Source organism: Nicotiana tomentosiformis, chromosome 5 (genome assembly GCF_000390325.3).
Source record: "Nicotiana tomentosiformis chromosome 5, ASM39032v3, whole genome shotgun sequence".
Lineage (NCBI taxonomy): Eukaryota > Viridiplantae > Streptophyta > Magnoliopsida > Solanales > Solanaceae > Nicotiana > Nicotiana tomentosiformis.
The window spans coordinates 95,190,768-95,262,856 of NC_090816.1; the positions used below are offsets into that span (position 1 = coordinate 95,190,768).

The following is a 72,089-nucleotide window of genomic DNA, read 5'->3' on the forward strand; positions in this document are numbered from 1 at the left end:
AATAAGTCTGCATTCTAGGTTTATCAGCATATCTGCTATCTGCAAACTTACTATTCTTTTTGGGTAACTTCGGAGTTTATTAAACTCTGACAAAACATCCTTTTTATAGTCAAAAGTAGAATCTAATTTATCAGCAAAATTATTTGATAAATCAATGGGTTTGATATTCAAACTGGATAACTTTTTATCAAGAAGTTCTTCTAAGTCACCAAAAGATTTAAATTTAAAATCCTGAATATCAGGGGGTCTTTGAATATGAGTAACAACAATTTGAGGTTCTGATTTGCTTCCTGAAGAAGAGGCAATATCAGTCAAAGTCTTTTTAGTACTCATATCCTTAATCAAGACTGTTAAATCATCAAGTTTTTTATTAAGAAAACTAATGTTTTCACCCAAAACTTTAACATTTAAACTCAAATAATTATTTTGAGAAATTAATTTATTAATTTATGCGATGCTGACTGCAGCAACATCTTCATCAATAAATTTTTGAAATGCAGTAAAAGTAATACCTGTATTATTAGGTAAAACAAAAGGCGCTTGAGGAGGGTAAATGGCTTTAGTAATATTGCCACTCCCGTCTTTATAAGATATTTCTAAAACTTTTATAAAAAGTGGTAAATATGTGGTTATAAACCAAGGAACAAAATACATAATTTGACTATGTAAAGCACAAGTTTCATAAAACTCTTGAGAAATATTGTTTAAATCTTCTTTACTATAAGTATCAAAAAACCAAGTTTTAAACCGGTTCCATTTATCAGTGAAAAATTCTTTTTGAATATAACCTCTAGCTTGTGACCCTGGACTAAAATCAATTTGATGTGGAATCATTAAGAATCATTGGGGTCAAAATCCATTTCGGACGCAGAAGGAATATCCTTATCAGAAATATTATCACTATCCTGAACAATATTTGTTTTGGGGTTAATCTTAACCCTTTTAACAGGTTTATCACCTACTTTAGTAGAAATTGTGTGTAAAGATGCAGCACGATTTCTAGCTGGTCCATAGACTGGTTCAACAGGAGAAATATGTTGAATATCAGGCAACAATCTACGATTGGTAAAGGAATGTCTATTATAATCAGAACTAATAGTAGGTAACAGTCTATTATTTGAAAATGACTGCCTACTATAAGTGAAACTATTATCGTCAAACTGAATGCAAATCCTACCATCCGGATTTTGAGTAATATGAGAATACTCAGTACTACTGACAACATCAGTTATCTGACTGGGGGATATAACCGAATTCAAAGTCCATGTAGTTGGAAAATTAATTTCCTCCTACTTAATAGGTCTCCTCGTGGTGACCTTAGACTTTGCAAAATTTGTTTCCACTAGAATAGTCTAATCAGATGTATCATATAATTTACATCTAGGGTTTAACGTAGAAAGTAATTTAAAATAAATTCTATACGATAAACATATAAGTTCAGAACCAGACGCATAATTATAACCATGTGTTTTCACATTTAATGTTAAAGCATCTAGTATATTAACATCAGACAGAGATAATTGCAGATTGGGTTGGGTATTAAAATATACTGGGCCATAGGCGACAGTAGATTCAATAGAACCCATCAAAGACTGTCTAAAATTTAAATTTCTGGCATCTCTGAGAGCAGCAAAAAATGTCTCTGGTAACCCTTTAAGGGTTAAAGGCTTAAAAGCAATTTGAACCATACCAATATACAAATAATTATACTGGTGTTTATAAACATCTATATCATGCTTGTTTAACAAACGAATAGTCTGTTCAGACGAATTCAAAGCTAAAGATTGCTCGGTTATTTTAACAAGTTGTTTAGAAGAGAGTTTATCAAACCATCCATAATCATAGATTGTTGTAATAGGGACTTTAGGAATAGTTCATTTGTTTAACAAATCAAGGTTTTGAGGTATATCTACCTCTTCCAATCTAGTATTTTTCATACTAATTTCTCCTAAATCCATGTTTCAGAAACATATCTATGTCGAATATTTCATATCTATCTTATATATATCATGAAAGTACCTAGGCTCTTATACCATTTAACAGGATCAAGTGGCGGGCGGTAATCCGCCTCAAAAATGATATTTGCAAGATGGCAGGCTCAATTAGCCCCTTTTGATTTTGAAATACAATATAAAAGGGGAATTAATAATTCTCTGCCAGATTTCTTATCTCGTGAATATTTACAAGATGGAAACCCCCTGGGGGTAGGGGAAGAGGTAGAGGTTGGGGAAGATCATCCCCACAATCCAAAGGAAGGTCATCACCTTCAGGATCGTCATACGGATCCTCATCAAAGTCCCCAGTTATACAAATGGGAAGAAAGAGTTTAGTCAATGAGAGGATATCTCTCAGAGAAGAATCATCAATTGGACCATCCGTCCACCTGGAAGATATTCTAGAAGATAGCCCGTTATACGCACATTTGCAAGCATATTTGACTGCTCAGAAACAGAAAGTTACTTCTGTTAAGCAAAGTGATACTTTTGCTTCCATTACTAAAGATGACAATGATGATATCAAGTCATACGAAAAAGTACCAAAAAGAGAAATGATATTTGTCTTAGAAAATTCTGACATTCAGAGAAAAGAAGAACCATGGAAGATATTCCAAAGGTACTTGATAACTGGGTTATATTATCCGGGTGAGTCATACAAAACCCGTTCCTACTATGAGAAGATACTAACCAATACTGGCAGTGTAGATTTTCAACACTTTTTTGGATATAGCACAGACGAGAACGTTTATAACTTCTCGAAGATTATAATTAAACAGATTATATCTGTTGAAGACTGGGTATATCCACAATGAAAGAAAGGCAGATAAGCCTTAACAAAGTAAAAATAAATTTTATCTATTGGGATTATATCCAAGCTTTTGATAAAGTATTATACTACAATAATGATAGACACAAATATACTTGGTTTATAAAAGTATGTGCAAAGATATTAGCAGCAACTGTTCCTAATTAGTTTCTAAACTGGTGGTCATACCACGGTCCAACAATAAAGATTTTACCAGATCCACTCCTCATGTTATACAAAGAATGGATAAAAATTTCTCCTTTTATAAACGATTTATATCACGCAGATAATATCTACTACCCAGAAAAAATTAACCAAATATATTTCTTTCTGGAATTTTCTATCCCTTGGATACATAAATGGAATCCAGAGGTCGGATTCACTGAAGAACAAGTCCCCTGCTTATACAGGACTTTTTACAACAATTTTTGGGACAAATTAATGAAGAAGGATCCCAAAACAAAAACCTTATACGGTCAAGAGCTCTTGGATTCAATCGAGATGAAGATCCAAGAATATTCCAACAAACCTCAAAAATAGGTAATTGATGACAGTTCGATGAGACATATTGCCAGAAGAATCTCCTTTCAAGAAGAAGATAAAACAGAGATGATTAATAGTTACTTGGAAGAAGTTAAAAGAAATTTACTGTCTTCCATTATTCAATATGAAAAGTCAGATACGTCAATGCAAAGTGAAACAAGCAACGATGATATTGCTGAAGATTCTCAGCCCATTGAAGCAGAAAGAATATTATCTGAAGAAGACTTACATGAAACAGAAGAATTCATCCGCCAAATGAAAAAAGCGGAAAAGAAACCAGCACAGTGAAACAGCTGGACCCCACTCAAACAGTGAAGCCGCCGGACCCACAGCACAGTGAAGCCGCCGGACCCACTCAAACAGTAGATATATTGTTCATCAACAGTAAATACACTGTTTCACCAGTAGAAACATTGTTATAGGGACCCACGGGGACCCACTTTTACTGTTCATATATTCCTTTTCTTTTCTATTTATAGAATTCATTCGTTCATTTTTATTATTATTATTATTATTATTATTGTATTGGTTTTTGATTAGCACTTGGATAGGATCCGCCCTTCCGGAGTCTGACATACCAGTAGTGAGCGCAGACACAGTGATATATACACATGCTTTGTTGAGGGGCACTGATGCCAGGTACCTGTACAATGCTGAGTGATTTTGTATGTGTGTGAGTGATGAGTGCGCATTTGAGAAAAACCAGTTTGAGTATACTGAGATTGATGGTGCTTGAGAATATCATCATGAAATCATTCATTTGACGTGGATACTTGACATGTAGGCATAGAGATACACCATTTATCATGCTAGCTGTAATTGACATTTTCCTATCAATGTTGGGCTTTAATTGTTGAACTTAAAAGCATGTCTAAATTTTCGGAATACGAATGAGCCGATTATAATTATTCCCTTGAGTTGAATGGTAGATTGTGCACAAAATCAACATAAAGGTTAACTTAGTTTAATTATAGAAGCTTAGCAAAATTAATCACAAAATGTCACTTAGTCTAGGGTCTTTTACTAATTGAATCAGGAAAGATAAAGTCCAATTACACATATTCGATTACAGCATCAATATAGCATATTTCAATCAGAAAACCCCCAAGTTAACAATAGAAATATCATGCAAAGGTTGGCCATGACAAATATAGTTTCATTTCATAAATAGCATAGATGACTTGTTGGGGAAGGCATTGAATGCCCCTTTTTATAGTATCTTTCACGCCTTAGGGTTTCGGTCAGTTCGAATTATGAGTGGAAAGTGACGAAGGGTAGATAGCGATAGCAATAGAGGTGAAATCACTGAAGAACATAGGGGAAAAGCAACATAGAAATTACTTGGGCACGAGGGTCGATCGTTGAGCTTTTGGACTGCCGCTCAAGCCCTAATATCTAGATGTCACTATGTTTGACCTTTGGATAAAGAATAACAATGATGAAATCGGAGATAAAAAACCATGCATGCCATGGATTTGAAAGAACAGAGGAAATATTGATGAATTTCATGTTTCATAGTTTGGGTCTAGGGTTTAAATTGGGGCTTTTGAATTTGGGTAGTAATAATGGAAATATACCGGCGGGATTCACGGCGTAAGGGACAAATTGGGTGATTTGAAGTTGTATCGTTTGATCAACGGCCAGGATATTTCATAGTATAAAAATTAATGATAGTTTTATTATGAAATAAAAGACGATCGTTGGATTTTTGTAATACAACGGTGGAGATGAGGTCGGGCAAAGGTTTTAAAATAAAAAAAAAGGGGGATTAATGTGGACCACTGATGATCGGGACCAACAGTCCAGATTCTTTGTGTTTGTTTTGTGAGTGTGGGAGATAGGCGACGTGGCACAATGGCATTGTGTTACGACCCTAATTTCCTTCCAAAACATATTGTGATGGCACCTAATCTCTAAGACTAGGTAAGCCTAACATATACTGAATTAAATGACAAGGTTTAAGAAGAAACAACTATTAAGCATGAAACTTAAGTTTCTATAGTAAACCAATAATCCCGAATGCAATACAATATCTCAAAATCGGTAGTACAATTCATAATCTCTACTGAGTTTACTAGAAAATCTCTAAGTACAATTGTTTTGGAATAGAAGTAAGCAGTCTTAGTATAAAATCAGAAGGTGACTCTAAGGACTGCAAATGCGACGACAGGTATACCTTGAGTCTCCATAACAATGCCCGATCAGCTAGCTAATAATCAATCAATTCTGAGGTACCCGGATCTGCACAAAAAAATGTGTAGAAAGCGTAGCATAAGTACACCACAACGGTACCCAATAAGTATCACAACTAACCTCTGTGGAGTAGTGACGAGGGACAGTCAAAACACCTACTAGACTTAACAACCTGCACAAGTATGAATGTGAAACTAATAGGGAACAATATTAATATAAAGCTACGCATGGTAAAAACAACTACACAATACTGACAACAGAACACTAGAACCAACAATTAGCAATAAGGAACAAACATGTAATAATGTCCTAGAGTAAGTCGAGCACAGTTTAGGTCCGGTGAAACCAAGTAAGGAAGACAAGTAACAACTCAATAAGAACAATCGCTTTCACACAAGATTTGTTCAAAAATTTCCCCGAGGTACTTCACCTCATAGTCAATATTCACGGGTCCCAATTCATGAACCCTAATCACTTGGCATCTTGTGCCCACATGGAAATTCATAATCGCACGGACGACTTATGTGCTGCTGGACAACTCACGTACCAATACCATTAATGCCTCATATCCGCACGGACAACTCACGTTCCAACAACAACAATGACTTAGGACTGCACGGACAACTCACATACCAATAGGACAACTCTCACACGGAAGGAAAGCAAACGAGAGTACATGTAAATGGTCAGTAACATCAAGATTCATCTTCTTAAACCGAGCTGAGTGATTAATTACGTGTATGCTTGTGCAAGTGTTCTATTACAACTCAAGTCAACAAGTAAGAGTAGAGACAACGAATGCCACATAGGAAACAACACAACAAAACGTGAAATGTATAACTCACACACGGTAGGTACACCACTACACAAATATCATCAATAACAATGCCCTCAAGCCATCACAAGTCATCACAAATCATCTCCGACATAGCCTACCTTGTCTTTTCACGTGCCCAATAATAAAGTAAATGCACATCTTGTCTTGCCGTATGCGCATAATAATATTATTCCCTCTTTGTCTCGCCATATGCGCAAACTCACATATATTGCCCGCCTTGTCACGCCGCATATGAAAATATCAGTAATAACAATAGCACGGACAACTCACGTGCGAACACCCCGACAATCCTCTCTCAATTTCACGTGTGCCAAAAACATAAGAACACAATGTAATGACTTTCACCACATGTGCCCATATGCCACAACCTTTCCTCAAAACAAATTCCAATACCACAACCTCGTATAGCCCTCAGCTCAACAACACTGAGTATGACAATAACAGCAACAATAACACGAGAGGATGGCAAGTAAATCAACAGCGGAATTACAGAACACAAAGAAACAGAAGAACGATCTCATAATGAAAGGCACAACAAATAATAATGGTTTCAAACAAGAATAACTCAACAAGGGGAGAGATAATGTGTAACAACGATATCAATAAGAGTAACTCAAAAATTGAAGGGATGACATGTAACAATTTTTCCAAAGAAGCACAGCTCGACAATAAGAGAGATAGAATGTAATAACGATTCCAAATGAGCACGACTTGACGATAAGAGAGATAGCAGGTGACAATGATTCCAAATGAAGATAACTCGACAATGGAAGGGATAACAGAAACTTCAATTAAGGTTAAGCAATTACGGAAGAGATAACAAGAACTTCAATTCAGGTTAAGCAATTATATGAAAAATGACATGGCAATAAAAGAGGCAACAACTTCAATTAAGGCACATAAGAGTTTGTCTAACAACAAGGGTAGAACATCAATCAATCAACTCCAAATAAGACACGTACAGGTGAATTTAGCAAATGGAGGATTTAACATGATAAGACAACTTCATTTTTAATGAACAAAAGAACCTAAGAGCCTAAAACGGTCAAATTCCCACATGTAAGCCTAAGTACGTACTCTTCACCTTGCGTACACGGCCTTCACATGACACAAATAGCATAAACGACTCAAATCCTAAGGGGTAGTTCCCCGACTCAATATTAGGCAAGATACTTACCTCAAAGAATCTAAACTGATACTCTAAAATGACCTTCTCGTGTGAAATAACCTTCGGACGGCTCAAATCTAGCTAAAATAACTTAATATCATAAATAAAACCCATAAGAAATAATTCCGGATAATAAAACTTCTATCTTTAATTAATACTAAAAAGTCAACCCCGGGCTCGCACATTGGAACTCGACAAAATTCAAAAAAGTCAAACACCCATTCCGATACGAGTCCAACCATACCAAAATTATCCAATTCCCACATCAAATCGGCCTTCAAATCCTCATTTTATATTTTTGAAAGATTTTACAAAAACTCCCATTTTCTCTCATTCAATTCACTTAATGATAAACATAATTATGGAATCATAAAATATAATCAATTCCGGATACAGAAAACTTACTCCAATCCAAATCATGAAGAAGCCCTCCAAAATCGCCCAAAATCGAGGTCTACAACTCAAGATATGATAAAAATGGCCAACCCTCAAAATATAATCTTCTCCCCCAGCACTTCCGCTTTTGCGGACAAATATTGCGCATCTGCGCTCTCACATTTGCGAGCCAAATCCCGCATTTGCGGCTTTCACTAGCCAGACCAAAACGTGCACCTGCGCAAAAGAGAGTCGCACCTGCGACATCGCAAAAGCGCCAAAACAACCGCAGAAGCGGCCTTCCTCGCACCTGCGATACATAACACGTAGATGCGATGATCGCCATGTGATCCTTTCCTCGCATAAGCGAGGCTCCCACCCAGGACCCAACATTGAAGAAGCGACGCAAAACATGCAGAAGCAGATCCGCACCTGCGCTCCCAAGCGCCCAGGTCCGAAGCACCAAAACTAGACTTGCCAAAACACCTGAAAATGATCTGAAACTCGTTTGAAACACACCTAGGGCCCTCGGGACCCCGTCCCAACATACCAACAAGTTCCAAAACATAACGCGGGCCTACTTGAGTCCTCAAATCACATCAAACAACATCAAAAATACGAATCGCACCTCAAATCAAACTTAATGAACTTATTAACTTTTAACTTTTACAACTCGCGTCGAATCATATCAAATCAATCTGGAATAACCTCAAATTTTGCATGCAAATCCCAAACGACATAATGGAGCTATTCCAACTCTCAAAATCGAAATTCGAGCCCGATATCTACAAAGTCAACTCCCGGTCAAACCTCTCAACCTTCCAAACCTTCACTTTTCCAATTTTCGCCAAAATGCATCAAATCAACCTACAGACCTCCAAACACAAATCTGGGCATACGCCTAAGTCCAAAATCACCATACAAATCTATTGGAATCATCAAAACACTATTCCGGAGTCATTTACACAAAAGTCAAACTCCGGTCAACTCTTTTCACTTAAGCTTCTAAAACAAGAATCCTTCTTCCAAATCGATCCCGAATCATCCAAAAATCGAACTCGACCATACACGCATGTCATAATACATGATATGAAGATGCTCAAGACCTTAAGCTACCGAACATGAAGCTAATTCTCAAAACGACCGATCGGATCGTTACACATTGGCACAAAGAAGATGACACAGATTGCCATCATGGATAGAGGGGGTGGGTCTAGATAGGGTTGGAAGTGATTGGGCATATTTATTTGGCCAAAACAGCTAAAATGAATTTTAACACACAACCACATTGAGTTTAATTGAGTCTTTGCAATTATAGCCTTTTAGTCCTTAACCCCGTTTAAAATTTAACTTAATTAATTCTAATTAAATATGATAAAAATATAATCATCAATTACATTATAAATTACTGTAATTAATTAATGATCTATTAAAATACTTTATCTACCAAATTACAAAGTTAATATCAGATTAAATTAAATAATAAGTAAGTTAATTAAAAATCAAGGATTAATTTGTTAATTTAATTATAAAACTTGTGTATCAAAATATACAATTTATTTTATTAATTTTAATATATTAAGAGTAATATATTTTATAAATATTTAATACTGAATTATTAATTTAACATTATTTCTTATTATATTTATACAAAATAGGTATAATTGATTAGAAAAACATTTTCACCACATTTATTGCGAATTAAAAAGAATTACTAATTTAATTTTAAAAAGAATGGTCAAAATTGATCGTCAACAACTGCCCCTCTTTAACCGGAGACGGGAAAGAATTTTCGGGCAAAGAAATTAAACCAAGGTCAATTGTGTCCCGACTTTAGGCATGTATTGCAGGAATGGCATGTGGATTTGGGAAAGATTACGAGTTGTAAGATTAGGAAAAGATTTAGGGCTGAATTCTGGCTTTGAATCGCCTACAAACCTCGGTCTTAATAGGAATCATGCCTCATGTAGTTCTGGAATAATGATCTAGAGAGGGTGGCGCTTGCAGGAGTGGCCCCAGTATCGTGTTATGACGATACTACAAGACGGGAAGAACTTGGAACCCCGAATGACTTACGGATCATAGCTTGATTATGAGACTTGGAAGATTTAACGATTAGGAGTTCTACCTATCGGATTTGAGTTGGAGTTTGGATCATTGGCCCTCTTATGAGTTTGTTGTCCCACATAGCATTGTATCTTGGTTTGATACTTAGAAAAAGATCCACGCCACGATGTTTGATCCTACAAAAGAAAAAAACACACATACCCATACATCATAATGCTGATATGTCAAGATACAATGTAAATAATGCAGGAATGATGATGACAGGTTGTCGTCTAGCTGTTATTTGGGATTCGTGCAATGGGATATATGAATGTGAAATCTCCGAGCTCTGGGGCATTATTTGGGATGTCGGGGATGGGCCTTTGAATTTGACTTGATTGTTAGCCAGGTTGTGTAACATTCCACAGCTATCAGAGCATTAAGTCTCCACGCGATGAGAGTAACTCCACGCGATGGGAGTAGTTGACTTTGAATGTAAAAACCTACGCACAATGGGAGTATCTCCACATGATGGGAGTAGATGACTTGTAATGTAAAAACCTTTGCACGATGGGAGTTGATGACTTGAAAAATATAAGATTCTTGTAAGCTGCATAAATAAATCGTCAAAACATTCAAGATAGAACAAAGAAAAAATGTAGCATGACCAAGAGATACTCTTGAGTGTGAAACTAAATTGTGGCTATCGATTGGCGAAATGTATTGCGAAATTGGATGGTCCATCCGTCAATTGGCGAAGTCGGCGATGAAATTTGCAACTATATACTTGAAATCTCCGATATGGCAGAATGACGGTGTAATATGTGTGAAGTGTTCTAGCCGGCGAAGTGAACAATTTGTTATATACAAGGCTCTAATTGGCGAAGCCGATGGCTCGATATATACAAGGCGCTCTGATTGATTGAGCAGGTGGTTTTCTGTATGCATAGCTCCAATTGGCAAAGCCAGCGGCTCGATATGTACAAGTCGCTTCGGTTGGTTGAGCGAGTAGTTTGCTATATACATGGCTCCGATTGGCGAAGCCAGCGGCTCAATATGTACAAGGCGCTCCGATTGGTTGATCGGATAGTTTGCTATATATAAGATGCTCTGAATGTATCGAAGACTTGGTTCTAGGATAAATGCAATGAATTTGGAGTTAGTCCTTAACCATATGAGAAAATGGATTAAATAATAAAGAAGAGATAAGGTCTCATGATATGGTAGCGAGTCTGTTATTGTTCCTAGTGTCCCCCAACATCCTTTGATTCTTGTCGATCCTGCACTCAAAGAAAAATTCATAGTAGGGGGGGCTAGGTTTGTGTTGATCACAGTCCTGGCCTTACCCCGGATCTGGTGGATTATGCCACGAAGTTCGATTTGTGGAAAGACAAAATTTCTAAAAACTCTTTGAAAATCGTTCATTTTATGGAAAAAGGTTGTTATTCCGGATTATGACATGTTTAGAAGTTCCCTTTGATACGAGTGTCGCTTTTGAATAATTCTATCATGTTGATGACCATTCCGGGAGATGCCCCTAATGATGTAGCTTCTTGTTGTCGCAATCGTGTCCTAATATATCAAATGCATTACAAAAAATTTCCTAGGGTTGTGACCGAACCTTTTCAGGTTGCCTATGTATATGAATGAAATCAGGTCGAAATGTAGTTCGAGGATGAATGATGAGGGAATGAATTATGATGATGACCGAGCCCAACTCAGGCAGCTTACATATCCAAACATGGAATCAGGTCAAAACGTAATTCGATTACATAAGATGCAAAACGATAATTAATTGAAATGAAGTGGTCGAGTCTGACTCGGACTGCCTACGTATCCAAATAAAATTATGCCAAAACGTAGTTCAATTATAATAGATGACTGAATCTGATGTGGATTGCCTACGTATTTCCACTAAAGGAAATCAAGTCATGGCGTAGTGCTGAATACATACACAATGATACTTGGATTTTCTATTACAAAATAAGAAAGGAGACCGAGCCCTACGTGGGTTGCATACTTATCCCGCCGTAGGAAGTCAGGTCGGTCGTAGTTCTATTACAACCAAACCCTCATTCTGATATTTTCAAATGTAGTATCTATTGATTCTGTCTGCATTGATGGGCTTCGTGTTGACTTTACCGTCCATTTATGCTAGGATTAATGCTCCTCCGAACAATACTCAATGGACCATATAAGGACCTTGTCAGTTCAGTGCAAACTTTCTCTTGGCTGCTTACTTACGAAGAAATATCTTCTTCAAATCCAGCTGTCCCGGTGTGAATTGTTGAGGTTTCACCTTTCTGTTGAACATGTTCTCCATTCTATTTTGATACAGCTAACCATGACATACTACGTCCATTCTCTATTCATCGATGAGCATGATTTTCTCCTGCATAACACGTATCCATTCTGCATCATCTAGTTTGGCTTCTTGAATGACTCTCAAAGATGGTATCTCGACCTCTACGGGTATAAAAATTGTTGTTCCATATACCAACATGTATGGCGTTGCTCCAGTAGACGTTCTCATAGTGGTGCGGTAAACCAATAAGGCTAAATATAGCTTCTTGTTCCACTGCCAGTGATTGTCAACTATCTTCTGTAACATTCTTTTGATGTTTTTTGTTGGCTGTTTCTACCGCTCTATTCATTTTTGGCATGTAGGTTGTGGAGTTGCAATGGACAATTCTGAACTTCTCACAAATCTCCCTCATGAGATCTTTGTTGAGATTGGCTGCATTATCAGTAATGATTGACTCTAGGATCCCGAATCTGCAAACTATGTTGTTACGGACAAAATCTGCCGCCATTTTCTTCGTGACGACCTTGTGTGTAGATGCTTCGACCCATTTGGTAAAGTAGTCGGTGGCTACCAGGATGAAATCGTGTTCATTTGATACGGCAAGTTTTATAGGCCCAATCAGGTACGTTCCCCATGCGGTTAACGGCCAAGGAGAACCCATTAAATTTAGCTCATTAGGTGGAACTCGGATAAAATCCTCGTGAATCTGGCACTGGTGAAACTTTTGCACGTAACGGATACTATCACTTTCCATGGTCATCCAAAAATATCTAGCTATTAAAATCTTCTTGGCTAAAGTGAAATAATTCATGTGAGGGCCCACATGTTCCTGCACGTATCCCGTCAAGCAACCTTGTTGCTTCAGCGACATCTACACACCTTAGCATACCTAAGTTTGGGGTCCTCCTATATAGGACTTTCCCGTTAAAGAAAAAGTGATTTGGTAGTCTTCTTAGTGCTCGCTTCTGACCACTGGTGGTTTTTTTGGGTATTCTCTTTCTCTAAGGAATCCCTTGATGTTGTAGTAATGGCTTACCGTCTGGCTCTTCATCTACATAGAAATATTACCCATGCTTATCTCGAACCTCTATCTCGATGGGGTCGATGTAATTCTTGTTTGGATGCTGGATCATAGACAACAAGGTTGCAAGAGCGTCGACGGACTCATTCTAGATTTTAGGAACATGGTTGAACTCAATCTTGGTGAACTTCTTACACAACTCTTTCACGCAGTGCAAGTACGGAAGGATCTTGACATTCTTGGTAGTCCATTCACCCTGAACTTGGTGTATCAGCAAATCAGAATCTCCTATGACCAGAACCTTATCTTGGCTGAAGCCGGGTAATGTTGTCATAACTCGGAAACTAGAACTGTCCCAATCCCTACACCTTTGAAATTTGCTACTCCATCGAAAACCATTTTCCACCCTGGGTATGACTCTACAATGTCCTCCTTTGCAAACAAAACTTCTTCATCTGGGAAGTATGTAGTGAGTGGCTCTTAATCCTTTTCTACCGGGTTCTCCGCGAGATGATCGGCCAATGCTTGTCTTTTGATAGCTTTCTTTGTCATGCACACAATATTAAACTCCCTTAGAAGAATCTGCCATTTGGCCAACTTTCCTGTAGGCATTGGTTTCTGGAAGATGTACTTGAGCGGGTCGAGTCGGGATATTAGATGTATGGTATATGTTGATAGGTAGTGCCTTAACTTATGAGCGATCCATGTCAAAGTGCAGCAGGTCCGCTCTAACAAGGTGTATTTGGCTTCATATGGTGTGAACCTTTTGCTCGGGTAACAGATAGCTTGCTCCCTCTTTCTAGTTTCGTCATGTTTTCCTAACACGCATCCAAATGCATTTTCCATAATGGACAAGTATAATAACAGTGGCGACAAATACTCCTTGATCCTATCAAAATCTTTCTAACATTCTTTTGTCCACTTTGTAGCAACATCTTTCTTTAACAACTTGAAAATAGGCTCGCAGATTACCGTTGACTAGGCTATGAACCTGCTTATGTAGTTTAATCTGCCAAGGAAGTTTATCACGTCCTTCTTGCTTTTGGGCAGTGGCAGGTCTTGAATGGCCTTGATCTTTGAAGAATCCAACTCTATCCCTTTCTTGTTGACGATGAAACCTAATAGTTTTCCTACAAGGACTCCGAATGCACACTTCGCAAGATTCAAATTAAAATTGTACCTCCTCAAACATTCGAAGAATTTCTTCAAATCATTCATATGATGCTCTCTTCCGAGCTTTGATGAAGATTTCATCCACATATACCTCGATATCCTTGTGGATCATGTCATGAAAAAGGGTCGTCATATATCTCATGTAACTAGCACAAACATTCCTGAGACCAAATGGCATGACCCTATAGCAATAAACTCCCAATGTCATGGTGAATGTCGTCTTCTCCACATCTTCTTCGTGCATTAGAATCTGGTGGTACCCGGCAAAACAATCCATGAACGACTACAACTCATGCTTTACGCAATTACCATTTAAGGATATGATTATTTGGAAGAGGAAAATCATCTTTTGGACTAGCTTTTACTGAGATCTCGATAGTACACACATATCATAATCTTCCCATCCTTCTTCGACACTGGTACGATGTTTGCCAGCTACGTAGGATAATTGGTGACTCTCACCACATTTGCCTCTATTTTCTTGGTGACTTCTTTTTTTATCCTTAGACTTAAATCTGGCTTGAATTTTATGGGGTTTTGCTTGTTTAGCGGTCTGGCAGGATCGGTGGGAAATCAGTGTGAGACGATATCAGAACTTAATCCGGGTATATCATCATATGACCAAGCGAACACATCGATGTATTGTCGGAGGAGCTCTACCAAATATTCATTTTGTTCTATCTCCAAATGGATTTTGATTCGAGTTTCTTTCACGTCTTCTTCCTTTCCCAAATCGATTACTTTTGTTTCTTCAAGGTGGGCTTCTTCTAGCACTCTAACTGCTTGATCTCTTGCGGGAGGTTCTCATGCATCATGCTTTTGTCATACTCTTCGTAGTCTGGATCTTTTTTCTCAAGGGTTTCGTTACATGTCATAATCTTAGAACGCGGGTATTTATCAATTTGATTACTAAAACTTAGTATAAATAAGACCGAAAAATGAATGTGCAATGATTTCAGGAAAAACAATTCTTTTTATTTCATCAAAAGGAACGTATCAGCGCTCAAAGAGGCAATTGACAAAAAAGTAAAGGCACAATTCAGGCCTCAATTGACTATGATCTTTTTTTCAAAATTACTACAATTCCATACTACCAAGACTCCCGGCGAACCAGAGATGGACTGGCGGTCTAATTCTGCAAGGTCTCTCCTGGTTCGGCATCCCGAATGGTCGGTGTCGTGATATCAGTTTCACGTTCCTCGATCACGGTCACGAACAATCTTCTCATTCCATCAATGATGTCATCCTTTGTTGTGAGCTCTAACCCGGACCCGGAACACGCTCTGGTACAAAAGCCTTCTTCCCAGCATTATCCATGTAAATCTTTCCAGTTGTAGGTTAATACCCCAATCCAGCGGTACCCTTCTGACCTTTTAGTTTAATCGGCTATGTTATCAAATCTGATCGGGTTCCCAACCTAGTCCCTGGTTGGTACCCACACTTCATCATTTCTCTCATATCCATCTTTGACTTGTATGGTGACTACATGCAGGCTTCGGCTCATTCTTCTCCATCTCTGCTGCTTGCATGATCTCGGCCACATAAAAGGCAACCCCATCTAATCCTTCTATGAAGGGTATTGCATGCTCTAGGCAACATGACCGGCTCCGCTCCCCATGTACCATAATCTCTTAGCAGTCCCACTCGAATTTCATATACTGATGGAGGGTGGACGGAACTGCCCCTGCCATATATATCCAACGCCTTCCCAGCAACAGGTTGTATAAAGACGAAATGTCCATCACTTGAAACAATATTGAGAACTCAACTGGTCTAATATGTATGGCTTAATAGGTCTCGCCGATGACATCCTTCTGCGACCCGTTGAAAGCCTCACCCTTACATGGCTTTACTTCACTTCCCTAAATGAATACCCAATTCTCGTAGAGTAAAGAATAGGCAAATGTTTACTCTGGATCCTATGTCGACAAGTACTCGGGATACAACTTTGTCCCCACACTTGATTGTGATGTGCATAGCTCTATTGTGATCCATGCCCTCCACAGGGAGTTCATCCATCCTAAAGGAAATCATGTTTGCCTCGACCATATTCCAATGGTTGTTGCTAACGCCTCACTGGTAGTATTTCTCGGTACACTTGCTCCGCTTAGCACCTTCACCAAAGCATCTCTCTGATAGTCAGAACCCATCAACAAATCCATGATCTATATGTGATCATGGGTCTTTATCATATGTTTCTCCACGGAATACTCTTTAACTGGTTTCTTTCTCCAGAACTCTGCCACATCGGCATCTGTTATGTTTCTTCTTTGATTTCATTCTCTACTCACGTTCCCTCAATTCACCTCTTCTGGAGCATAACGCCTTCTTTATCTAGTCATCCCATGAGCGATTACGGAATTTATCATTTTACCCTTTTTGTTATGCTGGTATGTCCACATAACTATTTTGTATTCTTGACTCTCCGCATTTCTGATAGCAGCGGTGGACCATTGTTGGTATGTTTGGACCATCACAGAAGGTTTCAACTGTACAGTGATCAATGGAGTCTTTCGGGGTGGCACTCTTGCAGTTTCGGCATTCCCCATAGTGATGATGGTGCCCTTCAAATCATAATCCTTGTCTAATGCAATCATGTTGGTCCTTGATTTATATGGTTCGGCAGTGTCACGACCCCAATTTCCCTCCGTAGGATGTCTTGATGGCACCTAGTCTCTAAGACTAGGTAAGCCTAACATATATGCAATATTAAGTGAGAATTTATAAAGAACCTTCAAATAACTCGACCACTATCATATAAAGAAACCCCGTAACTCAACAGAACACAACTCCCCAAAATCCGGCGACTACAAGTCACACACTCTATAAGATGGTACTCAACATCCCTATACATCAATGTCTATAAAAGGATGAGAAAAATGAAATAGACTAGATAGAGTGTGACTTCGAGGCATGCGAATGCCGGCAGGTATACCTTGAAGTCTCCAAAACTGGCTCGTCTCACTGGTGCCTGAACTGATAGGAGGTACCTGAATATGCACAAAAAGATGTGCATAAGCGTATCATGAGTACACCACGACGGTACCCAGTAAGTGCGAAGCTTAACCTCGATAGAGTAGTGACGAGGTCAGGTCAAGGCCCTATTGGAATAAATAAGAAACTGAAAATGTATATAACAATGTAATAATGATAAGAATAGAAGTGAGGCAATAAAGAAGTATACCAAGAATAGCTATACTGAACTAAGGCAAACAATGCATCACGGAAGAAAACAAGGAATGCTATGACACGGAACAAGGCAACAAAAAACAAGTGAAGTAATAGAAAAGTAGCAACAAGACTCACTACCGAGGTACTGCCTCGTAGTCTCAAATCACAAAACATTTCACAATCTTTCCTTATATCACCGCGGGAGCCTTGCATTTGGTTTTGAAAATCATTATTCCCGAAATAGCTTCCCGCGTTTTAGCCCTCCTTATCACACCGCGTGGCTTCAAGTAGTTCCCATACTAGCAACACGCGTATTAAGCCCACCTTATCTCACTGCATGAATTTCAATCCCAAATCCTTATACCACCGTATGCGTATCAATATCACAACGTATCACAAATCGTACCTCAAGTGCCCAATATCACAACTTGCCAAGAAACCAACAACAATAGTGTTTTCACAACAAATAGCCCGTTACTCAATCACAATATGCACAAGAGTCTCAACAATAACAACTGAAAGAGAATAACTCAACAAGAATGATATTTCACAACTTTACGACTTTGCCTCAATGTCAATGACGACCTTTATAACTCATTACCAATTTCAATAACAAGAAATTCCAAGAATAACCACTTCAAGTAAGGAATTCAACTGTTAAATAATGAATGAGGAATAAAGGAAACAATAATTTCAACTAAACACGTAGGGACAATTTACAATTAAGAGATAAGACAAGTAGAGCATGTGAAGATAGACTAATGATGATGATTATAACATGGTAAGGTAACTCAATTAAGGCATGAAAGGAATCTACATAGCTAAAATCGGTACATTTCCACATTTAGCTCGTGTACACACTCGTCACCTTGCGTACTCGGCTTTCACATATCACTATTAACACAAACCAACACCAATTCAAAGGGGTAATTCCCTAACACAAAGTTAGGCAAGACACTTACCTCAAAACACGCTAACTCAATCGACTAGTAAGTCTTTCCCTCGATTATCCAATTCCGAGTGGCTCGAATCTAGCCAAACAACTTCATACCATAAATATAAACTATAGGAAGCTACTACGAACAATAAAGTTGCAATCACTAAAGAGAAATAAAAGGTCAACTCAAAAAGTCAACCCGAGCTCGCTTCTCGGAACCCAACCAAAATTATAAAGTCTGAATACCCATTCAATAACGAGTCCAACCATACAAGAATTACTCAAATCCTATCTCAAAATACCTTTCAAATCTCCAAAATTTAGTCTAAGAAGGTTTTACAAACATTTCCCAAATTTCCAACTTAAATCACTAATTAAATGATGCAAATAATAATGGATTCGTGTATTATATCCAAAACCAAGTTAGAATCACTTACCCCAAAGATTTTCTTGAATAACCCTCAAAATATCTCCACAAACCGAGTTTTCTAGGTCCAAAATATGAAAATGAAATCAAACCCTCGAACTTAGCCCTTTTCTGCCCGGTGAATTCGCATATGCAAACCCACAGCCTAATCTGCGGCTCCGCACCTACGGAATTTCCATCGAAGGTGCTGTTATCACTATGGTCTTGAGATTCCACTTCCACGGACCACTTGCTCGCACCTACGAGCCTGCTTCTGCAGAGATATAGACCGCACATGCGGTCCTGCCCAAGGCCCTTCCCAAATTCTGTTTCTACGGAAGACAAGTCCGCATCTGCGTGTTCACTTATGCGCGCCATTGACCGCATATGTGGTCCCAACTGGGCAAGACCAAAATAGCATTTATAGCTCGAGCGTCGCTTTTGCAGTGCCGCACATGCGGCCCAAAATGCGCAGGTGCGATCACACCAGACACAACAGAGGTTCAGCAATGCACAAATCGAAAAATTATTCTGGATTCAATCTGAATCACACTCGGGGACCCTCGGGCCCCCGGGACTCCGTTCGAATATACCAACAAGTTTCAAAGCATATAACGGACTTACCCGAGGTCAAAAATCACTTCAAACAACATCGATTCTACAAATCGCAACCCAGTTCAAGCCTATTGAAACTATGAACTTCCAAATTCCAAAACTAATATCGATTCATACCAAAACAACTCTGATTGACATTAAAGTTTTGCACACAAGTCATAAATGACAGGACAGGCCTATTCCAACTTTCGAAATTAGAATTCGACCCCGATATCAATAAAGTGAACCCCCCTGTCAAACTTCTCAATCTTCCAAACCTTCAACTTTCAAACGTTCGCCAATACAAGCCGAAATGACCTACATGCCTCCAAATCAACATACGGACACGCTCCTAAGTCCAAAATTACCATACAGAGCTATTGGAACAGTCGAAACTCCATTTCGGAGTCGTCTATACAAAAGTCAAACTACGGTCAACTCTTTCAACTTAAGCCTCCAACTTAGGGACTATATGTCCCATTTCACTCTGAAACTCACCCGAAACCAAAACCAAATACCCTCGGCAAGTCACATAACCATAATACAACATAGAGGATGCAATAAATAGGGGATCGGGGTTAAAATACTCAAAACGACTGGCCAGGTCGTTACATCTTCCATCTATTAAAACAAATATTTGTCCTCGAACGAGTATAGAGAAATACCTGAAGTGGTGAAAAGATGAGGATAACAGCTATGCATATCATGCTCGGTCTCCCAGGTCGCCTCCTCGACTGATTGACCCCTCCATTGAACCTTCACTAAAGCAATGTTCTTCGACCTCAACTTTCAGACCTGCCTATCCAAAATGGCCACCGACTCCTTAACATAAGACAAATCTTAGTCCAATAGGACTGAGTTGTAATCTAACACATGAGATGGATCACCGTGGTACTTTCGGATCATAGAAACATGGAATAATGTTTTACTTGCAGCTAGACTAGGTGGCAGTGCAAGCTTATAGGCCACCTATTCGATCCTCTCAAGAATCTCAAAAGATCTGATATACCTAGAGCTCAACTTTCCCTTCTTCCTGAACCTCATAACACCCTTCATGGGCGAAACCCAGAGCAAGACCTGCTCCCTAACCATGAATGCAACGTCGCAAACCTTCCGATCCGCATAAATCTTATATCTAGATTGGGCTGTGAGATGCCGATCTTGAATCAATTTAACCTTTTCCAAAGCATCCTAAACCAAGTTAGTACCCAATAGCCTAGCCTCACCCAGCTCAAACCAATCCACCGGAGACCAACATCACCTCCCATACAAGGCCTCATACGGAGCCATCTGAATGCTCGACTGGTAGCGGTTGTTGTAGGAAAACTCTGCAAGAAGCAAGAACTGATCCCAAGAACCCCCTAACTCCATCACAAATGCACCAAACATATCATCCAATATCTTGATAGTGCGCTCGAACTATCTGTCTGTCTGAGCGTGGAATGCTATACTCAACTCAACCCGTATGCCCAACTCTAGTTGTACGACCTTCCAGAATCGTGATGCAAACTGTGTATCCCGGTTAGAGGTGATGGATACCGGCACGCCATGAAGTCGGAGAATCTCGCGAATATAGACTTGAGCCAACTACTCTAAAGAATAACTAGTCACCACTAGAATGAAATGAGCTGACTTGGTCAACCTATCTATAATCACCCATATCGCATCAAACTTCTTTTGAGTCTGTGGGATACCAATAACAAAATCCATAGTAACCCGCTCCCATTTCCACTCGGGAATCTCTAGCCTCTGAAGTAATCCACATGGCCGCTCTGAAGCAATCCACCTGGCCGTTGATGCTCACACTTCACCTGCTGACAATTTAAGAACCGAGCTACATACTCCACTATGTCTTTCTTCATCCTCCTCCACCAATAGTGTTGCCTCAAGTATTGATACATTTAGCGGCACCCGGATGGATGGAGTACCGCGAACTGTTGGCCTCCTGAGAATCAACTCACGCAAACTATCTACATTGGGCACACATAAACGACCATGCATCCATAACACATCGTCATCCCTAATAGTGATCTCCTTGGCATCGCCGTCCTGAACCGTGTCCTTGAAGACAAGCAAATGGGGTCGTCATACTAATGCTCTCTGAGATGATCATAAAGAGAAGACCGAGAAACTACACAAGCCAAAACTCAACTCAGCTCTGAAACATCCAATCTAACAAACTGGTTGGCCGAGGCCTGAAAATCCAATGCTAATGGCCCCTCCGCTGCCGGTAGATATGCTAAACTGTCCAAGCTCTCCTCATTTTAGTTCAAGGCATCGGCCACCATATTGGCCTTTCCGAGATGATATAGAATGGTGATATCATAGTCCTTAAGCAACACTAACCATCTCCGCTACCACAAGTTAAGATCTGTCTGTTTGAACAGATGTTGTAGACTTCGGTGGTCGGTATAAACCTCACAAGGGACACCGTACAAATAATGCCACCAAATCTTCAAGGCATGAACAATAGATGCTAACTCAAGGTCGTGCATAAGATAATTCTTCTCATGTACCTTCAGCAGTCTAGACACGTAGGCAATCACCATATCGTCTTCTATTAACACCGCGTTGAGGCCAACACGCAACGCATCATAGTACACAGTGTAAGACCTCGAACCCGTAGGCAACACCAACACTAGGGTTGTAGTCAAAGCAGCTTTTGAAATCTCTCCTCACACTCCTCAACCCACCTGAATAGAGCACCCTTCTAGGTCAATTTGGTCATAGGTGCAGCAATAGATGAGAAACCCTCCACAAATCGATGGTAATACCCTGCCAAACTAAGAAAACTCTGAATCTCAATAGCTGAAGAGGATCTGAGCCAACTTTGAACTACTTAAATCTTCTTCGGATCTACCTTGATCACCTCACTCGACACTATATGCCCCAAAAATGCCACTGAATCAAGCCAGAATTCAAACTTTGAAAATTTTGCATACAACTTCTTTTCTCTCAAGGTCTGAAGCATAATCCTCAAGTGTTGCTCATGATCCTCCTAGCTCCGAGAGTACACCAAGATGTCGTCAATAAAGACAATGACGAAGGAGTTAAGATAGGGCTAGAATACATTATTCATCAAGTGCATGAATGTTGCTGGGTCATTGGTCAGCCCAAATGACATCACCAGGAAAATGACCATACCAAGCCCTGAAGGCAGTCTAGAGAATATCCAGATCCTGAATCTTCAACTGATTATAGCCTGACCGCAAATAAAATCTTTGAGAAACTCTGGCACCCTGTAGCTGATCAAATAGGTCATCAATACGTGGCAATGGATACGTGTTCTTCACTGTAACCTTGTTCAACTATCGATAATCAATACACATGCACATAAAACCATCATTCTTCTTTACAAACAAGACTGGAGCACCTCAAGATGACACTCTGGGCCGAATAAAGCCCTTATCAAGCAACTCTTGCAACTGCTCCGTTAACTCCTTCAACTTCGCTGGGGCCATACGATAGGTGGAATATAAATGGGCTGAGTGCCCAGTAATAAGTCAATACCAAAATCGATATCTCTATCGGGTGACATGCCCGGAAGATACGCTGAAAATATATCTGGATAGCCTCTCACTACCGGAACTGATTCAACGGTAGGAGTATCAACACTGACATCCCTCACGAAGGCTAGATATGCATCACACCCCTTCCCAACCATCTGTTGTTCCTTAAGTAAAGACACCACCCTTCTAGGAACATAATCCAAAGTACCTCTCCACTCTAACAACGGCAATCCTGGCATAGCCAACATCACCGTCTTGGCATGACAATCAAGAATCGCATGATAGGGAGACAACCAGTCCATGCTCAAGATAACATCAAAAGCTACCATACTGAGAACCAATAGATCAACTCTGGTCTCAAAATCACCAAGAACAACTAACCACAGCCGATACACATGGTCAACAACAATGGAATCTCCTAGTGGTATGGACACATAGACAGGAGAACTCAAGGAATCATGGGATATACCCAAATATGGAGCAAAGTAAGATGATACATAGGAATAAGTGGATCCTGGATCAAATAAGACCGATGCAACTGCCTCCGTCCTAGTCGGAAGAGCATAACATCTGGCCTAACCTCCCCCTCTAGGGTGACCCTTACCCACCCGACCTCCACCTCTAGCTAGTTGTGTAGGTGGAGTGGCAACTAGTGCGGTAACCACAACCTGAGAAGCATGAGGACCCTGTGGAATACGTGGAGCCTGAGTGGTATGTAGAGGTGCACCCCTCTTGAATCTGGGGCAGCCCCTCACCATATGGAGAGTGTCACCACACTCAAAACAAGCTCTCAGAGGACGTGGCTGCTGAGACTGGCTTAGGCATGATCGGCTAGACTGAACGCTGAAAGCACCCCGTGCAGGAGGTGCACTAGACAATGGTGGTGCATAATGGGCAACCTGATTCCTGGGTGTAGTCGGAATAGCACTGGAAGCTGGAAGTGCTGAATGAACGGGATGGATCACATAGCCTCTACCATGACGAGCTGCAACTGGGGCACGGGCACCACTATATATGCTAGAATCGCGAGGCCTCTTTGCCTCCCTCTTCTCTCTCTCCCGGCCTTACATACCCTCCAATCTCCGAGCGATCTCTACCACCTTCTAGTATGGGGTATCAGTCTCCGACTCTCGAGCCATGCCAAATCTAATACCGTGATTGAGCCCCTCGATAAATCGACTGACTCGCTCTCTGACTTTCGAGACTAAAGTTGGTGCATGTCTGGACAACTCGCTGAACATGACAGCATACTCAGACACGGTCATAGCACCCTGGCGCAACTTCTCAAACTTTGTGCACCATGCATCATGAAGGCTCTAGGGAATAAACTCTCTCATAAACTAAGCCCATGTGAGTGAAGTTGCCTTGGCTGGGCTACCCAACTCGTACGCTCGCCACCACCGATAAGTCGTTCCCTTAAGCTAGAACGTAGTGAAAGTAACCCCACTCGACTCAACAATACCCATAGTACGGAGGATACAGTGGCACTCCTCAAGAAAACCATGTGCATCCTCTGAAGCTAAACCACTAAAAGTATGAGGGTGGTACTTCTTGTACCTCTCGAGCCTGAGATGCTCCCCCTCAGATGTTGATGCACTAACCTCGGGCTAAACTGGGACAACCAACTACACTGGTATGACCTCTGGGACTTGCTACTCTGGGGTACGGGCGGCGGGAGTCTGCACTCCTCCCCCACCCATAGATGAGGCAGGATCAAGTGAAATCAACCCCGCTTAAGCTAGAGTGCCAAACATGCTCAAAAACTGGCGCATCAAGTGCTTGCATCCCAACTGGAGATACTTGTGGCTCCTCTATAGCAGCTCGGGCAAGTGCTTTGGCTGCACCACGTGCCCGTCCTCAGCCTCTCGCAGCTCTAGCAGGGGGCACGGGTGTCTGATCATCAAATCCATTTGTGCGTGTCCTCACCATCCATGAGAGAATAGAAAGACAGAGATTTAGAATTTCGTAGTCAACAAATCCTCACGAAAAGGAATCAAAGAAGTGAAGATTTTCCTAACAGTTCCATAGCCTCCCGAAGATAAGTGCAGACTTTTTCATACCGTTCCGCGAGACACACGCTCTATAAGATGGTACTGAACATCCCTATACATCAGTGTCTATAAAAGGATAAGACTAGATAGAGGGTGACTCCAAGTCCTATGACGTCGGCAAGTATACCTTGAAGTCTCCGAAACTGGGCTCGTCTCACTGGTGCCTGAAATGGTAGGAGGTACCTAGATCTGCACAAAAAGATGTGCAGAAGCGTAGCATGAGTACACCACGACGGTACCCAGTAAGTGCCAAGCCTAACCTCGGTAGAGTAGTGACAAGGTCAGGTCAAGGCCCTACTGGAATAAATAAGAAACTGAACATGTATATAATATTGTAATAATGATAAGAATAGAAGTGAGGAAATAAAGAAGTATACCAAGAATAGCTACACTGAACTAAGGCAAACAATGCATCACGGAGGAAAACAAGGAATGTTATGACACCGAACAAGGCAACAAAACACAATTGAAGTAATAGAAAAGTATCAGCAAGACTCACTATCGAGGTACCGCCTCGTAGTCTCAAATCACAAAACATTTCACAATCTTTCCTTATATCACCGCGGGAGCCTTGCATTTGGTTTTGAAAATCATTATTCCCAAAATAGCTTCCCGCGTTTTAGCCCTCCTTATCACACCGTGTGGCTTCAAGTAGTTCCCCTACTAGTAACACCCAAATCAAGCCTACCTTATCTCACCGCATGCATTTCAACCCCAAATCCTTATACCACCGTATGCGTATCAATATCACAACGTATCACAAATCGCACCTCAAGTGCCCAATATCACAACTTGCCAAGAAACCAATAACAATAGTGTTTTCACAACAAATAGCCCATGGCTTAACCACAATATGCACAAGAGTCTCAACAATAACAACCGAAAGAGAATAATTCAACAAGAATGATAATTCACAATTTTATGACTTTGCCTCAATGTGAATGACGATCTTTATAACTCAATACCAATTTCAATAACAAGAAATTCCAAGAATAACAACTTCAAGTAAGGAACTCAACGGTTAAATAATGAATGAGGAATAAATGAAACAATAACTTCAACTAAACACGTAGGGACAATTAAAAATTAAGAGATAAGACAAGTGAAGCATGTGAAGATAGACTAATGATGATGATTATAACATAGTAAGATAACTCAATTAAGGCATGAAAGGAATCTACATAGCTAAAATCGGTAAATTTTCATATTTAGCCCGTGTACACACTCGTCACCTTGCGTACACGGCTTTCAAATATCACAATTAACATAAACCAACATCAATCCTAAGGGGTAATTCCCTAACACAAAGTTAGACAAGACACTTAACTCAAAACACGCTAACTCAATCGACTAGTAAGCCTTTCCATCGGTTATCCAACTCCGAACGGCTTGAATCTAGCCAAAACAACTTCATACCATAAATATAAACTATAGGAAGCTATTTTGAATAATAAAGTTGCAATCACTAAAGATAAATAAAAAGTCAACTCAAAAAGTCAACCAAAGCATGCGTCTCGAAAGCCGATCAAAATTACAAAGTCCGAACACCCATTCGATAATGAGTCCAACCATACAAGAATTACTCAAATCCGACCTCAAATCGCCTTTCTTTCTCCAAAATTTAATCTAAGAAGTTTTCATAATTTTTCCGAATTTCCAACTCAAATCACTAATTAAATGATGAAAATAATAATTCTTTGTGTAATATATCCAAAACCGAGTTAGAATCACTTACCCCAAAGATTTCCTTGAAGAACCCTAAAAATATCGCCATAAACCGAGCTCTCTAGGTCCAAAATATGAAAATGAAATCAAGCCCTCGAACTTAGCCCTTTTCTGCCCAGTGAATTCGCATTTGCAAACCCACAGTCGTATTTGCCGCTCCGCACCTGCGGAATTTCCATTTCAAGTTCGGTTCTCACTACGGTCCTGAGATTCTGCTTTTGCGGACCACTTGCTCGCACCTATGAGCCCGCTTCTTCGGAGATATAGACTGCACCTACAGTCCTGCCCAAGGCCCTTCCCAAATTCAACTTCTGCGGAAGACAAATCCGCATCTACGCGTTCGCTTATGTGCGCCATTGAATGCATATGCGGTCCCTGCTAGGCAAGACCAAAATCGCTTATGCGGCACGAGCGCCGCACTTGCGGCCCAAAATGTGCAGGTGCGATCGCACCGGACCTCGTAGAGGTTTAGCAACGCACAAGTCCAAAATTAGTTCCTGAATCAATCTGAATCACATCCGGGACCCCGTCCGAACATACCAACAAGTTCCAAAACACATAACAGACCTACTCGAGTCCAAAAATCACATCAAACAACATCGATTTTACGAATCGCAACCCAATACAAGCCTATCGAAACTATGAACTTCCAAATTCCAAAACTAATGCCGATTCATACCAAAACAACTCCGATTGAGTTCAAATTTTGCACACAAGTCATAAATGACATAGCAGACCTATTCCAACTTCTGGAATCAGAATCCGACCCCGATATCAATAAAGTCAACTCCCGGTCAAACTTCTCAATCTTCTAAACCTTCAACTTTCTAAGTTTTGCCAATTCAAGAAAAAATGACCTACAAACCTCCAAATCAACATCCGGACATGCTTCTAAGTCCAAAATTACCATACAGAGCTATTGGTACCGTCAAAACTCCATTCCGTAGTTGTCTACACAAAATTTAAACTACGGTCAACTTTTTTAGCTGAAGCTTCCTACTTAGGGACTATTTGTCCCATTTCACTCCGAAACTCACCCGAAACAAAAATCATTTCTCCTGACAAGTCACATAACCATAATACAACATAGAGGAGGAAATAAATAGGGGATCGGGGCTAAAATACTCAAAATAATTGGTCGGGTCGTTACATGTAGTGGGTTACGATTTACATTTGATGGAGTTGGGTTACATTGGATGGCTCCAGTCTTGATTAGCAGATCGATTTCATTCTTCAGTGTATAGAAGTCCTCGATATCATGCCTAGGAACACTCGAATGGTAGGCACAATGTTTGGATGCGTCAAAATATTTGAAGGGTTGGTCGGGAATTCTTCCTTTAACAGGGTATATCAAACCGGCTCTCTTCAGCCTTTCAAACAACTAGGTTAAGGGTTCAGTGATTTAAGTGTATTTTCTACGATTTCTTTCTTCAAAGTTTAGGCGTGGGCATGGGCGTGGTTCATATGCGGTCTATTTTGGTTGGTAGTTGTTTCTAATGGGGCATATGGTCATGGTGGGTTTGGATTTATATGGTCTTGGGGTAGGTTGTATTGAGGTTGAGCCTTGTAATATGATTGGGTGTTGTGAGCATAGGTTAGTTGATGTGAGGGATGGGTGTTTATGGGGTAGGACTTGTTTCTGCGGGGAGGACTGGACTGATAGTAAGGAACAATTATTGTTACTTCCTCCTTCTTCTTCCCACTACCTATGGAACCAGATTGTATTGCCTTGCTGGCAGTTTGTAGTGCAGCCATTGACTGTATTTTTCCTGATTTGACTTCTTCTTTAAAGAAGTCTCCCATCTTATCCAACTCGGGAAATTTCTATCCCATCATGCCCATAATCTTTTCAAAATAAATCCCCTTTTTGGCCCTGATGAAATACTTGTTTAGCTCATTATCGTCTAGTGAAGGTTGGGTCCTTCCAACCTCTGATCTCTAGCGGCGAGCGTACTCTTGAAATGACTCTGAGGGTTTCTTCTGCAAATTCACTAGAGTGGATCTTTTTGGATTTATCTCAGTTAAATCGGAAATTATTCCACCATATATTGCCATTCTCTCCAGTTCTTGGGGTCCTAGCGGGTATTCCAAGTGAGCGCCTCTCCCGCCAGACTCCTTATAAATAACTTCATCTTCACCTTTTCATTTCTTCCTACCCCGACCAATTTGTCGCATTAGGCCCTCAAATGCGCATGGGGACCAGCCGTTCCATTGAAAATGTCAACATTTGGAGGCTTCTACTCTACGGGCATGTCAACATCGGGATTTATACACAAGTCCTCATAATCTAGGCTCTTGCTCCCTCGAGCAACCTAGAGATTCTTCATCTACTTTCTTAACACTCGCAGTTGTTCTAACACTAACTCCTCCTCCTTGTACTTTGCTTATTTCTTAATCTCGGCATGTTTATCGATCTCGTATAGAACTCTGACCGTAACGGACGCGGTAAAGGTAGGTTCTGATGTGGCAAATACAGGAGGAACATACTGCTCATGTGTGGCAGTGTGTGCCACAGGTATATGCTGGGTCTGATTGTTGGTGAAAGTGACGTTGTCACGAGAAGGGGTGTGAACTAAGTTGGCGGTGACTGGTGCATTATGTGGTGTTTGGACATAATTCGGGACATAAAGTCTATGTATAGGGGGCGAATTCGTGGGGGTTATTGGTGGTATAACATGGGTTGCGGGATTTGTAATAACTGCGGTTGGGGTCTATTTGTTTGTCGGGTGGTTGAAGGGAAATGATCAGGGATTGAATCTAATGAAGGGAAGAGGGGTGGTTGCAGAAGCGTCGTCACAGCCAAGTGTGCCAGTTCCCAGATATGTTGTACTTCCTCTCTTGCCGACTCCATTTCCTCTGCCATTCTGGCAACGTGCTCATCATTTCGAGTATCGTCCTTCTCCCCCGATTGCCCCGGGTTGTTGGATATTATTAGAGCATTTTCGGTCGGGTTGTCGGATGCAGACATATTCCCCTTTGATCTCATATTTTATAGTGGCTCAGCTAGTTATACGTGTGAACACAAACCAACCTCTATTTTCGGGGGATAAAATAAAGAAATAAAGCGTGAAAATAAGGAAAAGTAGAAGTTAGTTTCAGAAATTTCACAAATATGAGCACATAGAGAAATTAGTTCACATATTCAAATAAGCGTGTTTTCTAAGATGCGATAAACCTTTCTTTGCCTGAGGTAGGCCTATGTCACGAATGTTTGACGAACAATCAGATTTTGACACATTTAGATCTTGAGCAAACTTTGATTTTCATGACAGACTTTGGATTACAATAGATGGGAGTGGTGGTCACAACATTGTTTTTTCAATACTCACAAAAGATGCATGGGATTATAGGCTTGCCCTTAGGAAAACAAAGGGGTACAAGATAAAGGAAAATTAACCAGCCACTAATAATCATCCCTGAAGTCACCCCCCCCCCCATGATTTCCTCTTCAGGCTCCTCCTCAGAGTCCTCTTCAACCTCTTCTTCCTCCTCATTGTACTCAGGTTTTTCTTTAGGATCCTCTTCCGGCTCGGTTTCTGATTCAATCTGTTTATTTAATATGGAGGTACAAAGACACAAACAGAAGCTTAAGAGCATGATTTCAGTTAGCTTAGCTGGCCTAGTATTATTATTCCACTAACAGTGGTAGATTGTGCAAAATATCATCATAAAAGTTAATTTAGTTTAATCATAGATGCTTATAAAAATTAATCACAAAATGTCACTTAGTCCATGGTATTTTACTAATTGAATCATGAAAGATAATGTTCAATTACACAAATTCAATTACAGCATCAATATAGCATATTTCAATCAGAAAACCCCCAATTTAACAATAGAAACAACATGCAAAGGTTGGCCATGACAAATATAGTTTCATATCATCAATAGCTAACATGAACGATAGAGAATCAACTAGGAAATCATCATGAATACAAAACCATATGACTAATTCAAAGTAAAGGGGGGGTCAGTGGGTACTGACCTTCTACAGGGCAGCAAACCAAATAGAGGTAATTCAACGACCTTTTAAGGATCCAAATCAAGACCAGTCACATTAACTCGAACTCAAATCGGAGAATGAAAAAGGAAAGGAAAAAAAGAAATCAGTGAGTATCACTAGACTAATGAAAAGCCTTAAACTTTAACTTTTTTCTTTCTTTCTTTTTTGTGTTTTTGATAATGTTAGATGCTTGGTCGGTGAAGGCATTGAATGCCCCTTTTTATAGTGGCTTTCACGCCTGAGGGTTCCGATAAGTTTGAATTGTAAGTGGAAAGTGACGAAGGATAGATGACGATAGCAATAGAGGTGAAATCACCGAAGAACGGAGGGAAAAATCAACATAGAAATTACCTGGGCACGAGGGACGATCGTTGAGCTTTTGTATTGCCGGTCAAGCCCTAATATCCAGAGGTCACTGCGTTTGACCTCTGGATAAAGAATAACAATGATGAAATTGGAGATAAACAATCATGCATGCCATGGATTTGAAAGAACAGAGGAAAGATTGACGGATTTCATGTTGCATAATTTGGGTCTAGGGTTTAAACTGGGGCTTTTGAATTTCGGTGATGATAATGGAAATAGACCAGCGGGATTCACGGCTTAGGGGACATATTGGTTGATTTGAAGTCGAATCTTGTGACCTTGCACAAATCTGTGCAAGGTCTTTGAGAAATTATGGGCTGATGGACGAGAAAAAAGCAAGAGATAAAGGAAATGAGGGTGGATGGGTGGTGGGAGAATGACTTAGGGTTAGGGGTGTTTGGTAGGTTTAAAGTGCATGAATGAATCTGGTCAGTCATATCGTCTGATCAACGACCCTGATATTTCAAAATATAAAAATTAATAATAGTTTTATTATGAGATAAAAAATGGTCGTTTGATCTTTGTAATCCAACGATGGAGATGAGGTCGGGCAAAGATTTTAAAATAATGGAAAACAAGATTTAATGTGGACCGCTGATGATCTGAGCCAATTGTCTAGATTCTTTGTGTTTGTTTTGTGAGTGTGGGAGAGATAGGCGACGTGGCGCGATGGCATTGGCGTAAAGGAGGTGGCACGTATTGCCATCATGGATAGAGGGGGTGGGTTTGGACCGAGTCGGAAGTGATTGGGCCTATGTATTTGGGCCAAAACAATTGAAATGAATTTTAACGCAGCCACATTGACTTTAATTGAGTCTTTGCAATTATAGCATTTTGTTCTTTTAAATCCTTTAAAAATTAATTTAATTAAACTTAATGAATTATAATTAAATGAGATAAAAAAACATAATCATCAATTACATAAAATATTACTGTAATTAATTAATTATATATTAAACTACATTATCTACCAAATTACGAAGTTAATTTCGAATTAAACTAAATAATAAGTGAGTAAATAAAAAATCAAGGATTAATTTGTTAATCGATTATAAAACTTGTGTATCATAATATAGAAGTTATTTTAATAATTTTAAAATAGTAAGAGTAATATATTTTACAAATATTTAATACTGAATTATTAATTTAATACTATTAATTAATAATTTCTTATTATATTTATAAAGTATAAGTATAATTGATTAAAAAACTATTTTTACCATATTTATCGCTAATTAACATGCATTACTAATTTAATTATAAAAGGGGGGGGTCAAAATTGGTCGTCAACATTATCTCGAACTCATGACATTTCTTTCAAAACTTTCGCAACCTCGTCCATTCAATCCCAATTCCCCACAGCTCACCGTATGTCATGACTCAAATCTCAACATGTCGTGATGGCGCTTACCACATTACTAGGCAAGCCGACAATCACAAAATAATTACGTATTTTAAATTAAAAGCATGATGCAATAAGTTTAACATTAAAAAAATCTCATAAATAACCGATAAGAAGAACTGCGACTAAACTACAAAATCTGAGTGTCACCGAGTACATGAGCTACTAAGTGTTAGCACAGTCTAAATCTATAATACAACTGTTTGAAAGATAGAACAATCCTAAATAAACTAAAAGGAAGGAGAGTCGAGGTCTGCAGGCGTCATAGCAGCTATCTCAAATAATCTCCAAATAGAAACTACACCAAGTCTAGCAATTGCCGTGTCCAGATATACCTGGATCTGCACACGAAGTGTAGAGTAAAGTATGAGTACAACCGACCAATGTACTCAATAAGTAACAGGAGTAACCTTGGGCTGAAAGTAGTGACGAGCTTAGAAAGGTACAATCCAAATTCAGATAATGATGGTGCAAATATAACAGGGAAATGAAGGTAATAACTCAGAGAAATTCCATAATCAGTTCATACACATTACCGAAATGTAGACATGCTTTAAAGTTAAACCGTTTAAGCTCAATACTGAAAAACCATGCCAAGTACAGCTAGCATGATGAATGTTACGTCTCAATGTCTACATGTCAAATATGCGTGTCACATGTAATGCGTCACAATGATAAACCCATGTATTCACACTCTCATAGTACACAATCTCACTAAGCATACTCAGTTTCTCAACACGCTCAATCACTCAACACGCTCAATCACTCAACACACTCAATCACTCAACACTGTATGATACTTGCATTCACTGCTTGTATGTTCGACTCCGGAGGGGCGGATCCTGCTCAAGCGCTAATATAAAGCCAATATGGCATGTTGCGGCGTGCAGCCCGATCCCATGATAATAGATAAAGCCTATAAGGCCTGCTGCGACGTGCAGCTCGATCCATAATAATAATATACATAAATCCAATAAGGCATGCTGGGCATGCAGCCCGATCCACAACATCACTTACAATACGGCTCTGGGGGCCCAACTTAGTCTTCAATCTCTCCATTCTCACAGGCTAACATATCTCATGTCGCTCAGCCCAAACAATGATAACGTGATGTAACAATGAATGATAACAGAGACTGAGATATGATATGTAAATAAATGAATATGACTGAGTACAAAAATGGCAACTTAAGAAATTAACTCAACAACAGTAATGACCCTGGTGGGTCCCAAAAGAATAAGCACATAGACTAAACATGATTTCTAACATGAATCACAGATCAATTACTCTAACACGTAGAAGTTACATGGATAGAACAAGATTAAGTAACTACACGGTACCACATAATCAACCGAATCATAAACACCACGGTGCATGCCCACAGCCCATCACCTAGCATGTGCGTCACCTCAACACCAATCATATAACATGTAATCCAGGGATACATACCCTCAGTACCAACTTTAAAGTGTTACTTACCTCGAACTGCGCAAATTATAACTCCAACAAGCCCTTCCCTCGCCAATCGGCCTCCAAACGACTCAAATCTAGTCACAAAAAACTTTATATAATCAATACAAGTTATAGGAATCGATTCCATACGATTATGCTAAGTTCCTTAACCAAGGTCAAAAGGTCAACGCCAAGCCCACGGCTTGGACCCCAACAAAATTTACAAAATCCGAACACCCATTCAATAACGAGTCCATCCATACCAACATCATCCAATTCCGACCACAAATCGACCTTCAAACCCCCAAATCTCACTCTCCAATCCCTAGTCCAAAGTTCCCCAAATTTTACCTCAAAAACACCTAATCTAGGTGGAAAATTCAATGGGTATTCAATATTAATGTATAAAAATTATCCAAAGTTGCTTACCTCTTGAAATCTAGTGAAACCCCTCTCAAAAATCATCATTAGCCGAGCTTGCAAAGTTCACGAATGAAAAAAAAACTCAGAACCCTTTCGAATTATAACACTGCCATGACTTTCGCACATGCGATCCTTCATCTTCTTCTGCTGAACCACATCTGCGGTAAAACCCCTGCACCTGCGGCACTTACTTAAGCTCCACCTCTGTGCTTATGCATCTTGAAGACTGCACCTGCGGCATCGCACCTGCGTGTGCAAAACGCATCTGCGGTTGCACTTCTGAGGAAACACCTGACCACCTCAAATCTTGCTCAACTCCGCTTCTGCAGCCTCCTCCCCGCAGAAGCGACTCCACTTCTGCGAATCCCCTATTTCATCTGTGATCCAACAGTCCCCAACTCACCTCTGCATCTGCGCATTGCCAGCCACATTTGCGGCTCTGCACCTGCGGCCAAATTCACACAGATGTGGTGGCACCATAACTGAACACACCAGCACTTACACAACTCCAAAATTCAATATGTTTTCAATCTGAATCACAACTGAGGGCCCCTAGTACCCCATCCAATCATACCAACCCATCCTAAAACATAATACAAACTTAGTCGAGGCATCAATTCATATTAAATGACATCAAAAACATGAATCACATCCCAATTCAAGCCTATTGAAACTAATGGATTTCCAACTTCTACAATCGAAGTTGAAGCCTATCATACCAACTCCGATTGACCTCAAATTTTGCATACAAGTCATAAATGACACCAGGGAACTATTTCAACTTTTGGAACCAAAATCATAGCCCGATAACAACAAAGGCAGCTCTCGGTCAAACTTCATAACTCTCCAAACCTTCAATTTTCTAACTTTCGCCATTTCAACAAGATTTGATACGGTTCGGACGTTTGGTTGCAATTCTAGAGGTTCTTGAGTTTTCTTTTGAAAATCATATGTAATGATGTCCGATTCATGGTTCTAGATATTATTTTAGTATTTTATCGAACGAGTGAGTTCGTATGATGTTTATGTAACTATGTGGATGTTTGGTTTGGTGCCCCGGAAGCTCGAGAGAGTTTCGTATGCGTTCCGGAGGGTTTTGGCTAGGTTCAGCTGTTGGTGGTGCATTGTTCTCGCAGTTGCGAGATCTTGATCACATTTGCGGTCTCCGCATTTGCGATATCCTTCTCGCTTTTTTTATGTTGGGCTATGAACAGAGGGTTCGCATTTGCGAACAATTCCATCACATTCGCGATGGCACCTTGGCAAGAGAGGTTCTGCATTTGCGACATTTCATGTCACTTTTGTGAAGTTCCAGTTCTTGCATTTGCGAGATATATGTCGCATTTGAGAATTCATCAGAGTGGATCAGTGTTCGCTTTTGATAACGAGGTTCTGCATTTGCGAACCCCAAGTCGCAAATGCGATACCTGCAGCCTGTTTATAGCTGGGTATTACGGGACTTAGCATCATTTTATCACTTTTTGAGCCCTAGACTCGGTAGAAGGCGATTTTGTGGACATAATTTCATACCAAACTATTGAGTAAGTGATTTTGATCGATTTGCAAATATATTATATGATTAATGATAAGATTTAACATAAAAAATCATAAGATTTGAAGGGAAAATTTAGGGATTTTTTACTATGCTTTGAAAAATGAAAATTTGGGATTTGAGAGTCGAATTGAACTCGGTTTTGAAAACAAAATACATACATAGACTCATAAGGTTATGGGGATCTACCCATGGACTCGGGTTTTGTCCGAGCAGGCCCAGGGTTAACTTTTGGGGAATTGTATAAAGATATAGCTTTAATAATTGGAATTGGTTTCTCTTGCGATATTATTAAGTCATTTTTTGCTAGATTTAAGCCGAGCAGAGGTAAATTTTAAAGGAAAAGCTATTTTTGAGTTTTTATTTGGCCTAATTGAAGTAAGTATCTTGCCCAACTTTGTGAGGGTAACTACCCCTTAGGATTGGATTTAATTGTACTAATTAAATTATGTGAAAAACGTGTATACGAGGTGACAAGTGTGTACACGAGCTTATATGTAGTATTTGACCGGTTTAGACTCTTAGGTCTCTTATAACATTTAATTGAAGTTGTTAATACTTGTTCTATCTTTCATTGTCAAGTTATTCTCACATGCTTTAATTGAAGTCGTTATTACACATTCTAGTTTTCATTGCCGAGTTTTCTTCTATATGCGTTTAATTGTAGTTGTTGTTACATGCTATTCTTTCCGTTGTTGGGTCTAGTTCATGATATCTCTTTCCTTGTTGAGCCTAAGTTAGGCATTTGATTTGAGATTGCTATTTCATGGAAATACCTTCATTGTTGAGTTAATGACGTTGAAGTTGTTGAAAGTTATTAACACGGTTGAGGTTAAAATTGTTGGTTATTGGAGTATCTTAAATGTTGAGTTGTTTCTCATTCAGTTTGTTAATATTATTAAGATTCTTATACCCATTGTGGTTGAGCTGTGGGCTACCTGTTGTGGTACCATTGGTATTGTTGATTTTGGCAAGTGTTGTGGCATATGGGCATGTGGGGTGCGAGTTCATTATTGTATTGTGATATTGATATGCATGCGGTGGTATAAGGATAGGTTTGATATGCATGCGATTTAATAAGGTGGGATTTATATGCGTGTTGCTAGTAAGGGAATTACTTGAAATCACGCGGTGAGATAAGGGGGCTAAAACGTATGTAGCTATATCGAAAAAATAATTTTTAAAAATTAAATACAAGGCTCACGCAATGATATAAGGAAGATTGTGATTATGACTTGTAAAATGTGATCACGAAGTAGTACCTCGGTTGTGATTCTCATTGTACATTCTCTGTTGGAATGGCTTGTTGATTGAACGGTTATTGTTTTCTTCCTTAAAGCATTTCACGTGTATTTTAATTGTGTTTTGTTATTTATTGTTATTCTTTTGTTGGAACAATTGCGAATTTTTGTGTGAGTCATGCATTCTACGTGAGTTGCTGTGTCAATTTAATGTGCCAATATGTGCCTCTGTTGTTATTTGTCAAACTTATTGTCAGGATGAACTTACTTGCGTAGAGTCAGTACCTCCTATTTTTCTTGAGTTGTTGGTAATATAACGAATTTTAAATAAAAAAATTATTAACATGCTTTATTTTGTGTGACTCTTCACATAAAACTTGCCATTTCACTTGGTATTTTACTCTTTTTAAATGGTTATTGTAACTATCCGACCATTCATTTTGAGAATTAAAGTCCCATTTGGTGGCTTAAGGTCCCGAGTAGCTTCGTATTATGTACTATGACTTGCGTTTGTGGTCGAGTTCGATTTTCGGATGATTCAGGATTGATTTGGAAAGTTGATTCTTGTTTTGAAAGCTTAAGCGGTAAGAGTTGACCGTAGTTTAACTTTTGTGTAAACAATTTTGGAATGGTATTTTGATGATTCCAATAGCTTCGTATGATAATTTTGTACTTAGGCGTGTGTTCGGATTTGGATTTCGAGGTCCGTAGGTTGATTTGATGCACTTTGGCGAAAATTGGAAAGTTGAAGTTTGGGAAGGTTGAAAGTTTTGATCGGGAGTTGACTTTGTGGATATCGGGCTTGTATTGCGATTCAGAGAGTTGGAATAGCTCTATTATGTCATTTGGGACGTGCATGCAAAATTTGAGGTTATTCCGAGTTGATTTGATATGATTCTGCGCGAGTTGTAAAAGTTGAAAGTTCATAAGTTCATTAAGTTTGATTTGAGGTGCGATTCGTGATTTTGATGTTGTTTGATGTGATTTGAGGCCTCGAGAAAGTCCGTGTTACATTATGTAACTTGTTGGTGTGTTCGGATGGGATCCCGGGGTCCCCGGGTGTGTTTCAGACGGGTTCAAATCATTTTGATAATGTTGGGTGAAGCTGGTTTGGGCAGGGATCTAGTGTGGTCACACCTGCGGACCACTGGGCGCAGGTGCGGTGATCACATGTGCTGACAAGAAGGTGCAGAAGCGAGATGATGGGGACTAGAGATTTTGCACATCTGCGATGTCATTCCCGCAGATGTGGGTACGCAGGTGCGAGTGGGTATGCGCAAGTACGAGTGTGAGATGGGTTGGAAGTCTCTGCATATGCGGAGTATTGTAGCAAAGGCGGCTGCGCATGTGTGCTTCGTTGTTCGCAGATGCGGTGTCTTGGACACAAGTGCGATTATCTGGGATTTTAGTTGTTTGCGCATTTGCGATGAATATTCCACATATGCGACTTCGCATATACGTCTGTGAGTCTGCAAAAGCGGAAGTGTTGTGCAGATCATGTTATATATCGAGGGTTTGATATTTTTATCACGTTTTGAGTTAGAGAGCTCGGATTTGAGCAATTTTAGAGGGGATTTTCACGTTTTGGATTGGGTTAAGTGTTCTTTATCTGGTTTGATTATATTTCATGATTCCATCTTTGTTTTTCACATTAAATTATAGATTTGAATGGGAGAAAATGAGATTTTTTGTATAAACTTTCAAGAAAATGTAAAATGAGGATTTGAAGGCCGATTTGATGTCGAAATTAGATAATATTGGCATGGTTGGACTCGTATCGGAATGGGAGTTCGAATTTTTTCGGGTTTCGCGGTGCAAGCTCAGGTTGACTTTTTGGGTTGACTTTTTAGTTTTCATTAGAGGTAGAAGTTTTATAATTTGGAATTGTTTCCTATGGTTTTTATTTATGATATTAAGTTATTTTGGCTAGATTTGAGCTGTCCGGAGGTTGTTTCACACGATAGTGTCATTTTAGAGTATTGATTTGGATTCTTTGAGGTAAGTATCTTGCCCAACCTTGTTTGGGGAAAATTACCCCTTAGGATTTGAGTCGTTTGTGTTATTTGTGTTATGTGAAAGCCGTGTACGCGGGCTGACGAGTACGTACTCGAGCTTATATGTGGAAATTGATCGGTTTAGACTCTTAGGATTCCTTCATGTATTTATTTGGAATTGTTAGCACATGTTATATCTTTATTCATTATGTCTACTATCACATGCTTTATTTGAAGTTGTCGTTACATGTCACATTCTTTACTTGTCAAGTTTTCTCTTATATGCCTTATTTGAAGTTCTTACCACTTTTAACATTAGGTGATTTCTTTTATTGTTGAGTTACTCTTAGTTAAAATTGTTGTTACATGATATCCTTTTGTTGCTGGGTTATTCTCGTGCATTTAGACGTAGTACTATTTCGTGCCATCTCTTTCATTATTAGCCAAATTCATACACTAGAATCCGAAGTTTCCATTTCATGGAAATACTTTCACTATCAAGTTTATCCTTAACAAATAATTGGAATTGAGGTTATCGAGAGTCATTAATCTATTTTAATTGAAGTTGTGTTTAAAGGGGGTGTTGTTCCTTGTTGAGTTACTTTTCCGTTCATTTTATTGTTATTGAGATTATATACACATTGTGTTTGAGCCGTGGGCTATTTGTTGTGGAAATATTTATATTGCTGGATCTTTGTAAAGATTGTGGCATATGGGCACTTGTGGTACGAGTTGACATGTAGTGTTGTTGTGATGTTAGCACATGTGAATTGTTGTGCGGTTTGGTTGTTATTATGCAAAGTATAAGGGTGGCATTTCACCGTCATTGTTATGCGGGGCATAAGGGTGGCATCTCACTGTAGAATGTATGGAGTGATACGGGTGGCTATTTTGTTATTGTCCGAGCGGAGCGATAAGGGTGACAATTATACGGGGTGATACTGGTGGCTATTGGAGTGATACATATGGCTAATGATATTGTCAGGGCATAGTGATACAGATGGCTATCAGAGAGATAAGAGTGGCAATGTCAGGGATGATATGTGATGGCTTGGGGACATTGTATTGGTGATTTTTGTGTGATGGTGTGCCTTTCCTTGTGTATGTCATACACCTTACGTGACTTGGTTTGTTGCTTCGATGAGTTACTCGATGTCTCTAATATTACTTGTTGACTTGGACTGCAGTAGTACACTCGCACAATCATACACTGTAGCATGCCACTTATACTAGCTCAGGAGTATAAAATTTGACATTTATTGATCATGCCCATGTGATCTTGAGCATGTGATCATGCCGGGTGGATTGTTATATATATATATATATAAGTTGGTACCTTGGTGGTGATTCTTATTATACACGAGGCGGTACCTCGTTGTGATTCTTGTTGTTTTGTTCTTCATTGTTTTGTCAGTTATTGTCTGTATATAATCATTGTGGTTCCCTTTAACTGATTTCTTTATGTTATATTTCGTGCTTATAATTCTGGTGTTAGTTCTTGTTGTTAACAGTTTTGTATCAGGCATTTCTCCGCTTTCCATTATTTATCCTTATGATGTTTTCCTACTGTTTATTTATATCTTAGTAGGTGTCTTGACCTGGACTCGTCACTAATCTACTGAGGTTAGGATTGATACTTACTGGGTGTCGTTATGGTGTACTCATAATACGCTTTTGCACATCTTTTTGTGCAGATATGGGTATGTTTGCCGGACGCTAGAGTTGGTTGAGTTGCTATTTTTTGGGAGACTTCAAGGTATACCTGCTCCACGTTTGCATGCCTTAATGTCACTTTCCTTTATCCTTATTCCTGCTGTATTTTCATTCAGAGAGTGATGTAGTAGACACTCTAATATTACTCTGTAGAGCTTATGACTCACTTCCACCGATTTTGGGGAGTGTATTAATCAGATTCTATTTTCGGAAGTTTATATCAATTATTCAACTTTGTTGTTAGTATTTTGTTAATTATTTCTGCCAAGTTATTATTAACTGTTAGGCTTACCTAGTCATAGAGACTAGGTGCCATCACGACATCCTACGGAGGGGAAATTGGGGTGTGACACATTTTCTCATTGACGCCTTACTTTATTAAAGATTTTTATTATGTTTTATTGTGTTTTAAAATATCTCTCGAATATTTAAATTGATATTTGATACGGATAAAATGTACATGGTAGCACGTGGGCTTTGATGTGCGAAGGAGATTGTCATTATGGGCGTGAGGTGCCATACGTGTAAGATTTGAAATTGTGGCTCGTGATTGTGGATATGAGGTGTGGTGCCTCGGGGTAATTCTTGTCGTAAGTCATGTGTTGGGAACGATTTGATTATATAAATTGTCATGTGTTTTCCTTATTCTTGCATATCTCATATGTGTTTTGATTATGTTGCTGTTTTATTACCCGTTCACTTCTTGCTTCCATTTGTGCTTCTATTATTTCATTGTCGATTGTAAATCAATAATTTTTCTATTGTTAGTCTTACATTGATGTTCTTTCCATTGTTAGCTTTATGTTATATCTTGCACATGCTTTTATGTCTAGTAGGTGTCTCGTCCTTGCCTTGTCACTGCTCTACCGAGGTTAGGCTTGATACTTACTAGGTACTACTGTGGTGTACTCATACTATGCTTCTGCATATTTTTGTGCAGATCCAGGTTCTTCTGATCGTGTTATTGAGAGTTGTGTCTGCACAGCTGGAGACTTCAAGGTATACCTGCTTGACATTCGCAGGCCTCGGAGTCACCTTCGAACAATATCTTTACTATGGTTTATCATCATTTTAAAATAGTATTGTAGTTAGAGATTCTAGTGTATTTCGGTAAAGCTTATGACTCTATACTATCGGTTTTTGGGAGATGTATAACTATTGGTCATTTGTAGCTATGTATGTCATTTACTGATTTATGTTTAATGATTAAATGGTTCAATTATGTTATTAACTCAGCATGTGTTAGGCTTATCTAGTGTTAGGGACTAGGTGTCATCACGACATCTTAAGGAGGGAATTTGTGGTCGTGACAACTTTGAATTTTTGTTAAATCAGAGAAAATTATGTACTATATATAAGTCCTTTTTTTTGTCTAAATATAATGTACTTCCTCCGTTTCAATTTATGTGAATCTATTTCTTTTTTAATCCGTACCAAAAATAATGACCTATTTCCCTATTTGGATACAATTTACCTTTATGCAATGATTTACAGCCACACAAAATATATGTGCATCATTTTATACCACAAGTTTAAAAAAAAATTCTCTCTTTTTAAACTCCGTACCTAGTCAAATGGGTTCACGTAAATTGAAATGGTGGGAGTATATACGTTTTTTAAAAGCATGAAGCACGGAGAAGCAGACTAAAAGGGAAGAGAAAAAGGAGTAAGTGTTATACATCCACTTGCGAAGAAGGTAGATGTCCAACTTGCGATTTGAAAATCTTGTCATATCTAGATTTTTCTTGCCATATGTGTATTTACACTGTTTTGATACTCCAATATGTGTATTTACACTGTTTTTATATTTTCAAGTTTCAATAATTTTATGAAAATATTTGTAATAGTATTATTTAGCTGCTTAACATACATTATCACACAATAAGCTTCATACACTGTCACATTTTAGTTATCAGTTTTGCATTATTGAGTTAGTACCGAGTAAGACAGATGGTTGATGCATATCGCCTGGTAGGTCAGGCAGGCAACCAATGCTTCGAAACTAGGTAAGACATGTCGGTTAATGCACCCGATGCTCCATAATAGCTATATATTCGGTAGTTTAGCAGTTTATCAGCATAGCAGCATCATGTTTACTCTGTGTATTCGTATTCATGATTTTAGTTTCAGGTCCATACTTGTATACTATATTTATACCTATCATGCCTTTGGGAATTTATGCACTACCAACAATTTTTAAGGAATTGTTCCAAGGGTAAGATGATATTTAGGCGAGTCAGTCATCTTGTTGGGTTTTTTAGACTCACTGTTATTGCTTTATGCAGATCCTGTTGAGGGTGATCCAGCAGTTGAGTATTGACTCTATCCAACTAGTACTAGCACTATCTTGTTGAGGTGAGCCACCTCTTGTTCGTGGAGGCGGCATCATTTCTATCTTTTCATTCAGTATTATATCTTTTATTTTTAAATTGCATCTCCTATCTTGTACTTATATTCTAGTACTCCATGATTTTGTCTCTTGTTAGGCTGTATGGGATGTTTATACTAGACAGTTATATTATGTTTCAGCACTTGACAACTTTAGTAATATATTTTTCTTGTCTAGGAAGAGAGAGAAGGAAGAAAAAATCTGGGAGAGAATCTTGTGTTAATTAAAATAAAGAGAGAGGAAAAACATAAATAACGTATTTCATGCCTCAATGGTAGTATATACCATAAATACTTATTTTTCTATAAAGTATAAAAGGTAGTTATAGAAAATAATATTTTAAAATAATTTTGGTCTATAATAAATAGGGTGTATACCTTTGATATAGGAGGTAGCATGTAACGACTCGGTCGGTCATTTTGGGTATTAAAGTCATGTTCCCCCATTTACTGCTCAATTTGTGCTTTACAATTGTTATATGACTTGTCGGGGTAATTGGTTCGGGTCCGGTGAGGTCTTGGAATGAATTGTAACACTTAGTTCCAAAGTTTAAAACTTAAGTTAAAATGGTTGATCGGATGTTGACTTATATGTAAACGACCCCGGAATAAAGTTTTGATGATTTCACTAGCTCCGTATGGTGATTTTGGACTTAGGAGCATATTCGGAAAATTATTTGGAAGTTTGCAGCTAAATTAGGCTTGAAATGGAAAAATTAGGAAGTTTAAGTTTGGAAGTTTGACATGGGAGTTGAATTTTTTATATCGAGGTCGGAATCCAGTTCTGAAAAATTTCATAGATATGTTATGTCATTTATGACTTGTGTGCAAAATTTGAGGTCATTCAAACTTGATTTGATAGGTTTCGACATCGAATGAAAATTCTTAGTCTCATTAAGCTTGAATTGGGGTAGTATGATTCGTGGTTTTAGCATTGCTTGATGTGATCTGAGGTCTCGACTAAGTTCGTATTATATTTTAGGACTTGTTGGTGTATTTGGTGGGTTCCGGATTGTTAACAGATCAATTTTGGTCTTAGTGTTTTTGCTAAATGTTTCTTGTGTCTCTGAACTTTTTTCCTTATACGCGATCGCGTGGACAGGTCCGCGATCGCGTAGGCTTAATTAGGCAGTGGAGGAATTTTCTCTACACGTTCGTGTGCAGGGGGCCGCGATCACGTAACTTAGGGAAACTGTGCATCGCGAACGCGTGGGCTAGGCCGTGTTCGCAAAGAGGAAAGGAGGAAGAAGCTGGGCCACACGCTTAATGCTTCGCGATCGCGTAGGCTTGCGGAAATTGTGCTTCTCCATCGCGTAGGGTTTGTTTTGGGCAATAAAAATTTGTACTTCGCGATCGCGGGACTTGGACCGCGATCGCATAGAAGAAATCATTGGGTAGAGAGCTTAAGTTTTGAAAATGGGATGAATTTTCTATTTTTACCGATTTGCAGCTCGGGGAGAGGCGATTTTCGGGATATTATCAAAACAAATAACGGGGTAAGTGTTCTTAACTCAATTTTGATCAAATTACCCGAATCTTTGGTTGTTTTTAATATTTAATTGGTGTAATGACCCGGCCGGTCATTTTGAGAATTTAAGTCTCGTTCAGTGACATAAGGCCCTGAGCAACTTCGTATTATGTGTATTGACTTGCGTGCGTGGTTGAATTCAATTACCGGATGATTCGGAGTAATTTGGGACACTTAATCCCTAAAACGAAAGCTTAAGCCTTAGGATTTTGACTGTAGTCTGAACTGTGTGAAGACAACTCCAGAATAGATATTCGTCGGTTCTGTTAGCTTCGGTGGGTGATATTGGACTTAGGGGCGTGTACGGATTGTGCTTTGGAGGTCTGTAGCTCATTTAGGCTTGAAATGGTGAAAGTCAAATTTTTTGAGATTTTGACCGGTAGTGGACTTTTTGATATCGGCGTCGAAATCCAATTCGAGAAGTTGTAGTAGGTACGTAATGTTGAATATGACTTGTGTGCAAAATGTGGGGTCAATCGGACGCGGTTTGATAGGTTTCGGCATCGGTTGTAGAAATTTGAAGTTTCATATTCATTAAGTTTGAATTGGAGGGTGATTCATGTATTTAGCGTTATTTGATGTGATTTGAGGGCTCGACTAAGTTTGTATGGTGTTATAGGACTGGTTGGTATGTTTGGTTGAGGTCCTGGGGGTCTCGGGTGAGTTTCGGATGCTTAACGGATCGAAATTTGGACTTGTGTAATTGCTGAAGCTTTCAAGCTTCTGGTGTAATCGCACATGCGGTGGGGTGGTCGCAGGTACGGACACACACGTGCGAGAGGCCAAGCGTAGAAGCGGCATTTAGGAGATGTCCAGGGGTCGTAGGTGCAAGGGAAGTTCCGCATCTGCGAGCCCACAGATGCGCTTGGAGTTCCGCAGATGCGGAGAGTGAGTTGGAGGGGCAGTCCGCAGAAGCGGGCATTTGTTCGTAGGCGCGTACTCGCAGGTGCGGCCATTTGATCGCAGAAGCGGACCCAGGTGTGTAAGTCAAGTCCGCACCTGCAATGGATGTTCCGCAGGTGCCACTATGGGTCTGCAGGTGCGAGATCACGGGACAGAAAAGAGGAAATTTTCAGGGTTTGGTATCATTTTTATTTTGGGACTTTGAGAGCTCGGATTTGGGAGATAATTAGGGAGATTTTCAGAGGAACATTTTGGGTAACGATTCCTAACTCATTTATGGTTATATTCCACTAATATATAGTTGATTTCATCATTTAATTAAGGAATTTGGTTGAGAAATTGGGGGGGGGGGAGAAGTTCTATAACTAAGTTTTAGAGTTTTGATTGGGATTTTGATATCGGATTTGGATAATTTTGGTACGAGTGAACTCGTGGTTTATTGGGTGTTCGTATTTTGTGACTTTTACCCGATTCCGAGACGTGGGCCTGGGTCGACGTTTTAGGACGATTTTCCAAATTTTTGTTAAAGTCTTGATTTCATTAATTAGATTAGTTTATTATAGTTGTATTTATGATATGTAATTATTTTTGGCTAGATTTGGGCCATTCAGAGTCGGATAATCGAGGAAAAGGCATTGTTACCGATTGATTGAGCTTGGTTCGAGGTAAATATGTTGCCTAACTTCGTGTGGGGGAACTACCCCTTAGGATTTGAGTCGTCTATGCTAATTGTAGTCTGTGTACGTGAGGTGACGAGTACGTGCTCGGACTTATTTGTGGAAAGTTGGCCTTTTAGGGTTCTTAGGTCCTTGTATTCACTGATTATGCAGTTGTTATGTTATGAATCCGTCTCTTAATTACTAGTTTCACCTCTACCTACTTTATTTAGAATTAATTATTTCATGATCCACCCTTGATGCTTATTTGAGTCATTTGTGCCTTAACTAAAATTGTTATCTCTTTTGTAATTGTTCATCCTTAATTGAGGATATGATTATCTTTCTGCTGCTTATCCCTAATTGAACTTGTTGTATCTCTTTCTTAATTTCCAACCTTAAAAGAAGTTAGATATCCTACATTTTAGTTGACTTGTCCTTATTTGGAATTATCCGCCTTGTGTTAGCTCCCTCGTTGTCGAACTGTACATTGTGGACCGTTGTTACATAATATTTCCTCTATTGTTGAGTTGTTCTTGTTATGACTAGCATTCTCTATTGTGTCCACTCTTGTGAATTAATTCCTCCATTCCTTTGAGTTCTGTAATTTCTGAGTTGATTTATTTGTCGTACCCTTGTATTAGTATTATTGTTGTTGTTGTACTTGTTGTTCTTGCATATTTACTTTGGGACTACGAGGCGATACCTCGGGAGATCCCCCATGTCTTTCATATTTACTTTTGGGACTATGAGGCGGTACCTCGGGAGATCCCTTGTTGAGCATTTACTTTTGGGACTACGAGACAGTATCCCGGGAGTGCCCTTTGTTGACATCTCTTTGTTATAAGGTTGTACGAGGTTTCTATCGTGCTATTATTACTATTGATATTTGCACATGCGACGTGACAAGGTGGAATATATATATGGGTTGAGCATGTGGCGAGACAAGGTGGGAATATTATTATGCACGTGTGGCGAGACAAGGCGGGCATTTACTTTACTATTGCACATGTGGCGAGACAAGGTGGGCTATGTCAGGGATTGATTTGTGATGGCTTGGGGGCATTCTTGTTGTTGATATTTGTGTAGTGGTACACTTACCTGTGTGAGCTTTATCTTGTGAAAGTTGTGAGAAAACATTCTACGTGTTGTCCGTTCTTTTTTCCTTATGCTCACTAGCTGGAAAGAACTATGTTAGGACACTTGCCCAAGCATACACGTAGTTAAGCACTCTTATCGGATAAGAGATTTTCTTGATATTGTTGAGTATAAATGCACACCCTTTCTTACTTGCCTTCTATGTGAGAATGGCTCTATTTGGCACGCGAGCCGTCAGTACGGTTATTAGGTGTAATGAGGGCACATGATGCCAAGTGTTAGGGTTCATGTATTGAGACCTGTGAGGTGTGATTTGTCCGAGGTTCGGTACCTCGTGGAGTTTGTTTACTAAAACCTGATGTGAAAGCAGTCATTGTTGCTGAATTATTAATTGTCGTTGGTGTATCTGTGATTTTGGATTTAGGTTGTGTTTACATTTAACCTTTTGTGTCATTATTATGGTATTCTGCTTATACTTGTTGTTGTCCTTTCCTATTGCAATTACTGTATTGTTAGTCATATCGCGTAGTCTTTATTTAGTCAAGTAGGTGTCTTGACTGTTCCTCGTCACTACTCCACTGAGGTTACTCTTGATACTTGTTGGGTACCGTCGTGGTGTACTCATACTATACTTCTGCACATTTTTGTGTAGATCCAGGTATTTCGAATTCCACTGATCATTAGCTAGTTGTGCGGATTTTTTATGCGAAGACTCAAGGTAAACCTGCTGCTGCGTTCGCAGGCTTCAGAGTCACCTTTTGATTTGTATTCACACTGTTTACTTTATTTCAAACAGTTGTATTTAGTAAATTGTAGTAAACTCTGTAGATCTTATGACTTGTACTACCGGTTTTGGGAATTGTAAATTTTATAGAGAATTCTATTTCAAAAGTTGTTAGATGTTATTTATTATTGTTGTTATTCAGTAAATGTTAGGCTTACCTAGTCCCTAAGACTAGGTTCCATCACGATACCCAACGGAGGGGAAATTGGGTCGTGACAAGTTGGTATCATAGCCCTAGTTTCATAGGTGCTACGAGTTATAAGCGAGTTTAGTATAGTCTTGTGGATCGGTACAGAGACGTGTGTACTTATCTTCGAGAGGCTACGGAACTATTAGGACAGTTTCACTTCCTTCATTCCTATCGTGCAAGTTCATTGATCTCAAAGTTTGAACTTTTATCATTACATTCTCTCACAGATGGTGAGGACACGAGCTGCAGTCACTGATGATGTTACCCCGGAACAGATGTCTCTAGGGGCAGAGGCCGACGAGGAGCATGTGCTGCAGCTAGGGCACCTACTAGAGCAACAGTTGAGGAGCCGCTAGTAGTTCTAGTTTGGGGGCAGGTACCGGAGGCGCCTGCTGTTACCCCCGTACTTCACGAGACCTTAGCAGAGTTCCTAAGCATGTTTGGTACATTGGCTCAGGCGAGGTTGATTCCGATTGCACCAGTTATTTCACAAACCGGGGGAGGAGCTCAGACTCCAGCCGCCCACACTCTAGAGCAGCGAGTTCATGTTGGTCAGGTTCCAAGTGTCATGGCGACACAGCCTGTGGTCCCATCTTATCCCGTGGTTAGGGCAACAACATATGAGGAAGAACAACTTAGACTTGAGAGATACAAGAAGTACCACCCTCCTACCTTCAGTGGATTGGCGACAAATGATGCCCAGGGTTTTCTGGAGGAGTGTCACCGCATTCTATGTACTATGGGTATTGTGGAGACGATTGGGGTTTCTTTTACTACGTTCCAGCTCAGGGGAGCGGCTAATCACTGGTGGCGGGCATACGAGTTGGGTAGCCCGGCCGAGTCAGCTTAACTTAAATGGTTTCAGTTTTCAAAGATGTTCCTGAGAAAGTTTGTACCCCAGTCCCTTCGAGATGTATGGCACACAGAGTTTGAGCAGCTGCGCTAGGGCACTATGTCAGTTTTAGAGTATGCCATTAGATTTAGTGATTTGGCTAGACATGCACCTCCTTTGGTCGCTACAGTTAGAGATCGTGTCCGTAGAGTCATTGAGGGGCTCAGGCATGATATTCGGTTCAGCATGGCTCGGGAGTTAAAGTTGGATACTTCATTTCAGCAGGTAGTAAGGATCGCTCGCCGAGTAGATGGCATTTGGGATCAGTAGAGAGAGGACAGGCGGGGCCGTGAGAGAGAGGATATGCGAGGTCAGAAGAGAAAGGATAGGGAGGCGAGGAGGCCTCGTAAATCGAAAAGAACTACTGGTCCTTATTTTGGAGGCAGGGTACGACATTGTAGAGGTTTTGTGGGTCAGCCAGTTCAGTTTTCACTTCAGGCTTCGCATAGTGTTTCAGGTGCTCATGGGTCTCATAGTACCCGTACCGGACAGTTCCCACAGCCACGTCAGCAGAGGGGTTGCTTTGAATATGGAGATACCAGCCATAGGGTGAGAGATTGTCCTAGACTCTGGACATATGTGTCACAACTGAGTATTCAAGAGAGTAGAGGTCTCCCAAGAGGGGAAGGCTCGGCTCGTTCATGTGTTTCATATAGTAGGCTTGAGGCCACTGCGCCAGATGATGTCATACAGGTATGCTTTTGATTTTTTATAGAGGGGAACCATCGTATTTTGATTAGGTTCTGCTTATTGGGGAGAGTTCCCCTATTTGTTGTCCCACCTATAGGTGAGTTCATGACCTAGTATTATGTTTATGTTTTTGCCCATGTTGGGAGATTCTATGAGTTATAGCTGTATCTATCATTGTTTTAATTCATTATTAAAAGTTACGAGACTAGAAGTGAATTCATGTTGTCTATTATGGCAAGTTTGATGTGATTCCTGAAAAATTTGGTTACGATTTGTGATTTGATACTCTACCGGGGTGAGAGTTCAGTAAGTGTTGTGATTTTATTGGTAGAATTGATTTAGTGGAAGATTTGCATTGGTATGATGTGTATTCGACTTGTGATTCAGAGTTGAGGGTGAAACCCTCGCGATTCCATGTGATTTGATACGTTTGAGTCGGGTTGCGTTCTGTGGTGGAAGTTATATCAGGATGAGACCCTTGTGATTTGTTCATATACTTTAATTTTTCCTTTTAAATTGATTTGTAGGATGGTACTCATAGAGAGTTGTGCATGTCGGGCATTGTTTGATATTTCTCTTATGTGTTTCTCTTTACATATTCAGTCATTTTTCGTATAGTGCTTCTTGAGTTTTAGCTTGCGATGTGTGTGCCCGGTGGTGTTAGTTGTGACTCGTTGATTCTGGTGTATAGTTAAGAGGTCTTCATGTTTCTTGTATCGTTGTCAGTGTTGTGGAAGTTTGAAACAGGGTTCTAACGGATATGAGGCTAATTGCCGGTGCTGGTTTTGATTACGGGCATCTATTGTGATCAGAAATGTTATTATGGGCCTATGTGTGGCATGTCATGTTGAGTGGTTATACCTTGTGGGTTTAGGCATGAGTTGTTACAGCTGGTTGAGACTGATACCGGGTATGGATTTAGAATCGGGTCTTTTGAAGATGAATGGAAGGTGAGAATTTTGACTTTAAGGCTTATCGGTGTTGGTAGAAAGGGTGAATTACGGTTGAGATGGTGTCGCTAGGCTTATGTGGATTGGGGGGACGTGGGGTCACCCGCATGTGTATGTTGGAGATGTTCTTTAAGTGATTTGAAGACTTCGAGGCAATTCTTGGCACGTTCGAGGACGAACATTTGTTTAAGTGAGGAAGGATGTAACAGCCCAGTCGGTCATTTTGAGAATTTAAGTCTCGTTCGGCGGCATAAATCCCTGAGTAGCTTTGTATTATTTGTATTGACTTACGTGCGTGGCTGAATTCAATTACCGGATGATTCGGAATGATTTAGGACACTTAGTCCCTAAAACGGAAGATTAAGCCTTAGGATTTTGACCGTAGTCGGAACTGTGTGAAGACGACTCTGTAACGGAGTTTCGTCGGTTCCGTTAGCTCTGTTGGGTGATATTGGACTTAGGGGCGTGTCCGAATTGTGTTTTGGAGGTCTGTAGCTCATTTAGGCTTGAAATGGCGAACGTCAAATTTTAGGAGATTTTGACTAGTAGTGGAATTTTTGATATGGGGTCGGAATCCGATTCCGGAAGTTGAGGTAGGTCCGTAATGTTGATTATGACTTATGTGCAAAATTTAGGGTCAATCGGACGCGGTTTGATAGGTTTCAGCATCGATTGTAGAAATTTGAAGTTTCAAGTTCATTAAGTTTGAATTGGAGAGTGATTCATGTTTTTAGCATTGTTTGATATGATTTGAGGGCTCGACTAAGTTTGTATGGTATCATAGGACTGGTTGGTATGTTTGATTGAGGTCCCGGGGGCCTCGGGTGAGTTTTGGATGCTTAAAGGATCAAAATTTGGACTTGTGTAATTACTGAAGCTTTCAAGCTTCTGGTGTAATCGCACCTGCGGTGGGGTGGCCGCAGGTGCGGACACGCACGAGCGAGAGGCCAAGCGCAGAAGAAGGATTGAGGAGATGGCCAGGGGTCACAGGTGCGAGGGAAGTTCCGCATCTGCGAGCCCGCAGATGCGCTTGAAGTTCCATAGATGTGGAGAGTGAGCTGGAGGGGCAGTACGCAGAAGCGGACATTTGTTCACAGGCGCGCACTCGCAGGGGCGGCCATTTGATCGCAGAAGCGGACCCAGGTGTGTAAGTCAAGTACGCACCTACGATGGATGTTCCGCATGTGCGACTATGGGTCCACATGTGCGAGATCGCTGGGCAGAAAAGAGAAAATTTTGAGGGTTGGTCTCATTTTCATTTTGGGACTTTGAGAGATTGGATTTGGGAGATAATTTGGGAGATTTTCGGAGGAAACTTTTGGGTAATGATTCTTAACTCATTTATGGTTATATTCCACTAATCTATAGTTGATTTCATCATTTAATTAAGGAATTTGGTTGAGAAATTTGGGAAAACAAATGGGAGAAGTTCTTCAACTAAATTTTTGAGTTTTGATTGGGATTTTGATATCGGAATTGGATAATTTTGGTACGAGTGAAATCGTGGTTGATCGGGTGTTCGTATTTTGTGACTTTTACCTGATTCCAAGACGTGGGCCCGGGTCGACATTTTAGGATGATTTTCAAATTGTTTGCTAGAGTCTTTATTTCATTAATTAGATTAGTTTATTATAGTTGTATTTATGATATGTAATTGTTTTTTGCTAGACTTGGGCCATTCGGAGTCGGATAATCGAGGAAAAGGCATTGTTACCGATTGATTGAGCTTGGTTCGAGGTAAATATCTTGCCTAACTTCGTGTGGGGGAACTACCCCTTAGGATTTGAGTCGTCTATGATAATTGTAGTCCTTGTACGCGGGGTGATGAGTACGTGCTCGGACTTATTTGTGGAAAGTTGGCCTTTTAGGGTTCTTAGGTTCTTGTATTCACTGATTATGCAATTGTTATGTTATGAATCCGTCTCTTAATTACTAGTTTCACTTCTACCTATTTTAATTAGAATTAATTGTTTTATGATCCGCCCTTGATGCTTATTTGAGTCATCTGTGCCTTAACTGAAATTGTTATCTCTTTTGTAATTATTCATCCTTAATTGAGGCTATGATTATCTTTCTGCTACTTGTCTCTAATTGAATCTGTATCTCTTTCTTAATTGCCAACCTTAAAAGAAGTTAGATATCCTACATTTTAGTTGACTTGTCCTTATTTGGAATTATTTGCCTTAGTATTAGCTCCCTTGTTGTCGAACTGTACATAGTGGACCGTTGTTACATAATATTTCCTTTCTTGTTGAGATGTTCTTATTATGACTTGCATTCTCTATTGTGGCCACTCCTTGTGAATTAATTCCTCTGTTCCTTTGAGTTCTGGAATTTCTGAGTTGATTTATTTGTCGTAACCTTATATTCGTGTTATTGTTATTGTTGTACTTGTTATTCTTTTATATTTACTTTGGGACTACGAGGCGGTACCTCGGGAGATCCTCCCCTGTCTTGCATATTTACTTTTGGGACTACAAAGTGGTACCTCGGGAGATCCCCTATTGAGCATTTACTTTTGCGACTACAAGACGGTATCTCGGGAGTGCCTTTTGTTGATATCCCTTTGTTATGGGGTTGCACGAGGTTTCTGCCTTGCTATTGTTACTATTGATATTTGCACATGCGACGTGACAAGGCGGATATATATATGAGGGTGTGCATGTGGCGAGACAAGGTGTGAACAATATTATGCATGTGTGGCGAGACAAGGCGGGCATTTACTTTACTATTGCACACATGGCGAGACAAGGTGGGATATGTGAGGGATTGATTTGTGTTGATTTGTGATGGCCTAGGGTCATTCTTGTTGTTGATATTTGTGTAGTGGTACACTTACCTGTGTGAGCTTTATCTTGTGAAAGTTGTGAGAAAACATTCTACGTGATGTCCGTTCTTTTTCCTTATGCTCACTAGCTGGAAAGAACTATGTTAGGACACTTGTACAAGCATACACGTAGTTAAGCACTTTTATCGGATAAGACATTTTCTTGATATTATTGAGTATAAATGCACACCCTTGCTTACTTGCCTTCTATGTGAGAATGGCTCTATTTGGCACGCGAGTCGTCAGTGCGGTTCTGAGGTGTAATGAGGGCACATGATGCCAAGTGTTAGGGTTCATGTATTGAGACCCGTGAGTTGTGATTTGTCCGAGGTTCGGTACCTCGTGGAGTTTGTTGGCTAAACCCTATTGTGAAAGCGGTCATTGTTGTTGAATTATTAATTGTCCTTGCTATATCTGTTATTTTGGATTTAGGTTGTGTTCACGTTCACCCTTTTGTGTCATTATTATGGTATTTCGCTGATACTTGTTGTTGTCCTTTCCTATTGCAATTACTGTATCGTTAGTCTATCGCGTGGTCTTTATGTAGATATTATACTCTGTTATTTCTATACTTATACTTTGTTCAGGTTATTTAGTCCAGTAGGTGTCTTGGCTGTTCCTCGTCACTACTCCACTGAGGTTAGTCTTGATACTTGTTGGGTACCGCGGTGGTGTACTCTTACTACACTTCTGCACATTTTTGTGCAGATCCAGGAATTTCGAAGTCCGTTGATCATTAGCTAGCTGTGCGGATTGTTGTTGTGGAGACTCAAGGTGAACCTGTTGCTGCGTTCGCAGGCTTCGGAGTCAAACTTTGGGAATTGTAAATTTTATAGAGATTTTTATTTCAAAAGTTGTTAGATGTTATTTATTATTGTTGTTATTAAGTAAATGTTAGGCTTACCTAGTCCCTAAGACTAGGTGCCATCACGATACCCAACGGAGGGGAAATTGGGTCATGACAATTGGTGATTTAAGTTGGAAGATTTTGAAAATCCTCTTGGTTAAATCTGAAGATTTGAGTGTCTAGTTGATGTCGGAATTTGGTAAAATTGGTATGGTTGGCTCGTGGTTGAATGGGGGTTCATATTACGTAACTTTTGTCAGGTTACGAGATGTGGGCCCCACGGGCAATATTTGAGTGCAATTTCGGATTTTTGTTGGAAAATTAGTTTTTTCATATGTAATTAATTCCAATAAATTATAATAACTGAATCGAATTAATTATGACTAGATACGAGGCTTTCGGAGACCAATTCTCGAGGCAAAGACATAACGAAGTAAAGAAATTACACGGTTTGAGGTAAGTAACACTTCTAAACTTGGTTCGGAGGGTATAAATTATGTGAATTGTATGGAGGTGAAGCACATGCTAGGTGGCGGGCGTGTGGGTGTGCACTATAGAAATTGAGACTTAAATAAATTATGTGGAGTTGTATAATTAGAGAATCATATCATTATCCGCATATCCTCCACGTGTTAGAGGAAATTGAGATGAGACTCGTGTTAAAGATCATGTTTAGGCTACGTGCCGATATTTTGGGACTCGCAGGGTCGTGTTGCTGTTGAATTAATTGTTGAAATTTATAATTATATACTCAATCGCATCTATCATTTGCATGTCATATCTCAATCTATGTTGTCATTCATTGATACATCATATCATTATATCGGGTTGATCTTTATATCATTGAGAGCCCGAGAGACTGGAGATTTTGAGTGATAATTATGGGATCGCGCTGCACGCCGCAATATGTTTTATTTATTTATGCCTGGATTTGGCTATTATAGCGCTTGGGCTGAAGGAGCCTTTCCGGATTTTTCACCCCCCGACAGTGAGCGCGATTAATTTATATTGAGGGATGGATCTTCCCTGGGCATGGATCTTGCCCGAAGCATTTATATTGAGGGATGGATCTTCCCTAGACATGGATCTTGTACGAATCATTTATATTAGGGGATGGATCTTCCCCTGGGCTGGATTGGCCTTATATAGTACTGAGTGACTGTCTGTTAGTTGATGTGTGTGTGTATATATATATGGGATGGATTTTCCCTGAGCTAGATTGGCCATATACAGTACTAAGTGATTGAGTATTCTGAGAGTGCGAGTACACGAGGTTTCCATTGTGGTACATCACATACATCATATATTTTGGCATGTAGATATAGAGATGTCATATTCCTCATATTATACAGATTTTATCTATTTTTCATGTACTGAGTTTAACTGTTAAACTGGACAGCATCCCAACATTTATGTATTGTTATTTTGTACTAGATTGTACCAGTTGAGCTCATCACTACTTTCAGCTCATAGATTAGTCTTGTTACTTATTGAGTTGGTTGTACTCATACTATACTCTGCACCTCGTGTGCAGATCTATGTACTTTCGGATACGGCGGTTCCCAGATTTGAGAATTTATCTATTGGAGACTATCAAGGTAGTTGCTTGGCATCCGCAGACCTTGACTCTCTTTCCTTTCAGTTATTGTACTATTCTATATTTTTAGACAGTGTTCTTATCAGCCAGACTTTGTTATTATTTTGATGCTCATGTACTCAGTGACATCAGGTTTTGGAAGTGTTTTATAACAGTATTTGTGAGATTTTTGTATTGAATTTTAATATTTTGATTTCAAACATAAGAGGTTATTGTGATTTATTGAGGTTGTCGGCTTGCCTAGTATTGAGATAGGCGTCATCACGACATGCGAATTTTGGGTCGTGACAAGTTAGTATCAGAGCCTAGGTTATATAGGTCTCACGCGTCATGAACAGGTTTAGTAGAGTCTCACGGATCGGTACAGAGACGTCTGTACCTATCTTCGAGAGGTTGCCGAACCCTTAGAAAAATCTCGCTTTCTTGTATTCTGTCGGGCGAATTTGTTGATTCCGGAAACTAAATTTCTGTTATTCTATTCTCTCACAAATTGTGAGGACACATACTACTGAATCGGATGGTCAGCCACCAGTTAGGGCCGCGAGAGGCCGGGGCCGAGTTAGAGGTCGAGGTGTAGATCGTACAGTAGTTGGAGCAACACCTGTAGCACCACTAGTTGCTCCAGCTCAGGAGCATATTCCAGATATAGTTAAGCCAACGAGGCCATCTCAGTCACCAACTGTGCCTATTGTGATTCCAGGCCTTCATAGGCCAGGGGAGGTACTCATACCCCTGTCACCCGTACTCCAAAGCAGGGAGTGCAGGGGCTTTAGATATCGGGGGCACTACCAATCCAGTCGGTTGCAGCTGCTCAGGCCTAGGGGGGTCCTATTATGAATGACGATGAGCATAAGAGATTAGAGAGGTTTGGGAGACTCCGTTCTCCAACTTTCAGTGGAACTAAGTTAGAGGATGCTCAGGATTTCTTGGAAATATATCAGTAGATGCTTTGTACAACGGGTATTCTGGAGACCAGTGGGGTCTCAATTACTACTTTTCAGTTGACCGGAGAAGCCTTCAAATGGTGGGAGACTTATGAGAGGAGAAGACTAGTTGGTGCAGCACCACTATTATGGCATGAGTTCTCCGTATTATTTCTGGAGAAGTTTGTGCCGCAGACCCGCAAAGAGGAACTGCACAGGTAGTTCGAATATTAACGTCAGGAGGACTTGTCCGTGACTCAGTATGTGATGCGGTTTTCAAAATTGGCTCATCATGTAGTTTGGTTGGTTCCCACAGAGAGGGAAAAGATCATGAGGTTCATTAATGGCCTTAACCATCAGTTCCATTTTGTCATGACTCTGGGGAATGTAGCAGGTGCTAAATTCGACGATGTGGTTGACGGTGCTTGATGGCTAGAGATGGTCTGTACTTAGGAGCGTGAGGAGAGGGAGGCCAATAGGTCTCGTGGTTCGGGTAATTCCAGCGATATTCCTTATGGAGGATAGCCTTATCATAGCAGGGGTCGTCCTAATAGGCCCTCTCAGATGGCTTGTCCAACTCATCGTGGCGCATCAGCTAACCATGGTTCATACAATGCTCGACAGAGTCAGTCTTCTCTTAGTGCACTTTAAACTCAGAGTTCCTCTCGTGCACCATCAGTTTAGGGTTCATCTGTACCAGGTCCTTCTGGTAGTTATTCTGGTTCTCGAGGTACGCCTCAGAACTTGCCGACATTTTCGGAGAGGGGTTGTTTTGAGTGAGGAGATCCAGGTCACATAAAGAGATATTGCCCCCGCCTTACGGGAGGTTCAGCTCAGCAGAGGAGTCAGGCTATGACTTCAGCACCAGTTGCTTCACCACTCGCCTAGTCAGCTCGGGGTGGGGCTCAAGCATCCAGAGGTCGCCCAAGAGGGGGAGGTTGATCAGGTGGCGGTCAGACTCGATTTTATGCTATTCCTGCTAGGCCAGATATTGTTGCTTCAGATGCGGTAATCACAAGTATTTTCTCAGTATGCCACAGGGAATATTCTATATTATTTGACCCTGGTTCCACATATTCGTATGTTTAATCATATTTTGTACGTTATCTGGATATGCCCCGTGAGTCCTTAGTCTTACCTGTGCATGTATCTATGTCGATGGGCGATATTATTATTGTGGACCAGGTGTATCGATTATGTGGTAACTATTGGGGACTGGAGACTAGAGCTGATCTCGTATTGCTTAGTATGGTTGATTTCGATGTAATATTAGGTATGGATTGGTGTTCCCCATGTTATGCTATTCTCGACTGTCACGTAATAATAGTGACGTTGACAATACCAGGATTGTTGAAGGTCGAATGGAAAGGTTCTCTAAATTATGTTCCCAACAGGGTAATTTCTTATTTGAAGGCCCAACGGATGGTTGGGAAGGGGTGTTTGTCATATTTGGCCTTTGTGAGAGATGTTGATGCTGACACTCCTACTATTGATCCTGTACTGGTAGTGCGGGATTTTATGGATGTATTTCCTACAGACATGCCGGTATGCCACCCGCCAGGGATATTAATTTCAGTATTGACTTGGTGCCAGGCACTCAGCCCATTTATACTCCTCTGTATCGTATGGCACCAACTGAATTGAAAGAATTGAAAGAGCAACTTCAGGAACTTCTTGATAAAGGGTTTATTAGGCCTAGTGTGTCTCCTTGGGGTGCACCAGTTCTATTCGTGAAAATGAACGACGATACTATGTAGGTGTGTATCCACTATAGGCAGTTGAACAAAGTTACAATCAAGAACAAGTATACTTTGTCGCGTATTGATGATTTATTTGACCAACTTCAGTGAGCGAGGGTATTCTCCAAAATTGATTTGAGATCCGGGTATCACCAGTTAAAAATTCGGGATTCGGATATTCTAAGGACGGCATACATGACTCGTTATGGTCACTATGAATTTCTCATGATGTCTTTTGGGTTGACTAACGCCCCAGCAGCATTTTAGCACTTCATGAATAGTGTATTACAATCGTATCTTGATTTGTTTGTCGTAGTATTTATTGATGATATCCTTTTATACTTACGTAGCTAGGAGGAACATGCACAAGATTTGAGTATTGTACTACAGAGACTGGGGAGGAGAAACTTTATGCCAAATTATCCAAGTGTGAGTTCTGGCTTAGTTCGGTGGCATTCTTGGGACACATAGTGTCCAGGGAAGGAATTAAGGTGGATCCGAAGAAGATATAGGCAGTTCAGAGTTAGCCTAGGCCATCTTTAGCTACTGATATTTGGAATTTTCTTGGCTTGGCCGGTTATTATCGTCGCTTTGTGGAAGGCTTCTCGTTTATTGCGACGCCTATGACTAAATTAACCCAGAAAGGTTCTCCATTCAAGTGGTCGGATGAGAGTGAAGAGAGTTTTCAGAAGCTCAAGTTTGCCTTGACCACAACTTTAGTTCTAGTTTTGCCTTCAGCTTCAGGCTCTTATATAGTGTATTGTGATGCTTCTCTGATCAGTATTGGGTGTGTCTTAATGCAGGAGGGTAGAGTGATTGCTTATGCTTCGCACCAGTTGAAGTCACATGAAAAGAACTACTCTGTTCATGATTTAGAATTGGCAGCCATTGTTCATGCATTGAAAATTTGTAGGCACTATCTCTATGGCGTGTCTTGTGAGGTATTTACAGATCATCGGAGCCTTCAGCACTTATTCAAACAAAAGGATCTAAATTTGAGGCAGCGGAGATGGTTGGAGCTGCTAAAGGATTATAATATTACTTATCCGTATCATCCCAGGAAGGCCAATATGGTAGCCGATGCCTTGAGTAGAAAGGTGATAAGTATGGGTAGCCTTGCATTCATTACTAATGGTGAAAGGCCTCTTGCAGTTGATGTTCAGCCTTGGCCAGCCAGTTAGTGAGATTAGATGTTTCGGGAGCCCAATCGGGTTCTAGCTTGTGTGGTTTCTCAGTCTTCCTTATATGACCACATCAGAGAGAGCCAGTATGATGATCCCCATTTGCTTGTCCTTAAGGACACGGTTCAGCACAGTAATGCCAAGGAAGTCACTCTTGGGGATGACGGTGTATTACTGATGCAGGGCAGCCTATGTGTGCCTAATGTAGATGGTTTGTGTGAGTTGATTCTTGAGGAGGCCCACAGTTTGCGATATTTCATTCATCCAGGTGTCGCGAATATGTATCAGGACTTGAGGCAGCATTATTGGTGGAGGAGAATGAAGAAAGATATAATGGGGTTTGTAGCTCGGTGCCTCAATTGTCAGCAGGTAAAGTATGAGCATTAGAGACCGGGTGGATTGCTTCAGAGACTTGAAATTCCGGAGTGGAAGTGGGAGAGTATTACCATGGACTTCGTAGTTGGACTCCCCCGGACTTTGAGGAAGTTTGATATTGTTTGGGTAATTGTAGATTAGTTGACCATGTCCGCGCATTTTATTCCAGTTGGTTCTACTTATTCTTCGGAGCGGTTGGCTTTTCGGGGTCGGTTTGGGCAAGTTCCAAAGCTTCATGGTGTCAAATCGGAGAATCGATATTAACCCCGATAAAATCAAGGCCATCGAAAATATCACCATCGTGGAAAGCGTGAAAGCTGTACAGAGGCTAACGGGACGGATTGCAGCCTTAGGCCGATTCATTTCAAGATCGTCAGATCGAAGTCACAAATTTTTCTCTCTACTAAAAAAGAAGAACGATTTCGCTTGGACCCCGGAATGCCAGCAGGCATTAAAGGAATTAAAACGATATCTATCGAGCCCGCCATTACTTCATACTCCAAAAGCAGACGAAAAACTTTGTTTGTACTTGGTAATATCCGAAATCGCAGTAAGCGGTGTCCTAGTTCGAGAAGAGAAATGTACGCAATTTCCTATTTATTATATAAGTCGGACCTTAGGAGAAGCAGAAACTAGATATCCGCACCTAGAAAAATTGGCACTTGCACTAATAAGCACCTCTAGAAAGTTAAGACTGTACTTTCAATGTCACCCCATATGCGTATTAACCACTTACCCCGCTTCGTAATATTTTGCACAAACTCGAATTATCAGGTCGATCGGCCAAATGGGCCGTCAAACTCAGTGGGTACGATATCAAATATCAACCCCGTACGGCCATCAAGTCTCAAATTTAGCAGACTTTGTGGCCGATTTCATGCCAACTCTCGTACCCGAAGTCGAAAAAGAACTCTTTTTGAAATCGAGTATGTCATCGGGGGTATGGACCCTTTTTACGGACGGTGCTTTAAACGTGAAGGGGTCCGGGGGTAGGCATAGTTTAAAAGCCACCCATGGGTAACACTATTAGGTAATCTATCAAAACTACCAGGTTGGAAAATAACGAGGCCGAGTATGAGGCCATGATTGCAAGTCTCGAGCTAGCTAAAAGCTTCGGAGCAAAAGTCATTGAAGCCAAGTGTGACTCTTTGCTGGTGGTAAATCAAGTAAACAGAACCTTCGAAGTTCAAAAAGATAGAATGCAAAGGTATTTGGACAAACTGCATGTCACTTTGCACCATTTTCAAATAATGGACTTTACAGCATGTTCCATGAGAACAAAACAGTGAGGCTGATGCACTTGTGAATTTGGGATCATCGATCGAGGAAGGTGAGTTGAGCTCGGGGACTGTCGTTCAACTCTCGAGATCCGTGATCGAAAAAGGTCATGCCGAGATAAATTCTACAAGCTTAACCTGGTATTGGATGAATAAGTATATTGAATACTTAAAGAACGAAAAGCTCTCATCGGACCCTAGAGATTCAAGGGCAATAAGAACCAAAGTTGCTCGATTCACATTAGCTTTGGATGGAACGCTATACCGAAGGACATTCGATGGACCATTGGCACTATGCTTAGGTCCGGGAGATACCGATTACATCCTACGTGAGGTGCACGAGGGCACTTATGGGAATCACTCCGGTGCCGATTCTTTAGTCCAAAAAATAATCAGGGCAGGGTATTATTGGATCGATATGGACAAAGATGCAAAGGAGCTAGTTCGAACATGTGACAATGTCAAAGGTTTGCACCAATGATCCATAAACCCGGAGAGCAACTTCACTCAGTCATGTCCCCATGGACATTCATGAAATGGGGGATAGATATCATCGGCCCTCTGCCATCAACCCCGCGTAAAGCTAAATTTATTTTATTTAAAACTGACTATTTCTCTAAATGGGTTGAAGCACAGGCGTTCGAGAAAGTAACAGAGAAAGAGGTTATAGACTTTATCCGGGATCATATCGTGTGTCGATTCGGGATACCAGCCGAAATAGTGTGTGACAATGGGAAATAATTTGTCGACATCAAGTGAAGAAATTCTTCGAAAACCACAAAATAAGAAGGATATTATCAACACTGTATCACCCCAGTGGGAACGGGCAGGCTGAATCAACGAACAAACTATCATTCAAAACATAATGAAGAGGGTGAACGACGCTAAAGGAAAATGTAGAGAAATCCTACCCGAAGTCTTTTGGGCATATCAAACAACATCAAAATCTAGTACGGGGGCAACCCCGTTCTCCTTAGTATATGGATCCGAAGCCTTGATACCAGTCGAAGTCGGCGAACCCAGTGCTAGATTTTGATATACAACGGAAGAATCAAATAACGAGGCTATGAACACTAGCCTCAAATTATCGGACGAAAAATGACAAGCTGCTCTCATCCAATTGGCCGCCCAAAAGCAACGAATCGAAATATACTATAATCGAAGAACAAAGCTCCGCCATTTTAATCCCGGGGACTTAGTGCTAAGGAAAGTCACCCTCAATACCCGAAATCCAAACGAAGGAAAATTAGGACCAAACTGGGAAGGACCATATCAGGTTCTCGAAAACATCGGAAAGGGATCATACAAACTCGGCATTATAAACGGCAAACAACTATCAATTAATTGGAATGTGTCGCATCTGAAACGATACTACTACTAAGGTACGACCCTCCCATATTCATTTACATTTCAAAACTAACCCTGCAAATGTCCGATCAGGAGCTAAGATGGATCCTTCAATACGAAGCCTCAGGTCTGAAAGCACGCGTCGCACTCTTTTTTCCTTAGACCGGTTTTATCCCAAATGGATTTTTCGGCAAGGTTTTTAATGAGGCAACCAATGATCGTGTTGTACATGGAAACAATATGACATTATCCGAGGCCTCTTTACAATCGACCTCGAATACTGAGGGGGCATTAGGCCCTCAAATGTATCACGTTCTGATGCAAGAAAGTTATTTCGCAACAACGGGGTTCCAATAGGAAAAGTTGTAAGAGCCAAATGGTCAAAACGAACCATGCTCATGTAGTTGGCTCGAGCCCTGACGCAAAACATGAACGCATGTATAATGACTTGCAAAGAAAGTTCTCCTCTTTACCAATATCTTATATCCAAGAAAACTTTCTCTATTTTGAGATTTATTATGCAAATAGAATTAAGATAAATCTTCGAGTTCGAGCAAGCACTCACTCGACCATCACGCCTATCGGCTATATTATTTCGAGTTCGAATCATTCACTCGACTACTAAACCTACGGGCTACTTTTATTTCGAGTTCGAGCAAGCACTCACTCGACCATTACGCCTACGGGCTACATTATTTCAAGTTCGAATCATTCACTCGACTACTAAGCCTACGGGCTACTTTTATTTCGTGTTCGAGCAAGCACTCACTCGACCATTATGCCTTCAGGCTACATTATTTCGAGTTCGAATCATTCACTCGACTACTAAGCCTACGGGCTACTTTTTCGAGTTCGAGCAAGCACTCACTCGACCATTACGCCTACGGGCTACATTATTTCGAGTTCGAATCATTCACTCGACTACTAAGCCTACGGGCTACTTTTTCGAGTTCCAGCAAGAACTCACTCGACTATTACACCTACGGGCTACATTATTTCAAGTTCAAATCATTCACTCGACTACTAAGCCTACAGATACTTTTATTTTGAGTTCGAGCAGGCAAGCACTCGACCATTACGCCTACGGGCTACATTATTTCGAGTTCGAATCATTCACTCAACTACTAAGCCTACGAGCTACTTTTATTTCGAGTTTGATAAATCACTCACTCGACCATTATGCCTACATGCTACATTATTTTGAGTTTGAATCATTCACTCGACTACTAAGCTTATGGTCTACTTTTATTTCGAGTTCGAGCAAGCACTCACTCGACCATTATGCCTACTAGCTACATTTCGAAGTTCGAATCATTCACTCGACTATTAAGCATACGGTCTACCTTATTTCAAGTTTCAAGTTGCTTAAATCCTTATGAAAATATTCATACGGCGTGGATAAAGTCTTCATAAGACAGGAAACGAAACAGGAGCAAGTTGGCAAAAAAAGGGATATTTTTATATACAAAATTGTTTACATGATTGATTACAACGTAAAAAAATTAAGGACTAAGCTTCCTGGTCATCCCCAGGAATGGTCTCTTCTCTATCGGGCTCCCCCGTGTTCTCGAAACCGCTCTTGCTCCAATCATCATCATCATTTTCATCATCATCGTCATCGAAAACCAAGGCTTCAGTATCGGCTTCGAGTTCTTTGGCCCTTTTTATCTCTTCAGCGAGGTCAAAACCTCGAGCATGGATCTCCTCAAGGGTTTCCCTCCAAGATCAGCACCTAGCAAGTTTAGCGACCCAATGTGCTCGAGTATTGGCAGTCTCGGCTGCCTCTCTTGCTTGGACCTGGGCAGCTTCAGCATCGGCCCGATAGACGGCCACAAGTGCATCTGCATAGTCCTTTCCCTTCTCGGCGTCAGATTCGACCTTGGCAAGTAGAGAAGCCAACCGAGCCTCGAGCTCCTCTACCCTTCTTGCTTGGACCAAGCTTTTCTCCTTCATTTTTTGAAGTTGGTTTTTGGCCGATGACAATTGGGCTCGAGCAGTTTCTTTCTCTGTAGCAAAGCGGTCCATTCCTTCTTTCCACTTCAAAGACTCCGCTCTTATCACATCGACTTCTTCATAGAGTTTTCCGATCATCTCGATTTTCTACTGCAGTTGTGAGACCCAAAGATTAGCCATCGTTCCGGTATCAAGCCCATAGGCTTTTAAAAGCATTATCACCTGCTCGGAGAAATCGATCTGATCTTGGTGAGCCCTGGCCAATTCAGCTTGAAGGTCTTTTATTTCCTCTCCCATTTGGCCTAAAAGGAGCTTTAAGGAGTTCCTCTCCTCCGTAACCTGTTGAAGCTCGGCCTCATATCGACGTAGCTCGGTTCGGGACCGAGAACATGATTCTTGATGAACTGTCGCAGCCTGCAAAGAAAGAAGAAACGAAGTCAGAAAAGAAAAGCAAACTTAAAGGTAACACCATATGATTTAAGGCCTACATGATTCAAAGCCTCCTGCACTCCGTGAAAAAGATCTGATGTGTCACTTGTACTGGTAGTGTCTTCGACGCCGATGAACATGTCACGAAAAGGATCCTCTCCATCATAAGGCCTATCTAATTCAAGGGCCCCCAAAGTTTGGGCCACCCGAATCGTCCTTGCGGAAAAAGCAGGGAAGGTGGGCAAGCCTTCGATTGCTACTACCCTAAATGAGTCATCTAGGGAATTCTCTTCGGTTCGAAAAGATTCAGGAAGAGCCCCTTCAGACATATCCCCCATTTGTTGGCTTGGATGGGAAACATTTTCGATTTCCAGCAACTCGGGGACTCTGCCCGAATCTCTCTACGATATATCCTCAATTTGAGGCGGAGCCTTATGAACCACCATCGATCTAGCTGCTTGTGGAACGTCGGTGGTCTTCTTTGTTCGGGCTACCAGAGAATACCCATCGTTTTCTTCTTATTCTTCATCCCTTAGACGCATAATTGATTCTACGGTCAAAGGAATGACATTCTTGTTCGGCTTACGAGCCGTCCTCTTCTTTGGTTTTTGATCTTAGAAGGCGGGGCCTCTTTTCCTCTTATTATCTTTCACTGGCTTTAGGACAGAGGTCGAAGCCTCTTCCTCGGCAGACGAGGGCCTCAAAACCTCAGCCTTGCCCACACCTGCATGCGAAAATTTTTACTGAAGTATGCGAAAGGTATCTTATTCAAATTACCAAAGGAAACAAGATAAGTACTCACCGTGATTTTTGGCCTCCCATCGGCCCTTTGACAAGTCGCGCCATGAGCGCTCGACATATGAGAAGGTCGAAACCATATCACGTACCCAATTCTTGAGATCGGGCACTGCGTCGGGCATCCAGGGAACCGCTGCATCACAAAAGGGGAATATTGGTAATGAAAGAACAACATAATAGAAGATAACAGCAGAATTACACTTACGCTTCATGTTCCACTCCTCGGGGAAAGGCATCTTTTCGGTTGGGATAAGGTCCGAAGTCCTCACTCGAATGAACCGGCCAGTGTTTTAAAAGGCGTGAGCGTAAGGCGGGGTGTTTTACATATGCCTCAGCAGGGCGTAATCCCCAAGGCGCGGGGCGTAAGCCCCATAGGTATTTAATTTTTAATATTTTATAAAATAATATAATGACATTTAATATTTATAAACAGGTAAAATTGCATAAAAATTGAAGAAACTTATATATATGTGTGCTCTATCCCCACAAAAAACTAATCAAAATAATCTATTGTACGTTACTTACAAGTAATTTGAGTCTAAAAGAATAAAGTTTTATATATGGAGGAACAAAAAGGATGATTAACCTACAATTTGAACTTTAAATTTGCTGCTATGAAGAAAAATGTAGTTCTCTTTCTATTTGTAAAAAAAATTAAATATTCGTTGCTTTTGGGAGATATTAGCAGACTAGCGGACAAGATAAAAATTTGGGAAAACCATGAATTAGGGCTTAAATCAATAAAAAAAGTCTTTACTTTTAAATTTAATACTTTTGAGTTCCTTTTTAAACCCTTTGAGTAATTACCAAACGAACTTTTGAGAATTTGGGTATTATATGAAGGACTAATTCAACAAATTTTATTTTAATTTGAAAAGGTCTCTAGGGCTTACTCCTTACTAAATAAATGCTCCCTGAACGCCCGGCGTACACCCCGAACGCCCGGGCGTACGTCTCTTGAGACTTTCGCCCCACACATGACCATAATAGTAAGTTATATAAAGTGTGTTAAAAGTAAGTAGTATTATAAGTAATTTGAGATAGATCTTAATTATATGAATAATTGGTTAATTATTGATTTGAGTGGAAAATTATCAAATTAATTATGAAATTGTGGATAAATATTTATGTGAGATTTGTGGATAATTAAAGGGGGTAACATCCACGTGGGATGTTAGAAATTTGGTAGCAAATGCCTTTGGAAAATATGACTCCTAAGTTCATTTAATGAGGTGGCATATTTAGTGGAGTTATGTGACCAAGTCATCAATCAAAGTGGGGCCCACACCTATAGATACTACTATTGCTATCCTAACTTCAAATACATGGCAGAAATTTCATATTAGATACGAAAGTTCATTGTTGCTAATAATTTGTGGCCTTTAGGATTTATGGCTCGCTGGATTCTGTTTCTAGCCACCACCGTCGCTGGACTTGTTATTTGCGGCTGAGCATTTTCTTGTCCATGTCACTGTTGCTTTTCTTTGTTCGTAGATGCAGCCACAGCTGATAGCTTGTGAAATCTAGGCACCTTGTCTCACTGGACGCCTTGTTTCTCATGTTGGAAGTGTTGTTGAGGCAGCACTGTTTTGTTACTATTTCGTCTATGAAACTTTTCGATGATTCTAGTGATTTTGCAGCACTTGTTTATAGTTTGGATTGGTTTCTTTCACTGTTAGATATCACCATTTTAGAATAAATGATGCACTGACTTTCAATCCCAGTTGGTCCCTTTGGTCGAAGGTATTCAGAAAGAAGTGGGAATACTTTTGGGTAAACTCCTTGGATTGCCTTTGTCTTTTATTCTGTCGAAGCCATCACCGTACAATAGTGGTTGGATCTTTAATTTTGCTCGAAAGTATTGTTAAACATCATTGTTGGTAGCTTATGCAAATTGGACATTATTGATACGGATTTTTCCCACTTCGATCCGTCGTTACATGTTTTCGCAAAGATGTGTGTTAGAGGGATTGTCAAGAGAATCGGCTCAGGTATGTGAGGCTATCCTCTTCATTCTTTTGCATGACTCCGATTGTACATAATGTAATGAACGAGCTCCCAAAGATACTCTACTCTTAGAAGCTAGCAGTACTTACATTGCTGCCCTTCTTATGAAACGATTGATATTGATGTTACTTCTCTTATTCTTATATTATCAATGTTGTTGGTAGTTCCTGATTCTTATAAGATTCTTGATGAAGAGTTAATCCTAATAACGTGTACGAAGGATACCGACCTTACGTCACTCCGAAAGGTTCAAAATGTGATTCCAATGAGTCCAGCATGCATCATATATATGTATCTATTTTACTCTACCGAGCCGCGCTATAGTCGGCCGGGTATGGCACCTATTGTGCAACCACTGATCAGTTGGGTTTTACCGAGCTCCACGTGGCCGGGTACGATTCTACCGAGCCCTATGATGGCCGGGTACGTTTTACCGAGCCTATTATGGCCGGGTACGATATGATGATGGTGATGCCCACAAAGGCGTATGTTTTAAAAGTTTATGTATATATATGTATGTATCATGTATTTCATGTCAGTAGCCCTCAGAGGTACCCAGATGTCACAGGTTGTATATTCTCTATCCCTGTTTACATTACTGTTCTTACTTATGCTTTCTTGCCTCACATACTCAGTACTTTATTCGTACTGACGTCCTTTTTATTTGTGGACGCTGCATGTCGTGCTGCAGGTCCTGATAGACAGGTAGACGTAGCTCCCCCACCACAGTAGGCTGTCCAGTTCAGCGGTTATTGGCGAGATCCCTTCTCCGGACTTGCCGTGGTCTTGGTATGCATTTTTGTTATAGACCTTATGGGTATGTCGGGGCCCTGTTCCGGCAATGTTGTAGCACTTATGTTCTTTTAGAGGCTCATAGACAGGTGTCGACTTATGTATGGTTTAAGAGGCCTTGACGGCCCATATGTATTTATGTTTTAAGAAAAAAATATTTCTGTGATACAGTGTTTTCCCACTTACGCTTGTACATTATGAGTCGTGGTCATGTTGGCCCATGATAGTTACAAAAGGAATGAGTTCAGCCAACTCGACCTATGTATGTTCTAGTTTTGGTCGAACGATCATGAGTTACAGAGTGGTTCGCTCGGGCCAGCACGGCACCGGGTGCCAGCCACGCCTCCCCAAGTTTGGGGCGTGACAAAGTGGTACCAGAGCGGGTCATATCCAAGGAAGTCTACAAAGCCGTGCCTAGTAGAGTCTCACTTATGGGTGTATTGCGCGCCACATTTATAATTGAGAGGCTATAAGGCATTTAGGAAATGTTACCCTTCTTTTGTTTCCAGATCGTTCCATAGAGCTGAGTCGTAAGAAGTCAGTATGAAGCTTTCGCAAGATTTTGTATGCACTAGAGATGCAAGTATTACAGTAGAGCTTTAATGCATAATGTGGTAGGAAGGTTATGAAAGAAACAACAAATACGATGCGAGATTGAAAAGTAAGTAAGGTAAAGTAGAGGTGAAGAAGGTTCGAGATACTCAACTACAAAAGGTTGTGAATGGTCGAGACTTCAGATATAGTTTGGGTTTTAGTTTAATTTACAGAGAAGACCCTAGTGAATATTTTTTAAATCTCTAAGAGTTAACATTCGAGGACGAATGTTTTAAAGAGGGGAAGGTTGTTACATCCCATACTTTTCTACAGAGGATTTGTGACCATAAGACCCCGTAAGTTTACAACTTTGATACCGTTAGATATATATTGATATGGTATTTATTTTGAGTGGAACATTTATTATAGAAAAATGTTTAAAAAGTATGATTTTATAATCCTAACAACGTGTACGAAGGATACCGACCTTACGTCACTCCGAAAGGTTCAAAATGTGATTCCAATGAGCCCAGCATGCATCATATATATATGTATCTATTTTACTCTATCGAGTCGCGCTATAGTCGGCCGGGTACGGCACCTATTGTGCAACCACTGATCAGTTGGGTTCTACCGAGCTCCATGTGGCCGGGTACGATTCTACCGAGCCCTATGATGGCCGGGTACATTTTACCGAGCCTATTACGGTCGGGTACGATATGATGATGGTGATGCCCACAAAGGTGTATGTTTTAAAAGTTTATGTATATATATATGTATGTATCATGTATTTCATGTCAGTAGCCCTTAGAGGTACCTAGATGTCACAGGTTGTATATTCTCTATCCCTGTTTACATTACTGTTCTTACTTATGCTTTCCTGCCTTACATACTCAGTACATTATTCGTACTGACGTCCGTTTTATTCGTGGACGCTGCATGTCATGCTACAGGTCCTGATTGATGGGTAGAATCAGTTTGACGAACCCTCATAGTAGACGAAATTGGCATTCAGCGAAGGATCAGTAAGACTCCACCTCATTCGGAGTGCAGCCGAGTCTATGAGTCATCGTGTCAGAGTTTTTCTAAAGACTTATGGGTACGCCGGTACCCTATCCCATTTGATGTCAAATAATCTTAGAGGCTTTGTAGACAGAGGTTCATTTTGTATAGTATGTCAGAGGCCTTGACGGCCCATATGTATTTATGTTTTAAGAAAAAAATATTTCTGTGATATAGTGTTTTCCTACTTACGCTTGTACATTATGAGTCGTGGCCATGTTGGCCCATGATAGTTACAAAAGGAATGGGTTCAGCCAACTCGACCTATGTATGTTCTAGTTTTGGTCGAACGATCATGAGTTACAGAGTGGTTCACTCGGGCCAGCACGGCACCGGGTGCCAGCCACGCCTCCCCAGGTTTGGGGCGTGACAGAGCCTTGGTGGCTCAACATTGGAGTTTTATTAACCCTCCTCGAAAAAGAAGAGGACGGTATAATCGGATAAGATGATCGAGTGTGAAAGGCATCCCCTCGATTTTACTTACAAAATATCGGATCAAAATAACGATCCGCCAAAAGAAAGGATGTATCTGGCCTAGGGTTATTAGGTATTTACGACAAAAGTCTGTTATAATAGGGTCGAGGGGACCTAACGTAAAAGGGTAAGTATACACTCTTAAAACCCCTCTCACGTAAGTAGTAATGTTCTCTTCAGGAGACGGCACTACCACTTCTTTGTTCTCCCAGTTATAATTATTTTTTATCCACTCAATGTGCTTCCGGGTTATCGAACAAATATATCTCGATACGGGCTCACATCGGCCAGAAACCGACGAACCTTTATCGAGTTTCAAATCGGAGGTAAGAACACACGCCGCCGGAATGCACTCCTCAGGACGAGGATCCACCGGTGTTTTATCAGCTGCGGATTGGGAAGAAGCAGTTTTTTTCTTTTGGGGGACGGTTTTGGATGTCTTCACCATTTTGGATTTAAAGAAGGTGACAAAGATTTGGTAATTGGGAAGATGAATTTTGCAAAAAGGAACCACTTATTTGCGAATGAACTCAGAGAATACAAAAAAGAGATTACAAAATTTGGAAATTTGAAGTTGAAAAAGTGATAAATGATAAAAAGGAAGGGTTATTTATAGGTTCAAGCAATGGCGGTTCAGTATCAGCGGTGGCCGACCACCGTCTGACACGCATTAAATACCTTGAAAAACTAAATCGACGGGATAGCTATCACGTGCGTCATGGTCGAGCCCAATATAAACATCAACTTGTAATCGGATCGAGCCGTTAAAAATCATATCGTTTCTCACCACAAAGTTATTTCATTAAATAAAGTTTAATGCTGCATGAACTTCTTGATAAGCTTTG

General features: G+C 40.3%; 1 protein-coding gene across 1 annotated transcript; it reads right to left on the minus strand.

The window, feature by feature from the left end:
- Nucleotides 1-22,733: 22,733 nt before the first annotated feature.
- On the minus strand, nucleotides 22,734-58,030 carry LOC138892818 (uncharacterized). The gene is made up of 6 exons (XM_070176561.1): nucleotides 57,974-58,030; nucleotides 30,284-30,403; nucleotides 24,235-24,397; nucleotides 23,662-24,024; nucleotides 23,156-23,499; nucleotides 22,734-22,880 (listed from the first exon to the last, which is right to left on the minus strand). The coding sequence occupies exons 1-6, from the start codon at nucleotides 58,028-58,030 to the stop codon at nucleotides 22,734-22,736; spliced, it is 1,194 nt and encodes a 397-aa protein (XP_070032662.1).
- Between the last annotated feature and the right edge of the window lie 14,059 nt (nucleotides 58,031-72,089).

Coding starts and splice junctions, on each gene's coding strand:
- LOC138892818 (XM_070176561.1), bottom strand. CDS start 58,030: ATGTCGGCAAGTTCTGAGGCGTACCTCGAGAACCAGAATAACTACCAG. Junction 30,404..57,973: donor ATAACTACCAGAAGGACCTG/GTACAGATGAAC, acceptor TTAAATAAACAG/ATTGAATCAGAAACCGAGCC. Junction 22,881..23,155: donor CTACCGTTGAATCAGTTCCG/GTAGTGAGAGGC, acceptor GATTATCGATAG/TTGAACAAGGTTACAGTGAA.